General features: G+C 43.5%; 2 long non-coding RNA genes and 1 other non-coding gene across 8 annotated transcripts; 1 reads left to right on the top strand and 2 right to left on the bottom strand.

Annotated features, from left to right (window-relative positions):
• The first annotated feature begins 9,471 nt into the window (after window positions 1-9,471).
• LOC131494502 (uncharacterized) lies at window positions 9,472-21,773 on the top strand. 3 transcript variants are annotated; one of them, XR_009253444.1, is made up of 4 exons: window positions 9,472-9,673; window positions 15,571-15,723; window positions 17,609-17,767; window positions 21,597-21,773. It is a non-coding gene; the product is annotated as an uncharacterized LOC131494502 (long non-coding RNA). The 3 variants fall into 3 exon arrangements; XR_009253445.1 differs by lacking the exon at window positions 9,472-9,673 and adding an exon at window positions 10,386-10,465; XR_009253443.1 differs by lacking the exon at window positions 9,472-9,673 and adding an exon at window positions 10,483-10,734.
• On the bottom strand, window positions 17,813-40,478 carry LOC131494501 (uncharacterized). 4 transcript variants are annotated; one of them, XR_009253442.1, is made up of 3 exons: window positions 40,125-40,459; window positions 33,083-33,213; window positions 17,813-19,875 (listed from the first exon to the last, which is right to left on the bottom strand). It is a non-coding gene; the product is annotated as an uncharacterized LOC131494501 (long non-coding RNA). The 4 variants fall into 4 exon arrangements; XR_009253441.1 differs by lacking the exon at window positions 17,813-19,875 and adding an exon at window positions 25,004-25,112; XR_009253440.1 differs by lacking the exon at window positions 17,813-19,875 and adding an exon at window positions 27,741-28,105 and having other exon boundaries at window positions 40,125-40,458.
• A 2,530-nt stretch (window positions 40,479-43,008) lies between these two features.
• On the bottom strand, window positions 43,009-43,116 carry LOC131495192 (U6 spliceosomal RNA). The gene has a single exon (XR_009253823.1). It is a non-coding gene; the product is annotated as a U6 spliceosomal RNA (small nuclear RNA).
• Between the last annotated feature and the right edge of the window lie 17,832 nt (window positions 43,117-60,948).

Raw genomic sequence — 60,948 nt, 5'->3', positions numbered from 1 at the left:
GTTCTTGCGTCTCTCCTTTGAGTCTGCATTGCTCTTAAGTAGACAAACAACTTCCTAACTAATGCTTTATCTTCGGCTTTTTCCCAGGATAACTCCATACAGTATGACAGATTAAGTCTCTTGCAACACTACTAGACAAGGGAATGTTAGCCTTATTTTAGAAAAAACGTATGCAAACTAATAAGACAATCACTCTGACCCCAAAAGTCTATGACTTACCACACCTGGAAGTGACACCACTCTTTTTTTTTTTTTGCACATACTGTTCCCTCTGCCCAGAATCTCCTTCCTTTGCTCTTCTCATTCTTCAAGGCACAGCTTAAATGTTGCTCTTCTGTGGAGACTTTAGTCTCCTTCTGATCCCCTCTATCACAATGGGACGTGCTGTCCCTTCTCTATGCTCACCAGCACGTTGTACATTCTTGCCTTATATTATTTATCACGTCAGATTGTACTTATTATTACACATATTTGCTTACATATCTGCTTCCTCCCACAGGCTGAGAGCCCTTCGGGGGCAACAGTGGGTACTTCCGTGTATATTCAGGACCTGGCACAATCCCTGGAACATATCAGGTGTTTATACTGCAGCTCGTAGGATGAGAGTAAATCCTCCCACTCATCCCTGCTGTCCCATAGGTTCTTGGCCAAATCATTATAAGGAACAGTAGTCAAATGGGGAACAAAGTACGAGCTTGCTTAATGATCTGCAGGCACCATAAAGTCCCCCAAAGAAGGCCTCTTTTAAATTTTTTTTTCAACGTTTTTTATTTATTTTTGGGACAGAGAGAGACAGAACATGAACGGGGGAGGGGCAGAGAGAGAGGGAGACACAGAATCGGAAACAGGCTCCAGGCTCCGAGCCATCGGCCCAGAGCCTGACGCGGGGCTTGAACTCACGGACCGCGAAATCGTGACCTGGCTGAAGTCGGACGCTTAACCGACTGCGCCACCCAGGCGCCCCGAAAGAAGGCCTGTTTTGATACAAGCTGGAGGAGGTCTGGGCCTCGGAGCAGAAGAAAAAACTGGGGCTTTCTTCTCCCTGTTCCCTGCTATCTATAACGGCTGGGTCTGTAGAGCCAGCTCTAGGCCCATTTACCCGGCCAGCTTGCACCCTAGCTCAGGAGTGGGCACGGAGCCAGGCACTGGGGGCTGAGCTGGGTCCAGCAGGCTCTTCCCTGCGACACAGGAATTGTGAAGAGGGCTATGTTCATGGATGCGGGATGTGAAGGGCGTAGTAGGTCCATCTTCTAGTAACTCATGGTCCAATGATCACGCCAGGCTCTGATCGATGACAGGATCTTGTCCCTCTCTTTGGGGAAAGCTATTAAGGGACGGAGGAGGCTGAGGCACTAGAAGTGATAAAAGGGATGAAAATTCCTCTAATCCTATTGTGAGAGAGAAAAACCAGAGAAAGGCAGAAGGCTTTCCTCCTCTAAAAATCAGAAAATATATTTTGAGTTATTGTAAAGATTCTCCCTAACAGTCTCCTCCTTTCCTTACTTAGATCCTGAATCCCACCTCAAAGGATAGTCAGAGAACACAAAATGATATCAAAAGCAACTGAAGATCAGACATTAGAAAACCCAGGGTAAATACTGCATTTCCCCCCTCTGTTAAAATCTACTGGTAGCTTCATAGAATCAACATATTTTAATCAGTCCTCAAACAACATAAACCAGCAGGTAGCCCCAGTTCAATGATTACAATTTGGAGGTGGAGAAATTTACAGGGAAAAGCATTTAATTTCCTTTTCTGGTCATGGGCTGTATCTTCTCGTTGGAAAAGCCTGTGTGTTTTCAGGGATGCACATGTCTCAGATGGACTACTTAGGGACTGGAGGCAACCCTGTCCCCCAAGGCGCCTGATCGCAGGACATTTCATATTAGAGAAAAATGCAAGCCTCCGTGGACAGGCAGCAAGCTGAGTGGTGTTCCACCTTCTTGCAGACCTTCTGTGTTGGCAGCCTGGTGTGTCAGAGCAGCCCCACAGCACGTGCATGCTGTAGAACACTTTAAAAATACAAATAAGGAGGGGCGCCTGGGTGGCTCGGTCGGTTAAACATCTGACTTCAGGTCGGGTCATGATCTCACGGTTCGTGAATTCAAGCCCCTCATGGTTGGTGAGTTCGAGCCCCACGTCAGGCTCTGTGCTGACAGCTCAGAGCCTGGAGCCTGCTTCCGATTCTGTGTCTCCCCCTCTCTCTGCCTGCCCCTGGCCCCCTCACCCCCTCACACTCTGTGTCTCTCTCTCTCAAAAATAAATAAACATTAAAAAAATTAAATAAAAAATACAGAGAAGGGGAAAAAAAGGAAATTAAAATACAATTCAACCACTCAGCTATTATCACTGTCATCCTTTTTAGCCATTATCTTTCCAGGTCTGTGTGTGGATGTGTGTGCCTGTGTGTGCGCGTATGTGCCTGTGTGCATGCATGTGTGTGTGCACGTGTGTGTGCTTATCCCATTACAGCTCTTATTAAGTCATATCATACATATTAGTTTATGTGTGTATGTATCTGCTTTTAAAAACGATTGAACAATATCACGGTCAGTGTTCTGTCACATTAAATATTTTCATATAAAATGATTTTCAGTGGCTGCTGGGGATTTCAGTGTGGGGACAAGCCATGGTTTAATTATCCACTCTCCTGTTGGATGTTTGGATTGTGTCCAGTGTTTCACTGTCATAAACAACTCTGGAAATGAAAATGGTTTTAGTCATATTTTCGTGGCCATCTATGATTATTCACCTAGGATAAATTCTTTGAAACGGAATCGCTGAGTCAAAGGGTTGGAAAACTTTTGAGGTTCTTTGGACAGATCTTTGACACCACCTTGTACTCGTTCCCTGCAGCCACGGTCCAGCCTCTCAGAAACATCCCGTGACCGGGTCGTGTCGGGTCTTCCGCACGTCATTGTCTAAATGATGGGTGTGGCTCTTTGTTAGGGCGCTCCCTCGAGGATGAGCTTCACTTCCCACAAAGGTGCATCTCGTTCATACACTCTCTATTGGCTCTTCTCTCTCGGTGTCTCATTTCCCCCTCTTCCTCCATTGTCTTCCCCCTAGGATCGCTTCACAAAGAAACTCCTCTCATTGAAGTCCTTATCTCAGAGTCTGATTTTGAGAGAACCAGCACCAATTTTAGGGAACCCTAACTAAGGTGTGTAGGAACACACTGGAGGGGAGGGTCCATTCTGCCCGACTTAGTCCTTTTGGGCTGTTGTAACAAATACTGCAAACTGGGTAGCTTATAAACAGCAGGAATTTATTGCTTCCAGTTCCAGGCTTGAAGTCCAAGAAAAAGGCATTGGCAGGTTTGGAGACTGGTGAGGGCTGATTTCCTCACAGATGGTGCTTTCCAGCTGTGTCCCAACATGACGGAAGGGACTAGGGAGTGTTCCAGGGTTCCTTTGGTAAGGGCGCTAATCCTATTCATGAGGGCTCCACCCCCATGACCTATGATTTCCCCAAGGCCCCACCTTCTAATACTATCCTGGTGGGCTTTAGGATTTAATGTATGAATCTGGGGGGAACACAAATGTTCAGGCCACCACATTAGGGAGCACTGGTGGTAAGCAGCAGTTGTTGATAAAGTAACAATAATAAAAATCCTGACAGGTGGTAACAGCTTCAGGGCTTACTGTGTGCTTAGTGTGTGCCAGGCTCTGCAACGAGCTCTTCATGGGCGTTAGGACCCTCAATCCTCACAATTCCACGAGCATGTGCTATTTGTTATCATCCCACTTGATGGGTGAGGAAACCAAAGCCTCGGATGGTCAGGGAGCTTGCTCTAGACACCTGGTAGGAAGTGACAGAGCTGGGATTTGAAGCTTGACCCCAGGACACCTGTGTCCTCAGAGAAGGGGACACCTGAGCCGGTCCTTTAAGGAGGAGTGGGGGGGTCTGCCAGATGGACAAGGGAGGAGCAGGAGCGAAGGCATGCTGGGGGCACAGTGCCTCTTGCAGAAGGGCTCGAGGGGAGACTGGGGCGTGTTGGGAAGGGACACTATAGACGAAAGATGTGGAAGCATCTGGCTGGGCCAGGCTGTTCTAGGCTTCACTCGTCCTACTAAGATCTTTGGGCTTGGAGCGATTGCATGGGGCCCTTTTCAGCACAGTATGCCATGCTCAGACCGGTGTGGCAAAGAGGAGAAAGGATGGGGATGCGAAAGGTGGCAGGGAAACCGATTAGGGAGCGATTGTGATTTGATTTGCTTCGATCCTGCCATTCTCCCAACTCCCTTTGTGGAGACAGGTCTGGCTGGCAAAGGAGCCGAGCAGGTCCCCCGGGATGACCCTTTCAGCGACTGGCTGCTCTTTCTATAGATGAGCCAGCTTTGCAGAGCAGCCCACAGACTGTCCTGATCTATAAATAAGCCTTATCTGTCTCCACCCCTCCCCCCATGCTCCCGGTAAAGCCTTTTCTAGGATTCAGACAACCGGAGAGATCTCCGAAGCCTCCTCTTGGTGGGTGAGGAGTGGGCGGGCAGTTCTGAGGGATAAAGTTGGTGGAGGTGTGCATGTTTGAGCTGGACAGGACCTCGAGAGAAGAGACCTAAAAGACATGGGGAAACTGAGGCCCAAAGAGGAGAGCCCGGGTCTCCTGACTCCCATTCAGTCACATGGCCCCACCTTAGTCCCTTTGCTTTAGCTATTTCTGTGCCTAAAAGTGTTCTTTCCCCAGAGAGTCCCTTAGAATACGCCCCTCCTCCTCCTTCAAGTCTTGGCTTAGAATCTCACCTTCCCAATGACTATTCCATCCCCATATTCATTTTATAACTGGAAGTTTGTACCTATTGACCCCCTTCGCTCATTTCGCCCATCGTCCTATCACCTCTCTTCTGACAACCATCCATCTTTCCTCTGTATTTATGAGTTTTTGTTTTGTTTGTTCATTTGTTTGTTTACATTCCATATATAAGTGAAATCATTCAGTATTTGTCTTTCTGTGTCTGACTTATTTTACCCAGAATAAAACACACAAGGTCCATCCATGTTGTCACAATGGCAAGATTTCATTCTTTTTCATGGCTGAGTAATATTCTATTATATATACCACATCTTCTTTATTCATCCATCGATAGACATTTAGTTTGTTTCCATATCTTGACCATCATTAATAATGCTGCAACAAACATTTTGGTGCCTAAATCTTCAATTTAGTGTTTTGTCTTCTTTGGATAGATACCCAGAAGTGGAATTGCTGGATCGTATGATAGTTCTATTTTTAATTTTTTGAGGACCTTCGTACGGTTTCCCACGGTGGCTGCACCAATTTACCATCCCACCAACAATGCACAAGGGTTCCCTTTTCTCTACATTCTCATGAACATTTGTTATTTCTTGTCTTTTTGATTTTAGCCATTCTAACATGTGGTGATACCTCATTGTGGTTTTGCTTTGCATTTCCCTAATATTTAGTGATGTTGAACATCTTTTCATGTGCCTGCTGGCCATTGTATGTCTTCTTTGGAAAAATGTATTTTTAGGTCCTGTACCCATTTGTTAAGCAAACCTTTTTTTTTTTTGCTATTAAAATTTTTTTATAAAATTTTTTTAACGTTTATTCATTTTTTGATAGAGAGACAGAGCGTGAGTGGGGGAGGGGCAGAGAGAGAGGGAGACACAGAATCTGAAGCAAGCTCCAGGCTCTGAACTGACAGCACAGAGTGTGACCTCAGTTCAAGCGGGGCTCAAACTCACGGACCATGAGATCATGACCTGAGCTGAAGTCGGATGCTTAACCAACTGAGCCACCCAAGGGCCCCTAAAAATTTTTTTTTAATGTTTACATATATATATATATATATATATACACACACATATATATATATATACACACACACACATATATATATATTTCTTTTCTTTTCTTTCTTTCTTTTTTCTTTTCTTTTTCTTTCTTTCTTTCTTTCTTTCTTTCTTTTTTTTTTTGAGAGAGAGAATGGGCAGAGGAGGGGCAGAGAAAGAGGGAGACACAGAATCTGAAGCAAGCTCCAGGCTCTGAGCTGTCAGCATAGAGCCCGACATGGGGCTCGAACTCATGAACCAAGAGATCATGACCTAAGCCAAAGTTGGAGGCCCAACTGACCGAGTCACCCAGGCACCCTGAGTTATACGGGTTCTTTATATACTTTGGATATTAACTGCCTATCAGATACATGATTTGAAAATATTTTTTCCCATTCAGTAGGTTATCTTTTCATTTTGTTGATGGTTTCCTTTGCTGTGCAAAAGCTTTTTCTTTTGATGTGGTGCCACTAATTTATTTATCTTTTATGGTCTTGGTTTTTAGAGTCAGATCCAAAAAAAAATCATCACCAAGACTAATGTCAAGGAGCTTACTGCCTGTGTTTCTTTCTAGGAGTCTTATGGTTTCAGGTCTTACACTCAAGTCTTTAATCCATTTTGAGTTAATTTTTGTGTGTGGTGTCAGAGAGTAGGCTAGTTTCATTCTTTTGCATGTTGCTGTCCTGTTTTCCCAACACCATTTATTGAAGAGATTGTCTTTCCCCTATTGTATATTCTTGCCTCCTTTATGATACATTAATTGACTTATGTATGTGTGGATTTATTTCTGGACTTTCTTCCATTCCATTGATTAATGTGTCTGTTTCTACACCAATACCATACAATTTTGATTACCATAGCTTTGCAATATAGTTTGAAATCAGGGAGCCTGATGCCTCCAGCTTTGTTATTCTTTCTTAGGATTGTTTTGGCTACTTAAGGTCTTTTGTAGTTCCATACAAATTTTAGGATTTTTAAAAACTTGTGTGAAAAGTATTATCAGAATTTTGATAGGGATTGCATTGAATCTGTAGATTGCTTTGGGTAATATGTACTTTTAAGCAGGATTAATTCTTCCTATCCATGAGCACGGAATATCTTTCCATTTCTTTGTGTCATTTTCAATTTCTTTCATTAATGTATAATTTTCAGTATACAGATCTTTTACCTCCATGGTTAAATTTATTCGTAGGTATTTTTTTTTTTTGGTGTAATTGTAAATGGGATTGTTTTCTTCTCTTTCTGATAATTTGTTATTAGTGTATAGAAATGCAACTGATTTTTGTATATTGATTTTGTACTCTGTGAATTTACCGAATTCATGTAGCAGTTCTATAATGTGTGTGTGTGTGTGTGTGTGTGTGTGTGTCCCTGTGTAGTCTTTAGGGTTTCCTATATATAAAATCATGTTTAAAAAAATCATGTCATCTGCAAATACGGCAGTTTTATTTCTTCTTTCCAATTTGGATATCTTTTCTTTCTTTTTCTTGCCAAAATGGTCTGACTAGGATTTCCAATACTATGTTGAATAAAAGTGGTGAGATTAGTCCTCCTTGTCTTGTTCCTGATCTTAGCGGGAAACCTTTTAGTTATTCACCGTTGAGCATGATGATAGCTGTGGGCTTGTCACGTATGGCTTTTATATGGTGAGGTACGTTCCGTTTATACCCACTTTGCTGGGAGCTTTTTAAATCATAGATAGATGTTGACTTTTGTCAAATGCTTTTTTTGTATCGATTGAGATGCTCATGATTTTTATCCTTCATTTTGTTAATGTGGTGTATCACATTGATTGATTTGTGGATGTTGAGACATTCTTGCATCTTTGACATAAATCCCACTTGATCATAGTTATGATTCTCTTAAAGTATTAAATATGGCTTGCTAATATTTTGTTGAAGATTTTTACATCTGTTTATCAAAGATATTGGCCTGTATTCTTATTTATTTGTTTGTTTGCTTGCTTATTTATTTACTGATTGATTGGTTGATTGTTGTGTCCCTATCTGGTCTTGGTATCAGGGCAATGCTGGCTTCATAAAATGGATTTGGAAATATTTAAAGAATCTTTATTAGTAGTAAAATATTTGACAATGAAGGTAAATTAGAGGAAAATTCAAATAAAATATTTGGATAAAATTCTTTTTAATCTTTTGGCATTGGATGTGTATCTCAGAGCTCCTGATGACAAGGAAACTACAATCTGTAGGCACATCTGAGGCGTGTGGAGAGGAGAATAATGAATATTGGTCAGGTGATGACACCTTGGAGTGTGAGCTCCCCGGAGGCAGGTGTGGCATTCTCCACGCCTCAGCATCCTCCACACTGCCTGGTCCATAGGACGCTTTCAGGAGGATTACATTCGAGCCTTCTTGAAGATAGAGGGGCAGTAGGCAGGGGTAGTTTGTTTTACAGATGAGGAGCTGATACCTAGAAAAGGGTGAATTGCCCAAAGTTTTTAGCAATGAGTAGCCAAGTCAGGCCAGACCTCATACCTCCTAACCCCCTGACCAGTAAGTACCCTTCTCATCCCCACAAGGTTGCTCAGTCACCACCACTGATGGGAAGTGGACCAGCTCCTCTCTACCTGTCTCTGGAACACCTTTAGGTATCATAGGCAGAACAATGACCCCTCTGGATGTCTACCTCCCGGGCCCCCAGAATTCGTGAATATGTAAGATCACCTGGTAAAGGGCACTTAAGGCCCATGGAATTAAGGTTGTTAATCTGTTTACCTTGAGATAGGATTATTATCCTGGATTATCCAGTAGGCCCAGTGCTGTCCCAAGTCCTTAACTGGAAAAGGGAGGCAGGGGAGAAGAGATGTCAGCACGAGAAAGATGAAGCCTGATGCTGCTGGTTTTGAAGACAGAAGAAGGACCACAAACCAAGGAATGCTCTAGAAGCTGAAGAAGGCAAGGAAATAGATTCTCCCTCAGGGCCTCCAGAAAGAATGCAGCACTGCCAATACTCTGATTTTGAGTTCACTGAGACTCAATTTGGACTTTTGACTTCTAGAACTATAAGATAATAAACTTGCGTTGTTTTGAGCAACCAAGTTCATGGTACTATGTTAGAGCAGCAACGGCAAACTAATACAATGGATATTCCTGGATTGCTGGCAGGGCACCTTTGAAAAGAGAATATTGTGACCTCTCTCAGCGAGGGGAGAGGCGTTGGGCAAAGCCCACCTGTTTACAGTTAGCCTTCATGCTTAGTTTAACTGTTTACTAATCCAATTAGCAATTTATCCATCAGCTGTGATTAAATCATTTTTAGGTTAAGATCAGGTGAAGTTCCTAATGAAGCATTGGAGGAAAAATACCCTAAAGAAGGCCTAAGTGAACCCTTATGACAAGCTTCTGAAGTGGGTATTGTTATACCCACTTTACGGGTGAGGAAACTGAGGCTCCAGAGGGAATCAGTACACTGTCCAAAGTCCCATAGTGAATGGCAGAATCAGGGCTCGAACCCAGGTTTGCCTGACCTCAAGTACTCTCCTGCTGAATATGTTATAGAGGAATTTCAGATTCCCTCTGTGGAGACCCGTACTCTACCCACTACAGTGCTTACGTTAAGTTACCGCACATGCTCCCTGTGTTGCCTGGATTTTATCCGTCATTTCCCCCACGGAGTTCTTGCCCCTTTAATTAGATCATGCTCTCTAAGAGGTAGCAATGGCTCCTTCTGAGTTTTGTTCAGTACCTGGAGCCTGCTTTAGAGGCTCACCAAATTCCTCCTAGAGGAAACAATGAAATCTGCCAGGAGAGAAAGAGGAAACTCCTTCCTCCATTTTCAATCTGTGGGAAATTCCCACCTCCTTTCCCTGAAATCCTAAACCGACTTTTGCAGTTAGCCACTACTGGATATCGCAGCAAAGGTGGGTGTATTAGCCTAGAAATTTTTTTAGTAAAAGTTTTAAAAACTCAACATTGAAGGTGGGAAATACTTGTTAGTCTTTGATGTGCATGAGGGAAGTTGGCTAGAGTTTTGGTAGGGGGTGTGACATTACACACACACACACACACACACACACACACACCTCTTTACCAAATATGAAAGATTCTCTCTGCTTCCTCAATCCTCGGATAATGGTCGGTTTTAATTCCTGGGAGCCTCTCTATTGCTGTTCTGGGTGGATGGAGAGGTCTTTTGCTTTACTTTGCTCAGTAAAATCCTTTAGGATTCCTGCATCCCTTTATTGCATGGTGCTACAAAACGGGCCAGGGAGCTTGGGCAGCAATGTGGGGCGGTGGAAAATACGCTGCTGGCTCTGAAGCAAGAGCACTAGGCCTTCTCCAAGGTCAGGCACCTAAACCCGGGGCCTTGAATATTCCTTTCCCTGTTTCAATGAAAGTTACACATGTGAGTACTCAAAATCCTTAATTGACAAATTGATGTGTGTCTCTGGGATTGTTTGTGCAACCAACTGCATGCGAATCTGAGAGAGGCGAGGGCGTCAGAAGGGCGAGCTGGGATATTTTAATATTCAGTATTTCCAGACTCAGCAGGCAGCAGGCTAAATCTGTCCGCTGATGGGCAGACATGAATTATGAAACCACTCACGTAGGTTGAGAGGTTGCCCGGAGCTGGGCAAGTATCGCCACCAGTGTCTCTGCAGGCTGGCTGGGGGTGGGGTGGCTCCCGGTCGGCAGAGATGGTCTGTGGACAGGTGCGTGATCACAGTGCGGGTGTGGCCCCAATGCAATGGGCCCCCCAGCGGCCCAGAGACAAGGTGGGCGGTGCGTCGCAGAACCAGAAAGGAGCCACAGGCTGACCCCGGCTTTCTGTGTGGCTGGAGGGGGAGGCGGCCCCCTAGTGGCAAAGGTCCGCACAGGGCCGAAGTTCAACGAGTCCCAGAGACTAAAGGTGACCTTCCTGCCCTGGGTTCTGATGCCTCCTCCCACGACCGGGGGCCGTGCCGGCTGGGGCTGCCCCAAGGTGAGGCTGGGAGGCCAGGTCTAATCGTCAAGGCGAGAAAACTGAAGCTAGGGGTAGGCGAAGAGATGGTGGTGGTGGACTGTGTCTAAGGGCCAGGGAAGAGAATGAACGAGTCAAGCCTGTGCAATAGTATGTTAACAAGTCAATAATAACCATTTACTGCTGATCTGTGTCTAAGACGGTGCTGAGCACATGACACGTATTTTCTCAATTCCTCACAGCAACCCTATTCATTAGATATTATTTCCCCATTTATAGACAAGAGGCAAAGAATCATTAATGTGTCTGTGGTAGTTAACAGTTGGGTGATGTCACATAGGCACTTTACAAGCATTATGTCACATAATCTTCACGCTTATTTTAGGAGGTAGGTCTCATTACTGCTTATGTCAGTTATATCATCGAAGAAGCCAGGCCTAAAGAGGGTGTGTTATCAGTAAGCGTTTACAACATAGCAACCCACCCCCAAACGTAGTCCCTTGAGACAGCAAACCCTCATGTAGTTTTCAGTGCAGTGAGTTGACACTTTGGGCTGGGTTCCCCTGGACAGTCCTTCTAGTCTCAGCGGGGCCATGGAGAGCATCACGCATCTATGGTCAGATGCTGGTCAGCGAGGAGGTGCCCCCACTCAAGGGGACTGGTAGGATGTAGGCTGGGGTGAGGGTGGAGACTGGCACACTTGTGTCTCATCATCTAGTCGGCCAGCCTGGGTTTGTGGCCGGGCAGGGGTCTGAGAGGGAGCTTGAAACACGCCAGGTCTCTTGAGGCCCAGTCTCCAAATTGGTGAAGGTCACGTCTGCTGCATTCTATTAGCTAAAGCAAGCCCGGGACCAAGGGACAGGGAAGACAGACTCCGGATGGGAAGGGCTGTGAAATCACAGAGCATACGGTGAGTGCGGATACAGGGAGGGGTGGAGAACCAGGCCCATTTTTTTTTTTTTTTGCAATATATCACTAGGTGGGAATGGGGAGCATGTGAGGGAACCGGTCTGGGTGGGGTGAGATTCCCAGGTGGGAAGAAGAGTACACGTCTCTGAAAGGCAGGCTGGTGTGCCTGGGATACGGGAGGAGAAATGTGGAGGAGTTAGGGATGGGATGCTATTCTGGGCACTCATCTGGGTTAACTCAGTCCTCATGACAACCCCACGAGGTAAGTGCTGTGGTGTCTTCCCCTCTTTCCAGATGGGGAAACTGAGGCCTGGAGAGGTCAGACAGTAGTCTAAGTCCCACAGCTAGAAGCGTCAGTGTCAGGTCTCCAACGCAGGGGGTCCGGCTCCAAAGCCCACACCCTGAACCACTTGCCACACTGCTGGCACCACAGCAGGGAGGAGAAGGGACAAGGCAAAGAAGAGTTTGGCGCATAGTATGAGGGCAGATGTTGAAACTACTGTCCTGAGAGGCCTAGAGACACTAGGGTAGAGATTCCCTGTCACTTCCTTTTCTTTAAAGAGTCTATTTATTTATTTTGAGAGAGAGGTGGGGGGAGGGGCAGAGAGAGGGAGCCAGAATCCCCAACAGGCTCTGAGCTGTCAGCACAGAGCCCAACGTGGGGCTCGAACCCACCAACTGCGAGATCATGACCTGAGCCGAGATCAAGAGTCGGACACTTAACTGACCGAGCCACCCAGGCACCCCCCCTCCCCCCTTGTCACCTCCTGTCTGCTCAAGAGTAGGACTGCTTATTTCTGTTTGGATGTGGGAAGGAGCTAGTCTTTCTGATTCTGTGACCCTACAAATAAGTGCATAATGTCAAATGTATTCGCGAAGATACTTTTTCTTTAAGCAGCAGGAACTGATTCCATCTAGCTCAAGTTTAAAATGAAGTATTTCTTGGAAAAGTGCTGGGAGAGCTCACAGAATCAGCCCGTCCTAGGAAGGGCAAGAACTAGACAAGCCCCCGGGACCTGAGCTGCCGTCAGCATTCGGTGGGCTCACTTTCTCATTTGCTGACAGCCATGTGACTGGGGTGTAAAAACCTCCCATCACTATGACTTCTTGTTTATGTCTTGACTTCCCACGAGAGAGAATCTGGCCCAACATTGTTTTTACACTGGACAACCTGGATCTGTCCAGGGGAACAGGGACATGAGCACAGCCACGGCCACTGGGGGAATCTCTATGAAGCCATCTTGCTTGGTGTCTAACTGCTTGGTGGCAGAATTAAGTTCTAAGCACCGCTACCTACATCCACCTGGATAGTTCCAAGGACATAGCTTGTCCCAAGGAAAGGAATAGGCTTCCGTCTCCCAGGGATCCTGAAGTTCCAGAGATTCTGACCAAACTCACCCTGCAGCTTTATTGCAGGTACAGATTCACAGCAAGAACATTTGAATATGGTTTTATTAATTGCGTTTTTTCGAGTCCAGCAGTTTTCATTAAATTACAACAATCCAAGGCAGATGATATCCTTAAGCTCAAACAATTTTGCCATGCAAAGATTATATTTATATAAGAGTGCTTTTCAGTCCTGACTTCCTAAGTGATCGGCTTATAAAATATTTATTAGTGGTTCAAAAGCATTGCTTTTGCAAATTCAGTATCTTCTTTAGGATAGATTTCAGGGCAGACAGCTCTTTTGGGTTTGAGTTCACGGTGTGATGTGCAAAGGTACTTCCTTGTGTTTACTGAGGGGTGAAGTCAGGCTCTGTAGGTGGTCAGCTCCTTGTGTGATTTGCCCCAAGACTGAAAGGCCACTTGCACAGATTAAATGAAATCCACGGTTTTCAAAAATAAATTTGGCTACTTAAATTTCTAGATAAGAGTTCATTTTTTTCCTCTTTTTAAACTTTACTTATTTATTTTGAGAGAACGAGAGAGAGCGGGGGAGGGGCAGAGAGAGGGAGACACAGAACCCCAAGAATCCGACATGGGGCTCGAACCCAGGAGCCGTGAGATCATACCTGAGCTGAGATCAACAGTCCGACGCTTAACCAACTGAGCCATCCAGGTGCTCTGATGGGAGTTTCTTATACATGGGCACAACTGGCTTCCATATAAATATTTTATAATTGCTCATTCTGATTCTCGCCATAAATATGACTTTCATGGGCATGTAGTCTATTAGGAGAATATTTGGAGTGGGAATTTAAGATACTCAAGATACTCATCAGGCCTGGATTTGCCATCAATCAATTCATGATATGACCTTAGGCAAACACTGTATTTTGTTTGTTTCAATATATCAAACTGAAATTGGTAAATATCAGTTAGGAATGTGTTTAGCTACAAATAATGGAAAACCTGATAAGAGTTTATTTTTCTAACATGACAAACCAAGAGGCAGGGAGTCAAGAATTGGGATGTTATTGGGGCGCCTGGGTGGCGCAGTCGGTTAAGCGTCCGACTTCAGCCAGGTCACGATCTCGTGGTCCGTGAGTTCGAGCCCCGCGTCAGGCTCTGGGCTGATGGCTCGGAGCCTGGAGCCTGTTTCCGATTCTGTGTCTCCCTCTCTCTCTGCCCCTCCCCCGTTCATGCTATGTCTCTCTCTGTCCCAAAAATAAATAAAAAACGTTGAAAAAAAAAAAATTAAAAAAAAAAAAAAAAAAAAAGAATTGGGATGTTATTTAGGAGCCAGGCTCCTCTGTTTTTGCCATAAGCCTGTGGTTTTTTTTTTCTTTTTCTTTTTAAAGTTTATTTCTTTTGAGAGAGAGTGAGCGAGAGCATGAGCTGGGAGGGGCAGAGAGTAAGAGAGAGAGAGAGGGAGGGTGTGAGAGAGAATCCCAAGCAGGGCAGTGCAGAGCCCGACATGGGGCTCAATCTCACAGACCGTGAGATTATGACCTGAGTTGAAATCAAGAGTTGGAGGCTTAACTGACTGAACCACCCAGGCCGTCAGCCTGTGGTTTTTGTCCTGATGGCAGAAAGTTGGCTGCTATACCTTCAGAAGGAAGGAGAGGGAAGGGTAGAGGGAAATCCTAGCTGAGTTTGTTCCCCCTGTTTTTTGGGAGGTAACTAATGTCCTGGAAGTCCTCTACCCACAAATAGTCTTCTCCTTACATCTCATTTGCCAGAACTGAAATATGGCCACTCCTACTCACAAAGGAACCTGGGAAGGCCATCCTCTTATTTGGCCATATTGAAGCCCTGCATCAAATCAGGGGTCTGTTGGGAAAGAAAAATTAGGAGTATTGGGCAGGAATTTAACTGTGCCCTTTTATCCCAAAGGGGCAGAAGAGAACGGTCACTCATTGGTTCAGCTGGTCTTTTAGCAGTGGTAAGCGTTGTGTTAAGCCCTTTTACCAGCCAACTCAAGTTAATTAAGGTAGGTGTGGCAGGCGGGAACTCTAGGGTAGAGGTGAGGAAACTGAGGCTGGAAGGCATCAAGTAAATTGCTCCAGGTAGCAGAGAGCAATGAATTAAAATGTATCTCGCCTGGGTGGCTCAGTTGGTTGAACAACTGACTCTTGATTTCAGCTCAGGTCACAATCTCACAGTTCATGGGATCAAGGCCTGGTGCTGACAGCGTGGATTTCTCTCTCCCTCTCTCTGCTCCTCCCCTGATTGCTGGCATGCACGTGGGTGCTCTCTCTCTTTCTCAAAATAAATAAACTTTAAAAAAAAAAGAATTTCTTCCTTAAAAAGAAAAAGAAGTATCTCCTCTCTCCTTACTGGCTTCAGAAGTGGAGGAGGTCCCAAGTTACTCAGAATTGTTACTCTGTTGGGCCTCCAAGGGAGGAGCTAAAGCACTTTCTTCCTTCTTTTCACGCCTCACCCTGAAGAAGGTTGGGCCTGGGGATAAGGGAGGATTCCCAGAGGCTCCCATGTCGATATTTGGGGATGCTGAGACTCTTGTCCAGACCTGTGCTTCCCTGCTACAACATCCTCTTTCCTTCCCAGATCTCCTGGAGCAGGATGGCTTCCTCACTGTGGCCCCTCTGCAAACTTCACGCTCCTTACCTGCACTGACGCAAGAGCAACAGAGGAGTCAATTGCCCCCAGCTGCTGATAGCAAATAACATTGATTAGCCGGCTCCTGCAAAGGGCGATGTGGTAAATAGTCGGAGCACACAGCGTTGGCAGCCTTTGAATCACGCCTGGCCACTTCCTGGCTATGTGATTTGCAAGTTGATAGCTGTACCCCTCAGTCCCCCCATCTGTAAAATGGGTGATAATAATAGTAACCATGTCATACGGTTGTTGGGAGACTCGATGTACACAAAGCACTGAGAACAATGCCTACCACAGCCAACACCTGTGTGTGCTTAAGTCCGCTCCTTCTGGATGTCCTTTCAGGCATCTTGGTGATTAACTTGCTTTTATAGATTCGTTCTTTTGTATCTCGAAAGCCAAGTCTCCCGGGGTTGTTCTTAAGTTACTATTTGTTTTTAATGAATCCTGTAGTTATCAATTAATGCCTCGGTTCCTGCTGTTAATGCAGAGCGAGAAAAATAACAGCTAATATTTCAGCTCTTCTGCCTTTCTAAAACACAGATTCACGGTACAGAGTGCGGTATGCCCCCTGGAGTCGTGTCGTATGGTGGCCCCCTCCGATCAGTCAACTTGGGAGGGACGGGTTGGTAAATAGTGAAGATCACTTTGTTTGCTTCACACTTGGGGCTGAGCCTGCATGTTTTCCATTCGCTGTTTTTCTTGGCACTGGCTGTACTTTCTACACACACGTTTCAGCCATGAGTGTATGTGCCCACATGTTGGCGAAATATATTCCTCAACATGGATCGTGGTGGGCCCAGGGGAGACCACCTTCAGTCTGGTGCTTTTCTGTGTTTCCTCAGTCGCCGCCAGTAACACGCCATCTGGAGACAGGAGGTCAAAGCCCCAGGTTCCAGACCCTCGCCCTCGTCTGCTGTCACCTCAGGCCATGATATCGGGCAGGTTGCTCTCCCATGTGGGCCTTCAGCCTCCCCTTCCACGACATGATCCCCTTCCAGCCCTATAGTTTTCCAGGATTTTCTGAAAGACGCTCGTGGACTTGGGAAGCACAGCATGCTGGGGAGACCTTGGTTTTGAAGTTTTCCCTTCGAAGATTGCCTTAATTTATTGGGCATCTTGTTGCTGAAACATACAATCAAGAAAGAACAGACTGAAGTTCCTTTTCCTTCCCCAAATGTGATGCTTAAATAAAATTCTGTTTCATGGAGCAGACACAGAGGAGTAGAGACGGATAGGGTTTCCCTTGTCTTTGAGCAGTCCCAGAGGAGGCTGGAAACAGCAGGACGTCCCTTCAACCAGATGGGTCTCTGAGCCTGGAGAGCCAGGCAGTCACAGAGAATAGAGAAATCAAGGGCGGAAATGGGGAAAGGCTGGCCGCTGGATGTCGGCTTATTCTCGCAGCTGAATGTAGTCAGCCTGGAGGCGGGGACAAGAGGGGGAAGGTTCACATGGGCTGGTGGGCTCGGGCACTCCGTGTCATAGTTCAGGTCTGATGAGAAATTGGCCCATTGAGCTAACTGTGAATGCAAGACTTCCTTGAGACCAGGGCCAGCCTCAGGGGACACTGGGACAGGGCGGGGTATCTGGTACTCAGCCTCCCCTTTGGTGGCTTTGCCTCATTTCTCCTGAAGCAGGTATCTAGGGCTTGCCCTGCCTCCAGAGCCCTTCCCACATGCCTCCCCTGGCCCAGTCTTGATTTATCCAGTGACACTCTTGTCCTCAAATGTTTTCCTGCTCCCTTCCTTTCATCATTAATCTTCTTAAAATCTTACTCGGGGGATAGCACGGCGGGGTAGAAGGAGTCGTGGCCTTCGGACTCCATCTTGCATGGTGATGGTGGTCTTTTCGCTCATAACAATGGGGACCTGGGTGAGTTACTTGGTTTCCCTCAGCCTCAGTCTTCTCACCTTTGAGATGGGTACAGTAATCCATAATGTAAACAGTCCTTCCCCCTTATCCTTGGTTTTGCTTTCTGCCGTTTCAGTTACCTGCAGTCAACAGCGGTTTGGAAACGAGGGGTCCCCCTTCTGACGGATAATCAGAAAGTCACAAGTAGCCTAACACTACGTCGAAATGCACACGTTGCTCCCTCACTTCGTCTCCTCACACAGGCATTTTATCATCTCACATCGTCACAAGAAAGGTGAGTATAGGACAATAAGATATTTTGAAAGAGAGATTGGTCACATTCATATAACTTTTATTACAGTATATTGCTATAGTTGTTCTATTAGATTATTGTTCTTAATCTCTTACGGTGCCTAATTTATGAATTGAATTTTATCATGGCTATGTAGGCACAGAAAAAACATAGTATATATAGAATTTGGTACTAACTGTGGTTTCAGGCATCTGCCAAGCATCTTGGAACATATCCCTCGCAGATAAGGGAGGCCACTGTAGCATTATTGAGATAATTCGATGAGATACAAAGGTTAGCTCAAAAAGAAAACCACCCCAAGGAAAATTATTTCCTCCTTCTTGTCCCATTTGTACTTCCTGTGTATTACAATCTGGGGGATTGAAAACACTTACGGATCCCCGGGATCCACCCCATCTCCCAGTGGGAATCAGTATGCTCTAAAAGCTCCTCAGGTGACTGGTGCAGCCTGAGTGAAAACCCACTGCCCTCAGACATTGCTGATTAAGACTTTGCTCTCCGAACCCAGTGCTGCTTCGATTCCCATCCCATTGGACCCGACTCCAAAAGTCAGTTTGTCTTCTGTGTTTTAATCTGACAAATGGCAGATGATTAATCAAGGTTTGTGTGCTGGATCTCTCCCTGAGCCCAGGATATTTGTTTTCACTGGCATCTTGACAGGAGCAGGGACATATTCTCTCCTGGCACTAAGGGGAGGGGAAGGGTGGGTGAAGATTTACTGAAATGTTGTGGCAGAGATGATTGGCTGAAATCGAGACATTCTCTGGGACAGTGACTGAGAATCAGTGGGTCCAGGTAGGGCTGGCGAACCAGATGGGCAGATTTCCTGTCTGCATTCAGCAGTGCTGAAGCAGGGAACTGGGCAGCCAGGCCAGGATAAACATGGTGAATTTAGAAATCAGGGGATCGGGGCAGGATGTGCCTGACTGTGACGTGTGGCTCGGGAAGGGAAGCAGGTGTTTATGGCTGAAAATGGCTTTCCGAGTTAGTCCTTCTTCCTCCCAGTTACATCTTGCAGGACACTGTCAAAGTATACTCTTGATCCACCCAGAGGTCTTCTAAAGATAATTCCCATACTGTCTGAAGCTTCCTGCACCTCTCTGCTTGGGGGTGTTCTCCGGCCTTGGGAGCTTGGCCCTCACTTGATGGAGGGCTGGAAGTATTGGGAAATTAATGGCTTGGGTGCCACCTTCATATGGAGGAATGTCAGTCAGCAGATGAACACCCCAGCTTCCCTGCCCTTTGGTGGAACAGTCCTCAGGCATGTTCTGCACAGTTTCTTAGAAAGTCTCCTGTGTGACTGAGCCCCACATGCCACAGTGACAAGCCCCTCATCATAAACCCTTTGCTGGCTTTCCTTCCTTCCTTGTCTCACTTCCCTTCTGGGGTCTTCATGGATGGAGAGGGGAAGGAAAGCACGGTAAGTACAATGCTTCACAATCTGTAGGTTGTGACCCATGAGGGAGTTACAACGTCCATTTTTATTCACTGATTTTGAGAAAGAGAGGGAGAGAGAGAGAGTGAGTCTGTGAGTGGGGGAGGGGCAGAGAGGGAGAGAGAGAACCCCAAGCACACTCCATGCTGTCAGCACAGAGCCTGATATGGGGCCCGGTCCCATGAACCGTGAGATCATGATCTGATCTGAAATCAAGAGTCGGACTTTCAGCCAACTGAACCACCTCGGTGCCCCGCAACATCCATTTTTAAAAAATGAAAGGAAACGAATGTGCCATAGTAAAGTATGCTACTCGTTGTAAGGGTACCTACTGTTATATGAAAACTTCATTTCAGTCATGTGTGAATATGCTCACGTGCTGGTGAAATATATTTCTCAACATGGATCATGCTCAAAAATTTTGAAGGCTGCCATTGTGGGCCTCTGTGGTTTTTGTCTTCTCAGGATCCATTCTTCCCTTTTTCTGCAGTAATAGTACCTGAGTTTTCATCTCAACAAGGAAAGGGGACTAGGCCCCTAATTGGACATAGTTGTGATGCGACCATCAAACCAGGTGTTGCATCATTTCTTGGTCAAAAGATGGTCTCGTGACCCATGACAGGTCAGTCAGATGATTGTTCCAGGGAACTTCAATCTAGAGAGGACACATGAAAAGGCTGAAACTAGTTGAAGATGCTTCATTCAAAGAGGATGTCTGAACATTAACATATATATGTTTTCTGCTACCTAGATCTTTGAACTTCCTTATTTTTTCCCCCTTTCAAGATTTGGTTCTTGAACCATTGGACTGGTTCTATGAAATACCTGTGGATTACTTCTTTATTATTATTATTAATTATTGTTATTATTTACCCCTTCTGTTGCTAGAAACCAAAGAACCCTCCCATACCTGAGGGCTTTGGAATCAGCTAATCCTAACTCTATTGCCACTTGCCTGTGTTACTGGAAAATTACTTATCTTTTCTAAGCTTCAGGTTCTTCTCTTATAAAATGAGGATAGTAACGCCAGATTTGAGGGTGCAGAGGATATTGACATGGCCATTGGCCCTAAATCTTCAATTCATGGCAGCCACTATCCTGAGCCAAATTTTAATCATCTCTGCTTTACTAGTGATGACTTTGCACTTACTAAATATCTGCGGAGTGGATGAATGAATCCACATGACAAGGTAGATTTTCACAACTAAAACCCACAGCTGAACTTCTTTAAGGAGTTTCAACCCCTTGCATATGAAACATGTGATTTGTTGTTCAGAGACTGAATATGAGAACATCTCCATGACCTGGGGTTGGGCAAAAGAGTGCTTGATAACAAAAGCAAAGTCCATAAAAGAAAAAAATTGTTAAGTTGAACATTATCAAAATTGAAAACTTCTGCTCGGTGAAAGACAGTGTTAAGAGAATAAAATGGCAACCTAGGGACTGGGAGGAAAATATTATACAAATCACATATCCGACAAAGGTCTTGTATTTAGAACATACAAAACCTTAAAAACACACAACCTAATTTAAAAATGGGTAAAAGATGTGAACAGACATATTACCATAGAGGACGTATGGAGGGGCACAGAGGCACATTAAAAGATGTCGACACCATCAGGCATTAAGGAAAAGCAAATTAAAGCCATAACGAGACACAACTACATACCTATCATAATGGCTAAAATAAAAATACGGACAATATCAAGTGCAGAAAAGGATGCCGAGCAGCTGGAACTCTCCGACATTGCTGATGGGAATAAGACATAGTTCAACTACTCTGGAAGACAATTTGGTGGTTTCTTATGAAGTTAAACATATACTTGCCACGTGGCCCAGAAATTCCATTCCTGAGATATGAAATGAAAACTTATGTTTACACAAATCCTGTGCACATATTTACAGCAGCTCTGATCATAATTATCCCAAACTGGAAACAATTCCAACATCCGTCGGCAGCTGAATGGATATGCAAGATTGTGGTGTATATATATATACATTGTGCTAAAACTCAGTAGTAAAAAGGAACGAAGCATCGAGGCACACAACAAACTTGGATGAATCTCGGAGGGATCATGCTGAGTGAACGAAGCCAGTCTCAAAAGGTTACCTACCGTATGATTCCATGTGTACCAGGGCTGGGGGAGGATGGAAAGTTTGGCATGGAAAAACCATTGGCATGGGTGGAGGATGGAATTCTTTGGTGGGGATGGAACTGCTCTGTATCCTGATTATGGTGATGGTTACATGAATCCATACGTGTGTTAAAATTCATAGAACTGTAAATAAAAAAAGTCAACCTCCCTGTATGACAGTTAAAAAACCCTTCTCATCATGGAGCGTGCGTATTCATTTAAGTATTTTCCTGTCCTGTAGGTCTATACCATCCAATATGGCAGCCACGACTCATGTGTGCTAGTCCCAGTTGAGCAAGTATAACGAGCACATCGGCTTCTGAAGACTTAATACAAAAAAAAAGGACATGCAGTATCTCAATAATATTTTATGTTGATTACGTCTTGAAATAGTACTGTTTTGGATAGATTTGATTAAATAAAACATACTGTTAATTAACTTCACCTCTTTTTCCTTTTAAAGATCTGGTAACTAGAAAGTCATAATACATAGCTTGGATGATATTTTGATTGGACGGTGCTGCTCAGGATGACACAATCAGGGAGGAATGGGGAGGTCTGGCTTTTTCTCTCTTCATCTGGATCAACAGGTGTAGGATGGCCCTACTCAGGGCTGAGCAAAACACACCTAGGCCCCTGCTTTTGGGGGCCGCTCCCTCCCTCCCAGTCTGTGCGAGAGGTGAATGCCATTCTCCACATTTGTTGCGTCTGCCTGGCTCTTGCTAAGCTTTGGAGGAGAAGCAGGGGAGCGCAGGGTGAGACGGGGCGTATCAGAGGTAGGGCCAAGTGATGGGTCAGATGTGGGAGAATGGCAGGCTTTGGTTAGACTGGAGTGTGGATTCCACTTTAGCCACTTGTTAGTTGTGCAGCCCTTGGTCTTTCTTAGCCCTGGTTTCCTCCAGAGCAGGAGAGAAGAGAGTTCCCCCAGGGGATTCCTCGCCGCCTAGGGCTGTGGTAGGACAAACAGGACAGAGCATGGAATGCACCCACCTGGGCCGCCAGGGGTTGTCATTTTGCTATTGCGACTACCACCCTCCCGCCTCGGGCCCTGGTCTCTCCCTCCCTCCCCTTCCCTGCTCCCCAGTCCGTTGAACCTCGCAGGCACCCTGCCCAACTTTTCTCCCTGATTCAGCACTGAGAAATGCCAAGGCAAGCGTTCCCATGAAGCTGCTTGTCAGCAAACACCCACTCCTGCCTCTGCTCTCCCGCATGTGTCAGAGATGGGTCTGGACTCCACGCGAGGCCCTGGGGCCGCGCCAGCTCCAGGGCTGACTCATGCGCACCCTGCTGCACAGGGACTCAGGGGCTGTGCTTCCAACCTGTGAGATTCGACATCGGAGACTCCCCAGCGGTGCAACAATCCAGGGGAGAAAAGCCCTCCAACTGTCTGCAGGCGTTGCTGCCTTTTCCCCGGATTCCGTTTCAAAGGCATAAAAGCCTTGGTTTCAAACATTCAGTTGGTGCCTGGTCTGTCTTTTTCACTTTTTTTCCTTTGCCTTTAGTTTCTATTGAGATTCTCCTAGGTTTTTCTTGTTGGATGCCTCCTACTGTTCAGCATCAGCATCAAATATTAGGCAGGTGCTGTATAGCCTTATCAGCTACTAGATTTGTATCAAAGGAGCTCATCAAGTACCCGTTTGGGCATGGCACTGTATGAGCCTCTCTGGAAGGGAAGTCAGACAGACGGGAGATCTCTTGGGGCAGGCGCACTTGGCGGTCGTGGTCGCTACCTAGCAGGACTATCTTGATCCCCACCAGGACTTTGATTGCTACAAAGGTTCTGTTGGGAGGGCTGTGTGGTTTGAGGACCTCAGAATTAGGCCTGGAGTGTGACATTGGCCATCAAGACAGGCCCCGCTCTATGATAGAGGCAGTGGGGGATGGTGGTCCAGTACATGGGTTTTGGCATCTGGCAGGCAGCCGTAGGTGTGCATCTGGACTCTCCCACTTAGGGGGCCCCTGGCTGCGGAGCCTGATCTTCTGAGGCCTGAGTTTCTCATCTGACACCTGGGTCACAGTACCAGTCTCAGAGCTTGTGGTGAGAATGTAACACCTGCCATTTATTGAGCCACTGCTATGTCCCAAGTACCGTGCTACACTCCAGGGGTTTTCAGACTTAGTTCTTCTAGCAACCCCATGGAGCAGGTATTGGTTTTTTGTTCATTTTACAGATGAAGAAATTGAGGCTTAGAGAGGTTAGATAATATGCCCGGATGTGGATTCTAGTACTTTGCCCCACACGCTGCCTGGCCCAGCCATCTCCATGTGGGTACTCACTCAGGTGAGGATAGGGAAGGGGCTTCTGGAGCATGTGGGGTGGGGGCGTGGGCAGCTGAGAGTCCTCCCCTGGGAAGCTACGAGGTGGCAGGAGCTGGGACTGGGTGTGAGCTAAGGCTCCAGGCCTCTGAAGCATGCTCCATCATGCCATCCAACTTCACTTGCAAAACACACACTCAGGGGTGGAATTTGAGAACTTCAAGATGGTGACTGCAGAGCATTAAACACCAGGCACGGGGCCTCTGCGGGCTGGGCCTGTGTGACCACACCAGGCAGACGTTCACAAAGCTGGCACTATTTTAAATGCTTTTTATGGCATAAATATTTCTAAAGTGAGAAGCACGCTTGTGTGTGTGTGTGTGTGTGTGTGTGTGTGTGTCTTGTATGTATTGAGTTTCCTAAACCGGGGTAAACTCATCTACATGGATGTGTGTATTTTATTTATTTTTATTTATTTTTATTTTTTTTTCAATATATGAAGTTTATTGTCAAATTGGTTTCCATACAACACCCAGGCTCATCCCAAAAGGTGCCCTCCTCAATACCCATCACCCACCCTCCCCTCCCTCCTGGATGTGTGTATTTTATTTTATTTTATTTTTTTAACGTTTATTTATTTTTGAGAGAGAGAGAGACAGAGCATGAACGGGGGAGGGTCAGAGAGAGGGAGACACAGAATCTGAACAGGATCCAGGCTCTGAGCTGTCAGCACAGGGCCCGACATGGGGCTCGAATTCACGGACCGCGAGATAGTGACCTGAGCTGAAGTCGGCCGCTTAACCGACTGAGCCACCCAGGCACCCCTGGATGCATGTATTTTAAAACACAGCAGCAGCTCAGCCCGTGTGACTCGGGGGAAGCGAGTGGAGTGTCTGGCAGTCTGCATACACAGAGTCTCTGCTGTCTGTTCGGTGGCCACACCAGGGACTCCTGAGCACGCAGTGGTCCTTCCTGCCCGGTTTGAAGAATGTTTGGTTCATACCTTCCTTGGGAGAGAGAATAGTGCTGTGGCTAATAGCTTCCATTCCAAGGGCTCCAAATACTTGGGGTTATTGACCAAGCTCATGACTCTGCAACTTTCTTGCCACTTGACCTCAGGCCAAATACTTAACTCTTTTGAACCTCAGTTTTGCCATCTGTAAATAAGCATATGGTGTCCATCTCCTAGGACTCTTTGAGGATTATAGAGACAAGGGCATGAAAAGCACGCAGCACGGTGCATGGCATATATTGACCATTCAATAGGTGTTGACCACTGTTATCATTGAGTTTAAGAACAGTTACAGAACTTAAAAAGTGACGTGTGTGTAGGTAGTTAATGATCAAAATGGAACGGTACCAAGTATAAGATGAATGGATGAATTCCGAGAATGTTTCTCAGTAGTTTATTATCTAATAGTAATGCTTGAGATGAGTTCATCATTTTATAGTTCACAAAGCATTGTCTTACACATAATTCCATTCTAGGAGCACAACAGCCCTGCGAAGTAAGAAGAGCAAGAAATTCATTATCCTGTTTTACAGATTGAAAAACTAGAGGCCCAGAGATTAAACCCAACTTATGTTAATGGGTAACATACTGTGTGATGGTATGTTAGATTTGGGGATAAAAATGGGTAAGAGTTTTTTTCCTGCCCTTTTGAAGAAATTGTGGGTCAGGGGAGCCTAGAGCAGGCTTGTAGGAGGGTGCTGACCTTAAGGTAATGTATCTGTCAGGATAGATCAGGTGATGGTGGCAGAAATAGTAATGATGAATTTCCGTGGCTTAAAAAAAATGAAGATTTATTTCTCATTCATGCCATTGGTCCATCATGGGTCAGCTGGTGGCTCTGCTCCCCTAATTTCACTCCAGACCGGACAGATAGAGCAGCCTCAGGTTGGATCTTTGCTTCTTGTTGTGGCAGAGGAAACGGATCTGAGATTGGGAGGGTCTCACACCAGCAATCAAATTCTCCACTCATGGGCCAACCTTTTAATATGGTTGCACCCCACCACAGGGGGCAGGGCAGGAAGTAAAATTCCACTACGAGCCCAGAAAGCAGGGAGCTGGAAATATTTGGTGAACAGATGAATAAGGACTCCAGGTGGGTAGGCTCTGAAGGATGGCTAGAGATCAGGTGAATATTGGCGGGGTGGGTTTGGTGGGGAGAGTGGAGGGATGAAGAAGATGAAGGGGAGCCGTAAAGACATGGAGGCTGGTGGGGGGATGGGAAGCAGTGGGGGAGGCGAGAAGCTGTGGAAGAGACGGAAGCAGAAATGCACAAGGTGCAAGGGTGGAAATAGTGAGTCTGCTGGTCTGGCTGGAAGAGTCTGATTCAGCTCCTATTGTGTATTAAACGCTGGGGATGCAAAGAAGAAAAAGCATGTTGCTTACCTTTGAACAACCTACGGTCCGATAGAAGGGCTAGATTTTGTACATGGAACAAAGGGAATCAAAATATAAGAACAGCCAGTGCCATTGCCAGGTACTCTTCCAGGATCTGTATGTATTTGAACTCATGTCATCGACATTGTAGCTTAGTGAGGTAGATGCTGTTATTATCCCCATTTTATGGCTGACATAACTGAGGCATGGAATGGCTAATGGATAGCAGAGATGGGCTTCAAATCCAGACACTCTTAGTCCAGTTTCTGTGTTTTTAATCTTAAAGCTTCACTCTACTGGTTTTGTTTGTTTGTTTGTTTGTTTGCTAACTTGTGAGTTGGGGCTATGCCGATAATCTTGGACGGCAAGTAGTTTTGCCTGGAGATCCAACATGATAGATTGTTATTGGCTGCTTGGAGCTCCACGTTGGGAAGGTTCCCAAGACCAAGCTGGGACTCAGGGAGGAAGGAATGATGTGATTAATTAGTAATGCCTGCCATGGCAGGAGAGGTGGTATTGTCAGCATAATATCTTTGGTAACCCTGGTCTATTTAATGCCTAGAGCAAAGTGGATTGACTCAATTTAATAACAAATAAAGTCAAAGCCAGACAACTGTTTCATTGACTGTTTTCCTCACTTTTCAATCTTTTTTCTTACTTCAAGGCTCTATCATATTTATGGCAGCATAGGTATTCCTTGTTTGAACAGTTAGCTTTCTTTTTTGGAGATTAATGTTTGAAATATCAAAACTATAACCCTTCAGGCAAACATAACACCTTAATTGTCAAAACAACAAAAATATCAGCCATGGCAAATGTTCAGTCCATTGCTCCCCTGGTATAGTCATCAGTTGGGGTGGCATGGCAGTGATAATAATTTTAAAAAGGATTTGAATTGTTGAATCCAATTTCTGTGCAAGGAAGAATCCATCAGCTAACTTAGGGAATTCAGCCATGAGAGAACCCAGCTGTAGCATGTGTCATTAGTGGAATTTCCTGCCTGGAAATGTTGTAGGGCTTTCCTCTGCAGGGAAAGTTCTAGGAACGTTGCCCCCCACCCCCACCCCTAGCTCCCTTTTCTTTTCTCGACTTTTCTTTCCTGGGTACCACTCTATCTATGCCCAGCCTTTCGTTGCTTTCCTATTATTTCCTGCACATTCCTAGGGATAGATCCCAAATTCAGCTGCACAGAGATATGGAGAGAACTAGGAGCTGAGAGCTCAGATGATAAATAGGTTTCCTCTCCTGGGCCAGCTCTGATCAATTGCTCGTGGCTACCGAAATGCTGAGTTGAGAAGGTTTGCAATGGACTGAGCCTGAGAGCATACAGGGATTTATCTGTGATGTCTGCCGTGAGTGTGGGTGAGGGACAGTAATGCATGTAGGCTTCTACTGGGCCTGCCGGGATGGAAAGCCCACACTGTTCCTACAGATGTGAGAGAGTGAGCTTGGGGTCCGGTCTCAGGAAATGCTCGTTCAAGTCCTGTCTCTTCTCTTTCTGTGTGAATCTTGGATTCACTCGAGGAAAACTCGAGTAAAAATGATCCTCCTTATGGAGTGCATATAAATGTTGTAGGGATGATGTACATCCAGTCCACAAATATTTGTGAAGCACGCTGTAGGTTGCTGGAGGTACAATGAGGGGTACGCCATGGATGTGGTTCCTGCCCGCACAGAGCTTATAGTCTAGTGGGGGATATATTTGTTTTCTATTGCTGTAACAAATTATCAGAAATTTAGAGGCTTTGAAAGTATACATTTTTATATCACATTTCCTGTGGGTTAAGGGTCTGGACACAGCTTAGCTGGCTCCTCTGCTCAGGGTCTTGTAAGGTTGCACTCAAGGTGTCCACTGGGTTCGTTCTGATCTGGAAGCTTGATTGGAGGAAAGTCTGCTTCCAAGCTTCTTCAGCTTGCTGGAGGAGTTGACTTTCTTATCACGGTAAGACTGTGGGCCTCGGTTTTGGCTGGCCGTCAGCTGCATTCCATCTGCAGGCCGTAGAGGCCGCCCATGATAACGGGGGGGCTACTTGCAGCTCCTTGCCACGGCGGCTTCTTCAACATGGCTTGACTTCATCAAGCCAGCCAGCAGAGTCTCCTGCTCCAGTCTGCTGAGATGGAGTGTTATATAAGCTAATACAGTCTTGGGGGTGATATCCCTTGACCTTGTCAATTCTACTGATTAGAAGCAAGTCACAGGTCCTGGCTATATAGTCAAGGGGCAAGGGATTATACCAAGGCATAGAAAACCGGAAGTGGGAGTCATTGGGGTCTCTCTACCACAGAGATGTGCAAACAAGAGTTCATTTATAAGAGAGAATGTGTATATAAGGGAGACGTATACACAAGAATAACAATAGTGTCATAATTGCTTAGAGTATAGGAAAGTACATATCGGGGGCACTCAAACAGTGTCAGGGTTGTTAGGACTTTGTGGAGGAAGTGATTAAAAAAATTTTTTTTATTATGTTTATTTGTTTCAGAGAGAGAGGGAGAGAGAACGAGCAGTGGGGAGGAAGAGAGAAGGTGACACCGAATCCGAAGCAGGCTCCAGGCTCTGAGCTGTCAGCACAGAGCCTGGTGTGGGGCTCGAACTCACGAACCATGAGATCATGACCTGAGCTGAAGTCTGGGGCTTAACTGACTGAGCCACCCAGGCGCCCCAAGGAATTGATTTTTTAAAAAATTTGTTTATTTTGAGAGAGCACAGAAGGGGCAGAGAGAGAAAATCCCAAGCAGGCTCTGTACTGTCAGCACAGAGCTTGATGTGGGGCTCAAACTCACCGTGAGATCATGACCTGAGACAAAGTCTGACACTTTACTGACTGAGCCACCCAGGCACCCCATGGGAAGTGACTTTTTAAGCTGAGACCCAAAGGATGACTGAAGTTAGCCATATTCTAATATACTATCCCGATGTTACTTCTTTTCATTACCATGTACCACCCAGAATTGTATCAAGTCTTCAGAGAAGGTCTTTCCAGCACTTAGAGCGAGACCCTTTTCAGACTTGCTCTGGGATCTTTTGTTAATGCACCCCAAAGAGCATCAACTCCTGGGTCCAAGTGTCACCAGATGGCAAGGAGAGGAGTACCAGGAGCACCAGGCTGAGTGGGTGATGGTGGGTCAGGAATGGGGTTCTAGGGATTCTCTGTGCAGCTAGCGTCAGTTCCCACTGATCATCCCTCGGAAGGAAGGGAAGCTGATGAGGGGTTCTAGGACAGAATGAGGAAACTCCTCTCGGTTTCAGATTGGGCCTATGGTTGAAGAATCGATGGCCGAACCAAAGCTTTTCCCATTCCGTGTAGATCTCTTTAGAAATAATGAGAGCATTGACAGTTGTCATCCAAAGTCTTGTTCCAATTTGTTAAGCTTTTAGTAGACCTTACTGGCAATTATTGAGAACAATGCATCATCGTTTTGAATACTTGCTGTGTGACAGGTAACAGCTAAGCCCTAAGTGCTTGAGCTGGATTATCTATCTCAAGAAGGAGCTTTCTCCGTGGCTTCTAACTCATGAAATGCTGCTGGCCAGATTGTCTTCCCTTTTCCTTGCTGCCTATTAAAATTCTCCTCATCCAACATGCTGCATCTGAAGTCCCACCCCTTCTCAGAAACTGGCCATGAGCACTCCAGTCATATTATCCCTACTGATAAGTTTATCACCCCCTTACCCTCTGTCTTCCATCACCTGTAATGAGAATCATAGCATTCGGGAGCTCTGCCTCACCTGTCGCTTTCTAGATGTACTTCTACCTTATGATCTGTCCCCGCCAGACAGTCTGGCCACAATCAACCTGGTCTCTGTCTACAATTCCTGCATCCCTCTGCTCCATCCCGGGCAGTGCAGACAGACTGGATTTTCTAAAGTTCCACCTAGTATCTAATCTGTAATCCACACCAATTTCCCTTGGTTTCCCCCCAACTGTGGAGCTTGAACTCACGATCCCACGATCAAGAGTCACGTGTTCTACCAACCAAGCCAGCCCGGTGTCCTTAGCCCACACCAGTTTCGCTTCTTGGAATTTACCCCAGACACATCTGCCCATGTGTGAAATCACAACTGCTGTTCATACTGAGTGCTGTATCACTGGCAGCAGCAGCAAATCTGAAGCAACCAGCATATTCATCAATAAGGGCTTGGCTAATAAGGGCTGGAACATTTTAACTGTGGTTTTTAAGCCTGGTTGCACTTTCAGGTCACCTGGGTGTGGTATATTAGGATGATCTGAAAGTCTCTGCCACTTCTTCCATTGAGAGGTAGAGTCTAATTCCCCCTCTATTAATCGGGGATAGTCTCTTGTTTAGGGACTTGCTCAACCAATAGAAGGGGATCAAATAGGTCGTCTGAGATCTCAAAGGCTAAGTTTGAAGAAGCTTTGTAGCTTTTGCATTGACTCTTGGAACTTAAGCTCTGGGGTGAGCCAGCTGCCATTGTAAGACATCTGACTAGCCTGAGACCGCCATACTTTGAGGAAGCCCAAACCAGCTGCATGAAGACAGGCGGTGGGTGGAGAGGGAGGGAGGGAGGGAGAGAGAGAGAGAGAGAGAAAGAAAGAAGAGAGAGAGACAGAGAGAGAGAGAGAGAGATCCATTCAGCCCCAGCTGTTACAGCCATCCTAGCTCAGGCACTAGGCATGTGAGTCAGGAATCGTTTTTAGATATTTCAGCCTCTGCAGATATGATGTGGATAGTAACCGAGCATTCCAACTGATGTCAAAATCAAAGCCCCAGATACACGGCTCCAATCAAACCATTCCTGCCATCTCCCAGCCATCCAAGTCACCCCACCAAAGCCCCCCATCACTGTGGAGCAGAGACAAGCTGTCCCCACTGTGCCCTACAAGAATTCTTGCCCCCCCCCCCCACAAATTGTGAGCATAACAAAATGGTCATTGTTTTATGCTTCTAACCTTTGAGGTGATTTATTGCAGAGAAAAGATAACTGGAACTCCCGGGGATCTTTCAAAATCTCCCTAGGCCATTCCAATGAACAACCATGAGAAGAATCACCAGTCCATAAAATTAAATGCTATGTATCCATTTGAAATGAATAAAGAAGCTCTCTTTGGAGATGCCTGGCTGGCTCAGTTGGTAAAGCATAGGACTCTTGGTCTTGGGGTTGAGAGTTCGAGTCCCACATTGGGTGTAGAGATTACTAAAAAATATAAATAAACTTTTTAAAAAGCTCTCATTGTCTTGCTCTGGTGTGATATCCAACTTATATTGCTGAGTAGTAGTTAGAAAGTCACCAAGACAATTTTTATACTGTTACCATGTGTGTAAAGGAATTATGTAGGCATGGGTTATGTCTGAAATAATATATAAGAAAGTGGTAAGTAACATTTGTTGGTCCCATAAAGGGGAACTGGATGGCTGGTGATCCGAGGAAAAACTCTTTATACCCGATGATAGCTTTCATATTTTAAAACATGTAAATGTACCAATTTAAGGTTAAAGAAATTCTGCCTGTCGCTTACCAAATTCTTTAGCCTGATCTGACCTCAACCTCCTCAACCTTCATTTCTGGGCTTATTATTCACTCCTCTTATTTTACACTAAAAACTGTTTATGTTAAGCAGAATAATGCCCCCAGTCTCCCAAGTTGTCCTAATTCCTGGAAACTGGCAGTGTTACACAACAAAAAAGACTTTGCAGATGTGATCCAATTAAGTAGCTTGAGATGAGGACATAATCCTGGATGATGTGAGTGGGTGCAGGGTAATCGCAAGGGTTCTAGTGAGTGAGAGAGGGAAGTAGAAATCAGAGAACGAGATCTGGGGAAGGAAGTAGAGGTCACAGGGATATGATTGCTGACTTTGAAGATGAAGGAACGGGGACCCTCTGAGGCAGGGGATGTGGGTGGCCTCTGGGAGATGGAAAAGGCAAGAAGACAGATCCTTTCCTCCCCTAGGGCCTCCAGAACAAACACAGCGCCTTGAGTTTAGCCTAGTGAGACCCATTTCAGATGTGTGACCTCTAGAACTGTAAGATAATAAATTTATGATGTTTTAAACCACTAAGTTTGTGGTAATTTGTAACAGCAGCCATAGGAAATGGACACACTGGTGTTTCTCCAGATGGTGTTCAGAGAAATAGGCCTTTTGAGGGAATATTAATGAAAATAATAAAAAGGTTCTCCAAGGCAAAAAAAAAAAAAAGACGAGTTATAATAATTTTTAGACAATTTTTGTTTTAGAGAGAGCATGCAAATGGGGGCAGGACATAGAGGGAGAGACAGAGAGAGAGAGAGAGAGAGAGAGAGAGGGAGAGGGAGAGAGAGGGAGAGAGAGAGAGAGAGAGAGAGAGAGAGAGAGAATCTTAAGCAGGCTCCATGCTCAGCCCAACATAGGGTTCCATCCCACCTCCCTGGGATCATGACCTGAGCCAAAATCAAGAGCCAGATGCCCAACCAACAGAGACACCCAGGCCCCCCAACAAATTGTTATCGTTTTTAATCAAGTTAAATGAGGTATAATTTACACATAAAATGTACAGCAAAATGTTTACATTCTGTGTACAGGTCAATGAATTTGACGCATACGTACATCCATATAACCTACCACCCCAATCAAGATATAGAACATGTACATTACCCCAAAATGTTTTCTCGTGCCCCTCCCTATCCCCACCACCTGTCTCAAGTAAACACTAACTTGCTTTTTTCACTAGACAAATTATTTTTTCTTAAGTTTATTTATTTTGACAGAGAGAGAGAGAGAGCATGCGTGCATGAGCAGAGAAGGGCAGAGAGAGAGAGAGAGGGAGAGAGAGAATCCCAAGCAGGCTCCCTGCTGTCAGTGTGGAGCCTGATATGGGGCTCGATCCCACTGACTGTGACATCATGACCTGAGCCAAAATCAAGAGTCAGACGCTTAACCGACTGAACCACCCAGGTGCCCCTAGACAAATTATTTTTAACTGCAGGGCTTCTCAGGATCTTTAATACGTCAAGAGAATTGTGAGACATGCTGTGACAGGGGGTTGAATCTCCGGACTTTTCTGATCATGGATCCTTTCGTTCTGGAACAGCTCACAGGATGAAGGGCTGTCACAACACACCTGAAAAATGCTTTCCTGCTCACCTGCTCAGCTCAGGCATTTCCTCCCTCGTTCAGTGCCCATCGCTATCTTTCAAAAATGTTCTCATGGTTGAGTGCCTCCAAGGAGTAGATGTTTCTCTCTGCTAAGTCTTGTATTCTTTGTTCCATATCTCCTGTAGCACGCACATGGCATAATGGTTAATATTATAGCAATATTATATTTGCATTATAGATACATGGTCATATAGTCTTTTCTGAGGGCAATGGGTGCTATTTGCTTTACTATTACATGATTACCAGGAAATGCTCAAGTGTTCATCAGGGAGTCAAAGAAGATATGCTCCAAGGTAACTCTCAAGTTGCCCTAGATTTGGAGCCTTCACTTGCTAAAACATTTTTAAACTCCGCTTCACTAACCCATCGCTATGTGAGTTTCATAGGCTATGGTGAATGACTCCCTCATCTTCTTACCCCACATCCAGCCCCAACACATTCCTGAGTACTGTGGATTTGACTTCTGAACGGTCTCTCCCATCTTTAGCTTCCTTTCTATGCCCTCTGCCACCGCCTTTGTCCAAGTTCTTATCATGTCGCACCTGCATTATTACAATGGCCTCCTGGCCATTTCCCATTTCCCATCCTCAGCCTTGTTCCTCCTCTCATCTATGTTCCATTGTAATGCCAGGATCCTGATCTTGTTCTTCTGCCTAAAAACCTGAACACAGTTGCCCATGGTTTATAAGATCATGTGGGAAGGGCTAGCGTGGCAAACATGGTCCTCCCCACGTGGGACCTTTGCCTCTTAAGCTTCATCTGCTGTTCTGCTTTTCCATGTCCCCTCCATTCCAGTGACTGTGGCTCCGCACAGCTTCATGGATACACTATGCCCTTTCAAGATGCCACGTTGTTCCTTCAACGTGGGATGCCCTTCCCCTCCTCCATCTGGCAAATGTCTCGTCATTGGAAGACCATTCCAAATATCACCCCAGGAAGACTTCTCATCTTCCCAAGGTGCAGTGAAAACTTCTGCTTCATTACCCGTCAGTGGTAACTGTATACACGTCTTTGGCAGAGCTCGTGTCTAATTGCATCACAATTATAATGTATTGGTTTAGATACTGTCTCCCTCACTATAATGTGAATCGTGTGAAACACAAATGACCCCCTTTATCCTTGCATCCCCAGCTCTTAGCACAGTGCCTAGCAAAACACATCTGTGACTAATAACGGCTAACGCTTAATGAGCTTTTACTATGTGCCTGGGCACTGCACTAAGTATCTTTGTGGGTGAGCTTGATTATTTCACTTATTTCTCACACAGCCCTGTGAGGAACATTGTGTTAATGTTTCTGTTTTGCAGCAGAGAAAAATGAGCCTTGGCGTAGTTAGAAACTTTCTGGTGCAGCTATTTCTGTGTGTTTCATAAAACTGGCAACTGGTAGAACTTCTGCTGGAACCTGGATTTATCCACTTGTTGTCCTTTTTTGTTTAAAACCTGTTTATTTATTTATTTTGAGAGACAGAGAGAAAGAGAGGGAGAGAGAGGGAGAGAGACGGAGAGAGAGAGAGAGAGAGAGAGAGAGAGAGAAGGGGAGACAGAGACAGAGAGGAAGAGAATCCCAAGAAGGCTCTGCACTGTCAGTGCAGAGCCCAGGGCGGGGCTTGATCCCACCAACTGTGAGATCATGACGCCAGTCAAAATCAAGAGTCAAATGCTTAACCAACTGAGCCACCCAGATGCCCCTATCCTTTTTTTTCTCCTAATATGAGCTATTAGTATTCCCTGAATGAATACATGAACAGTCATTTGAATATTTAAAATGTGTATCTTCAAGCAGCAGACCAGGACCATTTCCTTGGCTTGGTAAAGGGAGAGGAAGCCTCTGGGCAGAGGCGTTAACACGAGCAGAGCCTGAAGGGAAGGGGTGCAGACTCAGAGAAGTGAGAACACGTACCCCAGGATGCAGAGTAGTAAGTGACTGAGTCAGGATTTGAACTCATGTAGGTTTCCAGTATGGGGTCCCTGAAGCTTGGCTTCTGCTTCCAGCAGCCCCCATCTCCAGGGAAATTCCAACACTAAGCATTTCTGGTTGTAGGTTCAAGCAGTCAAGAGGGAGCCCCCTGTTCCCTGGGGAAGGCCGCTCCTATCTTCACTGCCAACCCCCCACTCTCTCCTCGTCTCCACTTGATGCTGAACGTGGCTGGAGAAAGACAGCTGCTGTGTCACCAGGAGGAATCAGTGCTACTTAACAAGCACCCGCTTCCCTGGTCTGTTCACTCTTCCAGCCGTTTCAAACGCTACCCTCTCTGCTATACCTCTAGTATTCCCTCTCTCTCTCAACTCATGAACTTGACTCCTATTACAAGGAGAAATCTTAAACCCTACAGGAAACCTCTGGGAGCTTTGCCACTTTATTCACCAGCTTACCCACATTGGGCACATGTGTTCTACCTTCCCTCATATTAGTGGTCAGACTCTATACTCCCCTACTGGACTGGCCTCTGTTGTGTCCTCTGTCTCATCCTCTTCCACTGATAAGAACATACATCATCAGCAATTCTTCCCTCTCCCTCGATCAATCATCAATGGGTCACTCTCGTCCACATACACACATGCTGTAATTTCTACTCCCTGGGGCTTTGCATGTGCCGTTCCCTTTCCTTGCCATGCTGTTCCAGGAAATATTTGCAAAGCTTGTCTCTGTTTCCTTTGGATCTTTGCACAAGCATCCTCTCCTGACCATGATGTTGAAGAGTGCAAAAACTGCAGAGCTACGATCTCCTTTACTTTTGGAAGTAAAAAGAAGCAAAAATGTGAAAACAAAGGAAAGATTTAAATTTTTTTTTAAAAAAGTGCAAAAATGTCACCCTCCCTATCCTGTTTTAATTTTTCTTCATAGTATTTACCACCACCTGACATGCTATAGACTATTCATTTGATCTTCCAGGGCAGGGTTTTTCTTTTTCTTTTTCTCTTTCTTTTCCGTTGCTGTATCTCAGCATCTAGAACAATGTCTGGCATACAACAGACCCTAATGAATGTTTGTGTAGAAAGACGGCTTCAGTGACTTCCCTTCTCTGACATCCCTGCTGGTTGGTAGCAATGGTGTGATTTTTCCTTACAAAGAGGGACAGCTATTCAGAAGGATATTACCACCCACCGCTTTCACTCAGAAGTTCTTAGAGCAGAGCTTCTTAAACTTTGATGTGCATTTGAATTGCCTGGGAATCTTGTTAAAATTCAGCTTTGGATCCAGCAGGTCTGGGGGACCTGAGACTCTGAATTTCTAACCAGCAGCCAGGTAGGTCATGTAGATGCTGGCGATCCAGACCACACATTGAGTGGCAAGGCTGCTCTGCTCATCTTAAGCATGGTTCTGTTTTCTTTTTTTTAAGAAATGGAGCGAGTATACATATTTGCATAGCATATTTACATATTTACAGTGTAAATATGACCCTGAGTTCAAGCAGTTCTGGGGTCAGTGCAGCCATAGCTGCAGGATACTACATTTGTGCCGAGTTTCATCCATCATTATACATGCCACAGGAGGAACTGTTTGTAGTCTGTTGAATGATGACTGTCCGTTGTTCTGGGCAGATTTAGTTTTGTTTGGTTTTGGGGTGTGTGTGTGTGTGTGTGCGCGCAAGAATATTATTATTGATGCTAATAAGTTTCCTGGCAATTGTCTGTTGCAATTTGCCATGTTTTGGCATGAAATCAGTACAAAGACAAGTCCTGTCTTTCTGCTCAGGTTATTATTACATCACTCTCCTTCTGTCCAGAGAACAATGTGGAGTGCTTCCTATGATAATCACCAGCATCAATTAGTTTTAAAATCATGGTCAGGGACTCCCCACGCGGAGTGTACAGTTTGTGTGTGCCACAAAGGGACCCGGCTGGGGAAGGGCAAGTGGAGACTGAAAACCAGTCAGCACCCCTTTGCCAGGTCAGGTGCTCCGGCTGGAGTTGCAATGCCTTCTTCACCGAGAGGGGGCGCCTTTTCGCAACTTGAATGAAACTACCTGATGTTTGCTAACTGGTCCTAAAGCTAGAGCTACAAAGGCAAATAGAGGAGCTAAGCACAGCACTCTGGTTTTAGGCAAGTGGAGGTACAGGGGGCCACAGTACTTGTCCGGGTTCTTATCGGCATCAGCATGTAACATTTATTGAGGTCTTATGATGCACAAGGCGCTGAACCAATTGTTGTACATACATTGTCTCCTTTGTCCCCTACAATGACAACCCCCCCCCCAAATTAAGTATTATTATTATTTATGTCATCCTTGCTTATAGAGATGTAAAACTTGGAGAGGTTAAGTGACTTGCCTAGGGTCACGAAGCTATGTTAAGTGTATTTTTACAAAATGTGCATCATGATTCTCAGGTGAGTATTAAATGATCACATGTCAAAGATTTTTAGTCTTTAATTTGTGTGAGAACCAGTAGGATATTAAAGCTTACCCAAAGAGCATTAGAGAATTTAGGTATATGCAGATGATTTAACAAAGAAATACAAGGAAAGCCTGGTAGCCTAGATAATGCCTCCCCACCCTCCAAAGATGTCCACATCCCGATGCTAGAACTTGTGAATACGTCCCCTTAAAGGTAAAAAGGACTTCGCAGATGTAATTAAGTTGTAGATTTTGAGATGGGGAGATTATTCTGGATTATCTGGTAGTGCAGTGTCATCACAAGCATCCTTATACAAGGGAGGTAGGAGTGTCTGAGTGAGAGACAGAAGAGTGAAAGCAGAGGCTGGAGTGATGCGCTTTGAGGATGGAGGAAGGGGCCACAAGCTACAGAATGTAGGTGACCCTGGAGGCTGGAAAAGCAAGGAAACACATCCTCTTGTAGAGCCCCCAGAAGAAACCAACCCTGCTGGCACTTGATTTTAGCCCATGAACCTGATTTTGGACTTCTGACTTCTAGAACTAAGATAAGTTTATGTTGTTTTAAGCCCTAAGATGTGGTAAATTATCATAGCAGCAGCAGGAAATCAATATAGAAATATTACTGGATTAGATGGAAAGCTGGTTAATGTCCAACGGGGCCATAAACCATAACCCTTGGAACCAATTCTACCACCAGAGTTAAATTATTTGCATCTTAACTGGACCAAAATTTACAAGTTAACCTCTGCCCCTACAGAGACGAAAATTGCCTACTCAGTAGAAAGTCAAGTCCAAAAACTGCACCAAAAGAACACCCAGGAACCTCTTCTTCATATTCCCAAGTTTAGGATGCTGTTCTAGAGAGCTACGAAGTGGAGCAGCTAGGATTTGAACCAGGTTCTTCCAAGTGCAGGGCTTATGCTCTTAACTATTAATGGACATACCTTCTCACTAGCATTAGTTGGTAGAGTAGCAAGGCAGTCTGAGACAAAGAAAATTGTGCACAGAAACTGAGAACACAGCTCAAAGATTGCAAGGTGAATTTACCAACTCATTCATGGTGCTTTGCCTGAACCAAGGATTCATTCCCTTCCTTGTGCCGGTGGTGGGAATTCCTGCTCCAGGGCTGTCTGGCTGGCTCAGTCTGTAGAGCATGCAATTCTTGATCTCAGGGTTGTGAGTTTAAGCTCCATATTGCACGTAGAGATTTGATTAAAAACAAAATCTTAAATAAATTCCTGCTCTAGCTCTCTGAGAACTTAGCATCAAATTTTTAACAGGTGGTTTAGATAGGTTCCCGGTTGGCATAACTTGAGAGATGCAGTGCAAAGCTTGAATCTGCAACCCCCACCCCCCCACCTTGCTCAGGAGAAAAGGTCCCTGAAAGTCCCTTCTTTAAAAATATATTATGTGGTTAGGCATCATGGCACCTTGCCTAGTAAATGCTTGATAAAAGCTTGACTTGCATGTGGTTTGGGGGAAGGGAGAGGTGAAAACTTTGGGGTTGGGGAAGAGCTAGCAGGAGCAAATGAGTTCTTGGCACTGGCATGGTACTTCTAAGAGATGGTGCAGTGAAGGTCCTAACTGAGGTTAGGAAATTTCATAGGGAAGTTGGACCTGTGGTTGGACAGGTGAAGTGTGGCCAGTGTCTTGAAAGAGGGCTGGAAAATGTAAGTTTACCTTTTAAGGCAATTATTCTAGACACTGATTGGGTCTTAGAACAAACTGGGGGGAATTAAGAAATACTAGTTCACTGACCCTACATGAGTTTTCTAGGGTTGCCATGACAAAGTAGCACAAAGTAGGTAAGCAAAAACTTACTTTCTCATAGTTTTGAAGGCTAGAAGTTCAAGATCAGTTGGTTTTTTTTTTAATTTTTAAAGTTTATTTACTTATTTTGAGAGAGAGAGAGCATGCACGAGCAGGGGAGGGAAAGAGAGAGAGGGGGAGAGAGAGAATCCCAAGCAGGTTTCATGCTCAGCACAATGTGGGGCTCATACTAGATACTTTCTTGAGGTTTCTTTCAGTTCTAAGATTTCTTATTCTGAAGGCAGTTGTAAGGTTAGTTTATGGTGGTGCTGAGTGTTGGAGGAGACAGGAGGAGAGTCACTTGGTGCTAATGGCCACCACTGCAGCCATCCCAGCCCCCCCCCCCCCCCCACCATTATCACCATTAGCAGCATCACCAACACCACTGGGTCTGCCACCATGTTAAATGTTTATTTATTTTGAGAGAGAGGAAGAGCCTGCACACGAGTGGGGAAGGGGCAGACAAAGAAGGACAGAGAGAATCCCAAGCAGGCTCCATGCTGTTTGCACAAAGCCTGCTGCGGGGCTCAACCCCACAAACCGTGAGATCATGACCTGAGCCAAAACCAAGAGTTGTAGTCTTCACCGGCTGAGCCCCTTCACCACCATTATTACAAGCATCATCACCATCGCCAGTGCTGTCTCTATGCCTGCTGCCATCACCCCTCTGCCACAGGCATCAGCACATCGTCATGGAAAGCACCTCCGTCAAACTCCCATCCCACGTGCCTGTGCTCCATATTTCACCTTCCAAGGGACTGAAATGCTCCAGTTTAAGGCTGGGACATGACCCTTCTTTTAATATTTTCATTTAGGACTCGGCAGTAAACAGTGACATAACATAAACCTAACTAAACACGGATTAAGCAAAACAGAAACTTACTGGCTCATGGAAGTGAGAAGACCAAGGGCAGCTCTGGCTTCAGGCATGGCAAGATTCAGGGCTCCCAGATGTAATCACGTGTCTCTGCCTGCCGCATGCTTTGTGCTCTGTTGGCTCAGTCTCAGGCTCCCTGAGGGGGTATGATGGCAGGTCTAGCCTCTTGTGTCCTCTCAGATTTCTGGTACAATAAGAAAGAAAGGCATAGCATTCAATAATTCAAAAAATACTTATTAAGGGGCCACTACATGTCAAGGGCTCCTCTACGTGCTAGGGATGTAGAGAGAAGGAGGTAGAAGAGCTTTGGGTCATCCTGGGGCTTTCACACGAGAGCCCTTGGGGGCTCTGATTGGACTGTCTTTGGACACGTGCTGTCTGTGGACCAATCACTGTAGCCAGGAGTATGTGACACGCTAATTGGCTTGGGCTGGGTCACGTGCCCCACTTACCAAATGCCAGTTACTTTTTGAGTGTCGGGCACTCAGTCATAGTGATATTTGTGGTGTGCTCCCAGGGCATAGCCCAGGGACTTGCATAATAATAAGCAAATGAGAAATGACATGAAACCAGTGAACAACTGAGTAAGCAAAAGAGAGAAAGCGTGATAGGCAAATGTATAAAAACACATTAAAAGCGGACAGATCTGAGCAAGTCAAACCATACAATGATGGCCATCAGTTGCCAGAGAACAGATATAGTATTCACTGTAGATTATTTGCCAAAAATACTTGCGCTGTGTTTTTCTTATCAGGATAAGAAAATCCTGCTCAGTATTCTGGGCAGCATTAGAAACAAAAGGAAACTTACTTGTAGTTACTTTCAGAGTTGCCCTTGGGGCCAATAAAACCCAGGGGTCACTCTGGGTCTAGCACTTTGAGGAGCTCGTGAAAGAAGAATTGGAGACAGCTCACAGCTGGCAGCTAAAATATGTTGATGTCATTATGTAAATGTCTGCTACCTTCACTTTTCCTCTTTCACTGTCTCTGCCTGCTATGGGCGCCTGGGAAACATTTCTCCCCAGTGCCTGGTGTTCTCGGGCAAAGCTTTCAATTCCTTTGATAGAGGCTGCCCTCTGTGTTCCTTTTATGCATATTTCAATTGGTAAAAAAAAAAAAAAAAAGTACAAGTGAAGAAAAAAGTCTAGAAGAAAAATTTACACCTGTAAAACTTAGCATGTAAAAGAGCCTTTCAGGGGCGCCTGGGTGGCGCAGTCGGTTGGGCGTCCGACTTCAGCCAGGTCACGATCTCGCGGTCCGTGAGTTCGAGCCCCGCGTCAGGCTCTGGGCCGATGGCTCGGAGCCTGGAGCCTGTTTCCGATTCTGTGTCTCCCTCTCTCTCTGCCCCTCCCCCGTTCATGCTCTGTCTCTCTCTGTCCCAAAAATAAATAAAAAATGTTGAAAAAAAAAATTTAAAAAAAAAAAAAAAAAAAAAAAAAAAAAAAAAATAAAAGAGCCTTTCACCGGTCCTGGATTCTAAAAGTTTGGTTCCATCTATCTTGTACAACACCTAGATGGGTCAGCACTTGAAGGAATGTGTGTGATTTTAGTCATTCCGCCACTCAAGGAAGGGCATGTAGAGGACACATCAGAAGAGGCAAACTAAATTATTAAGAGGAATCTACATCTGAGCAAGAGCTCAAAAGGTATGGATTCAAGTATGGAAAGACCAAAGCTTTGAAGAAATAAGCAAATGCTATGAATTCACGAAAGACATAGAAAGTATGTCTGTAAATAAACTTGTTGACCAAATTTCAATGGACCCAAATAAGAGGGGCACCCATGAAGTTTCAAAGGGCTAAAAGAATTACAAATATTGAGTGTGAGTGTTTTAAACAATGGAGATAAACACATGAAATTCAGTGACTTTAGAAGGAACAGTGTTTGAAAAGATAAAGTCCTTAAGAATTTGCGTAAATTCATGGACGACAGACCAAGAGTGAATCTCCTGACCCCAGAGGACGGTCTAGATGAAGCCCTGCCAACAAAGGACAATCGTGTCCACCCTCAATGCTTCTGTCAGAGATGGAGGGTAAGACAAGTGCGCAGATGGATCACGGGCAGGCTCGGGACAGCTCCCAGCAATGCTTTGAGAATAAACAAGGAGATCTGCTGATTATTTGAGGGTTTGGGTTTTTTGTTTTGTTTTTGGTTTTTTTTTTTTTTTTTTAACATTTATTTATTTTTGAGACAGAGAGAGACAGAGCATGAACGGGGGAGGGGCAGAGAGAGAGGGAGACACAGAATCGGAAGCAGGCTCCAGGCTCTGGGCCATCAGCCCAGAGCCTGACGCGGGGCTCGAACTCACGGACCGCAAGATCGTGACCTGAGCCGAAGTCAGACGCTCAACCGACTGAGCCACCCAGGCGCCCCGTTTTGTTTTTGTTTTGACACGGAGGGTTATCATTAGAGTTAACACCATGAATAAATGATTAAGCAAATGATAAATGAAAATGACGAATAGAGGGCTTTTTGTAACTTTTAATTTTGAAATAACTATAGACTCATAGGAAGTTGCGAAAAATAGCACAGTCACATATGTCCTTCACCCAGCTTCCCCTAATGGTGATAACAAGCTGTAGTATGATATCAAAGCCAGGACATTGACATTAGTATATTACCGTTAACTAGACTACAGACCTCATTTTGCTTTTATAATTTTTTTGATTTTATATGTAGTTTATTATGAAGATGACATTGCCACAAATGTATTTTATAAATTATAATGAGTATGTCAAAGTCTGCTATAAATTTTTTATTCCTCACCACCAAAGAACAAAAACCCTATGAGCTGTGGCTAAGAAAGTAATCACTGTTATAATCCATTCTGGATTCTTATTCCTCCAAATTTTATTAACCCTCCTCGATACGCTTTACACCCTCGCGTACTAAAACATATGGAACGCTTCACGAGTTTGCGCGTCATCCTTGCACATGGGGCCATGCTAATCTTCTCTGTATCGTTCCAATTATAGTATATGTGCGGCCGAAGCGAGCACATTTTATATATTTTTTTAAACTAGGCTTCATGCTCAGGGTGGAGCCCACCATGGGGCTTGAACTCACAACCCTGAGATCAAGACCTAGGCTGAGATCAAGAGTCAGACACTTAACCGACCTAGCCACCCAGGTGCCCTTGTTTTTATCATTTTTGAAGACTGCATTCATTTGTGTGTGTCCGTGTCTATGTAATTGTATTTCGTGAATAGATTCATATAACTACCATCACAACCAAGACACAGAGCCGCTTTGTCACCATGGAAGAACTCCTTCATGCTACCTCTTGTATTCCCACTTTCCTATCCTTTCCCTCCCCTGGCAACCATCAATCTACTCTCCATTTCCATGTGGGGGTTTTGGGTCATTTCTTTATAATGTTACAGAAGTAGAGTCATACTTCAAAAGGTATGCAACTTTTACAGACTGACTTATTTCATTAAGCATAATGCCCTCGAGGATCATTCAGGTTGTTGCACATTCCAATACTTCATTTTTCTTGTTGAGCCGTATTCCCTCCTTATGCATATCTCAGAGTTTGCTCTACCACTCACCCAGAAAAGAACATTGCAATTGTTTTCAGTATTTTGCTAGTTTCAATAAAGCTGCTATGAACATTTGTGTACATGTTTCTGCATGAATATAAGTTTTCGTTTCTCTGGGATACATGCCCAAGGAGTGTGATTACTGGGTTATATGGTAAGCGATGTTTGGTTTTATAAGAAACTGCCAAACTGTTTCCCATAGTGCTTGTACCATTTTATGTTGCCATCAGCGATGCCCCAGAGATCCAGTTTTTCTGCGTCCTCGCCAGCTTTTGATACTATCACTATTTTTTTTTATTTTAGCTATTTGAATAGGTGTGTAGGGATATATAATTGTGGTTTTAATTTGCGTTTTCTCAATGGCTACTGATGTTCAATAGCTTTTCTTGTGCTTACTTGCCATCTGTAACTCCTCTCTTTTGAAATATTTGTTCATGTGTTTGGGCCATTTTCTTATTTGATTCTTTGCTTTTATAGTGTTGAGTTTTGAGAGGCCTTTATATAGTTTTCATACAAGGCATTCATCAGATATGTGACTTGCAAATATTTTCTCCTACGCTGTAGTTTATCTGTTCATCCTCTAAACAGGGTCCTTCGCAGCACAAAACGAGTGGAGGTTTTAAATTCCCATTTAGAAAAGCCTGACCTCTACTTGAGAGTGCTGGACACGGTCACTCCATTGGTTGCTGCTCCTGAGGGCAGATCATGGGTCTCATTCCCATTTAGGTGTGCTCATTCAGCTTTAAAATGGCTGACCCTCCACCCCCCAGGCCCCCACCCCCCAGGGGTTAACTCTATTCAGTGGCCACAAATCAGTGTTTTTCAGAACATCACAAAAAGATGAGCTGTGAAAGAGTGGTCCACCACTGAGAGAACGGTTCAAAGGGCATGTCCTCACTGATCCAGGAAGTGAGTCTGGAGCATCATCCCTTCTTAGAAAACTGGAGAATGCACCATCACCAGTATGGAGTGATGAAAGCCAGCATTCCTAGTGTCAGGAGAGTTCTCAGGCCATTTCACCACAACATCAAGTAACAAACAGACTTGAATTCATTCAGTGGATTTAGCCAAAGAAGAGGGCCAAAATACACATGGAATTCAAAACCCGAAATAATCTCCAGTTTGAGTCATCCAATGCACTTGTCTACATTGATTGCATTCACCAGATAAAAGCCAGCTCTCCTCCATGAGGCAAACGCAGCCTCAGCTCAGGTTAAGGGTTGCTGCCACGGGGACTACAAGAGTAGAGATTTTCTGACACACTGCTGGCATGAAAGGAACGGATTACAACTCCATCTTATGTAAATTTCCACTGGGGAAAAAAAGATTAAAAGGAAAATAATCATGCTTTAGTCATTTTCATTTAGGGTAATAAGATCCTTTAATTCCTTCTTGGAAAAAGAGGCAACAGCTGTCCTGTCATAAATGGTAGGACACTTTACTTGACATTTTGCAGGAAACCAATCTTTAGCTGAAATTTTGACCTAACGTTTGCACCAAGTTATGTTTTTAAGAGAAAGATAGATTTTCTTTAAATATATGACATAAGCCAATTGGCCCCAGAATGAAGAATTAAGTACACATTGTACCAACCTCGGTGTCTGAAGCAGACAAAGAAATCTTTTTTTTTTTTTTTTTTTTTAAATTTTTTTTTCCAACGTTTTTTATTTATTTTTGGGACAGAGAGAGACAGAGCATGAACGGGGGAGGGGCAGAGAGAGAGGGAGACACAGAATCGGAAACAGGCTCCAGGCTCCGAGCCATCAGCCCAGAGCCTGACGCGGGGCTCGAACTCACGGACCGCGAGATCGTGACCTGGCTGAAGTCGGAGGCTTAACCGACTGCGCCACCCAGGCGCCCCCAAAGAAATCTTATTCTTCCTGCTTCTCCTGTCCAGGCTGAGCTGTTTGGAAGGAGGGTGAGCTATTAGGTAAATACTGTTTCACAGCGTTGGATGTTTGCTTTTGTGACATTCGTTGTCTTTCCTTTTTGGCTGCAGCCCCCAACTTTGATGTGACAGTGCACCACACCCAGCCCTCAGCCCCTGTGGTCACTTGAGTGAATGACTGCATCTCCTGTGCACAGCTCTTTGATATAGGTGCCATCATTATTGTTACTGCCATTTGCAAATGGGTGGGCTTCTCCTCAGGCAGGGTAACTTGCTCAAGGTGTCAAAGCTGCTAAGTGGGAATACCAGGATTGGAACTCTGAAGTTCATATTCTCCGCTCACTCTTGGCCCCTGTTAAGCTGAATGTCCATCTTTAATCTCCACCTGTAGCCCAGAATAATAGCTACTCATTATTGTTTTTCTCAGGGGCACAGAAGTCTGGACTGTTTTTTAGGTGACTCCCCTGGAGAAGTTTATCTTATTTTGGGAATACTACTGGCAGCTGAGGATGGGGGAAATTTTATTTTTCCCTGACCTCCTCTGGGTTCTACAAGGAAGAGAAAAAAGTTTGTGAAGGGATAATACAGAAATTATCTCTCTCTTTGCTCAGCTAACGGGTAAGTGATTTGCCAGCTATGAGGTTTAGGGGACTAACCTCTCAACTTCCAGAGATGGGGCCCAGTGTCCAGGAACACCTGCCTGAGGGCCCAGAAGGAGCTGGGAGTCAAGTGCACAGCTCAGATTCCCTAGGAGAGCCCAAACTCATGTATCAGGGGCATCTAATACCCATGATTTTGTTTGTCAGTTTTGTTCACTGCTGGATCACTGGAACCTAGACTGGTGCCTGGCCAGGTAGTGGCTTCATAACATTTGTTGAATGAATAAATGAATGCAGGAAAGAATAAATGTATCAGATGCTGGAAAAACTTCCTATTTCTTCAGCCTCCATGAAAATGAAGGAGATAGGGAGTCCTGCCAGCATCTGATACATTTAAAGACTTTCCTGGGAATTTTAGAATTATGGAGAAAGCAAGTTCTTTTTGGAGACAGTTGGCTTTAAGTATCACATTAGTCTGGAGTTGTGAGAGACTACCTTCTCTAGGAGGAGAGCCTGCTTGAGAATAAAGTCAGAACATGGAAAAGCAGAGTAGAGAGACATGTTGTCATCATGGTACCCCTGGATCTAGCCATATCTGAGGCTTAAATTAATCCTGACTCTAAAGTTGTATGAGCTGGTAATTTCATGTCTGTGTGGATTCCCTGTACGAATGCCTATTAAATTTGATTTTTTTCCTTTTCTTTCTTCTTTTTTTTTTTTTTTAATCTAAGTAAGCTTCACACCCAGTGTGGGGTTTGAACTCATAACTCTAAGATCAAGAGTTGCATGCTTTCCTGACTGAACCAGTCAAACCCTGATTTCTGCCTGTTAATCTGTATCATGTCAACCTGATTCTAAGTCTAGCTAGAAGGACCATAGGACAGAGGAAGTTCTGCCTCTCAGACAGTCGGTGGAGTTGGCAGGATGATGTTAACTTGCTGGACACCACTTACCCTGGACTCTGCTGGAGCTGAGAGATCCTTGGGACATCTGACAAGTAGCTGGCAGAAGGTGAGATTTCGTACCATATCACCATGTTAGCTTTCAAGAATCTCCATCTGCAGAATCCAAAGGAGCAAGAATGGTGAGAGTCCTTTTCTCTCTTTCAAAATTTAGGTTAGCAATAGAAAATATTTGTGGAACTAGTTCCTTGGGCCTAGTGACTCTTTGGCTAAATTTGGTAGAGTACTTTTTGGTTACTGATCCATTTCCTCCCAGATATGGTCTTTGTATTTTTTTGTCTGTGTCATGTGATGTGCACATGAGGTAAAGGTTACTGCAAAGGGCCATCCTGGAAGCCAAAGCTGCAAAATTGGTGGGCACAGGTCAAGCACTTAAAAGCTGTTAGAGTGCTCACCACTTCAAGAAGACTCCCGTCATAGGATAAATTGGTCGTGGAATGGATTAGGTTGACACTAGGTCACCTACCAACCTCAAGAAAACTTCTGTGGGGGCACATGACTGGCTCATTCACTAGAGCATGCAACTCTTGATCTTAGGGTCATGAATTTGAGCCCCATGTTGGGGGTTAGATTGTGTTTAAAATTAAGAAAAATATTTAAAACTTATTTTAAAAATCCCAAAATATCATTAAAAAAAAAAGAAAAATAAGAAAACTTCCACGCATCAAGGTACGCTGTAAAACATCACACAGTCTCCAACCCCCTGGCACATCCCTTTTAGGTAGTAGCATGGTTCCAAGAGACTCAGGCTTGACCAAGACTGTTGATATGCATATATTTTCCTTTTGTCTCATTCTATATCCTCAGAGCTTGGCTTTGTGACCAATGAGAATATTCTCTTCGTTTTCCACCATTGTAGGGTGTACTTACTGGGGTGCACTTTGGTGGCCAAACAGACTAGGGAACCAACTCTGACTCTCTCTCTCTCTCTCTCTTTCTGTCCAACTGTGCCAGCTCTCAGGGGTGTTTGTCATGAGAGGTTCCAGCCCATAGGAACCTTTGTTGTCTAAACTTTTGTTGCTTGTTAGTGCTGGAAAGTCCCATTCCAGTATCGCCTACCTGGTGTTACAGGTTAGCAAGTCTGTGACCGGAGGCATCTCACAATTTTGTGAGACCTGAGACACCATTTTCACCACATCGCTCTTACCATCTGTGCAATGAAGATATTTGCTCTCTTAGGCTAATTTTGGGAATGAACTTTTGGATTGTGGAACTGTATCACCTATGCCCTCTTCGGATGCATCTTGCATCTTTGGTAAACGCTTTAAGCCTTATTAGTTTGAGTTGCTGTTAGATCCTACTTGCCAATGGCCAGATGATGGATCCTTTAAATTGGCTATATTTAAAAGAAAATATTCTTTCTAGAAAGCTTTCAGTTTTCTTAGTAGCATAATGGCTAGCGTTGGGGACTCCCTTGACGAGGTAAAATGACAGAAATTAGGCTTAAGACTCAGAAATAAATGTCCATATCCAATGTAAATTTCCCTTAAAATCTGGCCTCATTTGCCTACAGGGCCTCATCTGCCCTATGAGATTTACAGGGAGCACTCAGCCCTAATCTCTAGGTTCAAAGTGTACAGGTTGCTCGTGTAAATGCTGAAAGCCAGGAAATAAATTTAACGAAAGTATCTGAGACTGGCTCCTACCTTCCAGGGATTGAGAATCGGGCTCTGCCAGCTCTGGGCGTTCATATGCGATGCCCCTTTGCAGGTGCATCCTACACACCCTTCCACCCCCCCCCCCCCCGGTGCCAAGGAATTTGTGTCTCCTGGAGAGTGGCGATATCTTTTTAAATTATAAGCCCTTTTACTTCCACTTTTAAAATGTCCTACAGGGGCTCCTGGGTGGCGCAGTCGGTGAAGCGTCTGACTTCAGCCAGGTCACGATCTCGCGGTCCGTGAGTTCGAGCCCCGCGTCGGGCTCCGGGCTGATGGCTCGGAGCCTGGAGCCTGTTTCCGATTCTGTGTCTCCCTCTCTCTCTGCCCCTCCCCCGTTCATGCTCTGTCTCTCTCTGTCCCAAAAAAAAAAAAAAAAAAATGTTGAAAAAAAAAATAAAATGTCCTACAAAATGCAGAGAGAAATTTGAAAGGTTAATGACTTATTCACTACTTTCCCTTCAGAGGAAAAGGGGACCAACATTTCTCCTCGTCCCTCCTACAAATGATCTGTGAAAAGACCAGTGTTACGGACTAATAGAAGCCAAGGTTGAATTAGAAAGCTCTTACTGAAATGCTTTATACAGACAAAAACCTTTTGATTCCAATTTTAGTTAAAAATCTCTCTAATATAGGGAAGCAGGTTTTGTCAAAAAGACAGGCCAATCGCTTAATACTCAGGCTGTAATCTAGTTCTTTGGGCAATTAAAAACAACTCATTGTCTTGCAAATCTATATGAGACCCAAATGGAACTACAGAAACGAGTCAAGTCCCACCTATTTACCAATCCCCAAACTTGCCTATTCCTCTTAAATGTTTGTGGATATTGCAAAAAAGATCAAGATTGGAACAAAATTGTCCGGTACTTAGGAGAAAGGAAGGTGAACTTTAAATCGCAATTACCCTGAAACTGGGAAAAAAACAAACAAACCCAAAAACTGTTTTTGCACTCTTTCTGTGCCATGAAACTATAAATCTTACATCTTTAAAAAGAAAACTACCTGAAACTGAAGAAATAAAAGGGGAAAAGAATTAAAAAAAATACTAACTCGGGGCTCCTGGGTGGCTCAGTCGGTTAAGCGTCCGACTTTGGCTCAGGTCATGATCTCACAGTCCGTGAGTTTGAGCCCCACGATGGGCTCTGTGCTGACAGCTCAGAGCCCAGAGCCTGCTTCAGATTCTGTGTCTCCTTCTCTGTCCCTCCCCTGCTCGTGCTTTTTCTCTTTCTCTCTCAAAGAATAAATAAACATTAAAAAAAAATACTAACTTCTAGAATGGCTTTTGTGCCAGACAATAGCATCTCTTAGACAGATATGCTCCAAATCTTTACCTTGGATAAAATGTAGATGCTTTCTCTCTGCCTTGGTGATGTAAATTTTCTGCCCCCATCTTTTAGAGGGCCTAAGAGCAATTCTTTGAAATAGAAAGGATTAGGAACTTTGGTGAAACATTTTTCATTAAAAAGAGAGAGAGAGAGAGAGAGAGAGGAAGGGAGATACTTGGAAATTGAGCTTTTAATGTCTTTCCCACAAATATTAGCAAAAACAAAATCTAGAAGATTATTTGCATCTCATCTGTGTTTCCATCCATCTCGTCTGTATGTGTATCTATCTGTGTTATATTTTTTCTACCTCTGGATGCTATTGCTAAAATTCATTTGTATAAGAGCTCTATTTAGTTGGTTTGAAGGCAACACCTTGTAAGAATCTGGCATTCCAAAAGTCAAACTAACCCAAATGTCTTTTCAAGTTCACATGAATCTGGGATAGTATTTGGTACCAAAGCCAATTTAAGGCTGTTGGTTTAATTAAAATAAAATTGTCTTTAGAGTTATGCATTAACATGTAAGGCTTTTATTTTACCCATGTTTAACAAAGGTCAAATGGGTTCTTATTGTCTCTGTTGCAAATTTGTCACAAAAAATTAGGATAATGGTTGACTTTGTCTAATGCCTCATGAAATTTTGTGGGCAATCTTAACGTAATTGTTAAGAACAAGTAGATTAAGTAGATGTAAATAAGATTAAAATGTTTATAGGTAAACTTTTGGGTGGTAACCTGAAATTTTGGCATTTTGCTGAGTGAAATGATGAGCTGAGTGTGAATAGCTAGATCATTTCTAAATAAGATAAAATAATGAAATATTAAGTACTAAACATAGGTTTGTCTGTTTTTTGGCTTATTGCAAACAAACTAAAGATGAATATAGTTCTAGGGGCGCCTGGGTGGCTCAGTCGGTTGGGCGGCCGACTTCGGCTCAGGTCATGATCTCGCGGTCCGTGGGTTCGTGCCCCGCGTCGGGCTCTGTGCTGACAGCTCAGAGCCTGGAGCCTGTTTCCGATTCTGTGTCTCCCTCTCTCTCAGACCCTCTCCCGTTCATGCTCTGTCTCTCCCTGTCTCAAAAATAAATAAACGTTAAAGAAAAAAAAATTAAAAAAAAAAGAGATTTCTATAAAAAAAAAGATGAATATAGTTCTATTAGTAAACTTTGTGCTTTATTAAAAAATTATATTATGGAAAAAATATATTTTTAGAAATTATAAAATATACTCATAAATTTGCTAACCAAAAATACTGGTGTGAGAAACGATTCACAATTATTCACTCTTTAGTTTACACTAGAAATGAAGGTTCCTAAGCATGACGAATTCTAATAAATGAAGTTGAGACCACTAGAAATAAGAGAACTCTGCATACAGGCCAAGTAAGATATGTGTTTTGGGGGAAAATATGTGGAATGGGAATACGTTTTTGTTGAGGGAAAAGAAAGTGAAATGAGACTAGTTATTTAAAGAAGAAAAGCTTAGGACAAACTAAGTATAAACAGGAAAGTTGCAGAAGTTTTCTGGGAAAGGAATCTTTAAAGGGGAATTCTGTGTGTGGTCTACACTGGTGAAAATTAGAATACATTTAAGTAAGTAAATTAATTTTAATATAAAAAATACACTGGTGCAAAAATTAAAATTTTTGTTTTCTCTTTGTTAAAAGAATAAAGTTTTTTTTAAAAAAAACTATTGATCTGTTCTTAATAATAAATTGTAAATATTGTTTTCTTTAACGTTATCTGCCTAAAAAGCAAGGAATCTGATTTGCCAAAATAATTTCCTATGGTTAATCAGGACTTTGATTTACTTAAAAAACAACACAGAACAATAACAACAAAAAAATCCCAACTATATCTTGTTCCTAAGTGTGTAACTTTATGTGTTTGTTTTTGATATCTTTTGTTGTCACTTTGGTGAATTGCATAATTACATGTTCTTTTATAATAATCTGTGATCCTATTTAATCAAAAGTTTTGATTTTTTGGACATACTTCTCAAAATCAAATTCTAAAATAAAATGTTAAAAAAATATTTTTTAATTAAAAAAATTAAAAATAATTTTTTTTAATGTTTACTTAGTTTTGAGAGAGAGAGAGAGAGTACATGAGTAGAGGAGGGGCAGAGAGAGAAGGAGAGAGAGAATCCAAAGCAGGCTCCACATTGTCAGCACAGAGCCTATCATGGGGCTCAATCCTACAAACCTTGAGATCATATCCTGAGCCAAGATCAAGAGTAGGCCACTTAACTGACTGAGTCACCCAAGCACCTCTACAGGCTGTAATTTCTTTGACATCAACCATAGCAACTTCTTTCTGGCTATGTCTCCTGCAGCAAGGGACACAAAATCAAAAATAACTATCGGGACTACATCAAAATAAAAAGCTTCTGCACAGTGAAGGAAACCATCCACAAAACTTAAAGGCAACCTGTGGAATGGGAGAAGATATTTGCAAATGACGTATCCGATAAAGGGTTCATATCCAAAATATAAAAAGAACTTATAAAACTCGGTGGTGCCTGGTTGCCTCAGTGAGTAGAGTATGCGACTCTTGATCTTGGAATCATGAGTTCAAGCCCCACATTGGGTGTGGAGCTTACTAAAAATAATTAAACAAACAAACAAACAAACAAACAAATACATAATAAAAAAGCAAACAAACTTAAAAAACTTGATACGCAAAAAAAATCCAATTACAAAATGGGCAGAAGACATGCAGATGGCCAATAGATACGTGAAAAGATGTTCACCATCATTCATCTTCAGGGAAATGCAAATCAAAACTACAATGAGATATCACCTCACACTTGTCAGAATGGCTAAAGTCAACAACCCAAGAAACAACAGGTATTGGCAAGAATGTAGAGAAAGGGGAACCCTCTTATGCTGTTGGTGGGAATGCAAACTGATGTAGCCACTCTGGAAAACAATATGTACTGTCCTCAAAAAGTTAAAAATAGAACTACCCTGGGGTGCCTGGCTGACTCAGTCAGAAGAGCCTGTGACTTTTGATCTCAGGGTCATGAGTTCAAGCCCCATATTGGGGATAGACTTTACTTAAATAAAATTTTAAAAAAGAATACAAAATCCTAATTCAAAGGATACATGCACCCTGATGTTTATAGCAGTATTATCTACAACAGCCAAATTATGGAAACAGCCCAAGGGTCTACATATTGATGAATGGATAAAGAAGATGTCATATATATATATATATACAATAGAATATTATTCAGCTATAATCTCTCTCTCTCTCAAAATAAAAAAAGTAAACATTTAAAAAATTTTTTAAAAACTTACTGCCTATGTTCTCTCCTAGGATTTTTATGGTTTCATGTCTCACATTTAGGTCTTTAATCCGTTTTGAATTTTTCTTTCATTCTTTTGCATCTTGCTGTCCAGTTTTCCAAGCACCATTTGTTGAAGAGACATTCTTTTGCCCATTGGATATCCTTTTCTGCTTTGTTGGAGATTAATTGAGCTTATAATTGTGGGTTCATTTCTGGTTTCTATTCTGTTCTATTGACCTATGTGTCTATTTATGTGCTGGTGCCATACTGTTTTGAACACTATAGCTTTGTAATTGAACTTGAATTGTGATGCCTCCAGCTTTGTTTTTGTCTTTCAGAATTACTTTGACTACTTAGGGTCTTTTGTGCTTCCATACAAATTTTAGGATTGCTTGCTCTGGGTCTGTGAGAAATGCTGCTGGTACTTTGATAGGGATTGCATTAAATGTGTAGATTATTCTGGGTAGTGTAGACATTTTGACAACATTTGTTCTTCCAATCCATGAGCATGGAATGTCTTTCCATTTCTTTGTGTCTTCTTTAATTCCTTTCATCAGTGTTTTATAGTTTTCAGAGTACAGGTCTTTCACCTCTTTGGTTAGGTTTATTCCTATGTATCTTCTTGTTTTTTGTGCAATTGTAAATGGGATCGATTTCTTAATTTCTCTTTCTGGTGTTTCATTATTGCTGTATAGAAATGCAACAGATTTCTGTACATTGATTTTGTATCCCGAAACTTTACTGAATTAGTTGATCATTTCTAGCAGTTTTTTGGTGGAGTCTTTTGGGTTTTCTATATATAGTATCATGTCATTTGCAAATAGTAAAAGTTTTTACTTCTTTCCTTCTGATTTGGATGCTTGTACTTCTTTTTGTTGTCTGATTGCTGAGGCTGGGACTCTCACTACTATGTTGAATGTAAGTGGTGAGAGTGGACATCCCTGTCTTATTACTGACCGTAGAAGTAAAGCTCTCAGTTTTTCCCCATTTAGGATGATGTTAACTGTGAGTTTTTCACATGTGGCCTTTATGATGTTGAGGTATATTCTCTCTAAGCCTACTTTGTTGAGTGTTTTTATCATGAACGGATGTTGTGCTTTGTCAAATTATTTTTCTGCATCTATTGAAATGATCATATGGTTCTTACCCTTTCTTTTATTAAGGTGATGTATCATGTTGATTAATTTGTGAATATGGAACCACTCTTGCAACCCAGGAATAAATCCCACTTGATTGCGGTGAATGATTTTTTAATGTACTATTGGATATGATTTGCTAGTATTTTATGGAGAATTTTTACATCTATGTTCATTAGAAATACTGGCCTGTAGTTCTCTCTCTCTCTCTCTCTCTCTCTTTTTTTTGTGATGTCTTTATCTGGTTTTGGTATCAGGATAATGCTGGCCTCATAGAATAAATTTGGAAATTTTCTTTCCTTTTCTATAGAATAAAATCTTTTGAGCACAATCTGAGCTGTTCCAGAGTTCCTGGAAGATTTCAAAGGTTTTATGAAAAATTAGACATATCTGGTACATTAAATTAAATAGGAAGCATTGTCAAATAAGTGATACTAATCTCTGTGAAGATTATATTTGTGTAGATACGTAATTAAAATAAGTGTTCTAAAAACTGTATAAAACTATAAATTGAATATCCTGATATATTATTATTTTGAGTGTTGTATGCCATAGAAATAACTAAATTTCCTTGCCAATTGCATCATAATGAACTCATATCAAATCTTTAGCCTTTGGGGCACCAGCTGGCTCAGTTGGAAGAGCATGTAACTCTTGATCTTGGGGTCATGAGTTTGAGCCCCATGTTGGGTGTAAAGATTACTTAAATAAATAAAAGTTAAAAAAAATCTTTAACCCTGGCCATTTTTTTAAAGTTTATTTATTTATTTTGAGAGAGACATAGAGAGTGAGAGTGGGGGAGGGGCAGAGAGAGAGAGGAAGAGAGGGAGAATCCCAAGCAGGCTCCAAGCGGTCAGTGTGCAGAGCTGTGCAGAGCCTGATGCGGGGCTGGAACCCATAAAACCGTGAGACCATGACCTGAGCCAAAATCAAGAGTCAGACACTGAACCAACTGAGCCACCTAGATGCCCCAACCATGGCCATTTTAAGTCTGTCCTTTACTTTCCTGTTTACATGGATACTATTACAAATGTGTTTTATCTTCAGTGAGACTTAGAGGAAAAAAAAAACTCTTGAGTACCGGTTTCTAATAACCTTAAGATCATAAAACTGACTTAAAGAATTTCCGAAACTAATGAAAAATCTGGATTCAAGCAAAACAACAATCAATAACATGGGACTGAATAAACTAAAGAGGAGAATAGTAATTGTTATGACTTTAAAACATTGGTGATTTTTTAAAATGTTTCCTTTTTTGTGTGGATGTAAGGAAATCTTTTCTCTTTAACTGACCTATAGCAATTTGATAAATTATACCATTATAAGCAGAATTGAAACATTTTTCTTCTTTTTACCTGCATTCTCTAGAATTCAAAAGCTCAGTGAGTATTTTTGTAAATTTTTTAAAGGTTTATTTATTATTTTGAAAGAGACACAGTGTACTAGTGGGGGAGGGGCAGAAAGAGAGGGAAACACAGAACTGGAAGCAGGCTCCTGGCTCTGAGCTGTCAGCACAGAGCCTGATGCAGGGCTTGAACCCACAGGCTTGAACTCATCACCTGAGCCGAGGTCAGTTGCTTAACCCACTGAGCCACCCAGGTGTCCCTCAGTGAGCATTCATATATATATGTGTGTGTATATATATATATGTATGTATATATATGTATATATGTATATACATATATATGTATATATGTATATACATATATATGTATATATGTATATATGTATGTATATACATATATACATATATATGTATATATGTATATACATACATATATACATATATACACACACACACATATATATGTATATATATATATACATATATATATGTATATATATGTATATATATACTTAGTGTCCTTATATTTTTATGGCAATATACTTAATTATATTAGTTCAATAAGAATCTGTTCTCCTTGTAACCATTGGAAACATTGGTTATATTATCAAGGCTTTTACTGGAATGTGCTATTTGAGACATGTATAGACTCAGATATGACCAGACAGATGTAAGGGACTAATGTTGACTTTACAGGGCCAGTAGAACCCCTTGGAGATGTTGGCTTGATACCTTACTTACAGTTTCCAGCAGCCTTACCAGGTACGTAAAGAAGGTCATTTCCTGGCAGGTGCAGGAGCCTCAGGATATGTTGGGGACCTGGAAGAGAGAGGAATTCATCCAAATCTATAGATATAGTAGGCAAACTCTGGCAAGCATTTGATGCAAGTATTGGTTTGGCTTCTAGCTTTGAGAGGCTTTTAAAAGTTCAATCCAGAAATTCCTTGTGAAAAACTCTAGCAAAGCAGATTTAAAGGAACTCGTATGGTCAATCACTATTCTTGCTGTGCTTATGCATATAATTAGACCAAGTTGTTAAAAACTAGACTTATCTTGCAAAAACATATTAATATGGCTATCTTTGGTAAAAAATGAGGGTGATTATATAAAGAAAAATGTTTTAATAATACATCTGAGTAAATATTAGATTCTAATACTGTTCGTTACAAATTAGACCAGATCCTGATTTCTTCTGGAACCCGACTACCACTCTCCAAACTAACATTTCTTATCTTTCTGCCACCCTTGAGCTGGATTAATTTGAGAACTAAAAGTGCCCTTTTCCCTGAAGGCCTGCAGACTGAATATGAATGACTTGGTGGTAAACTTCAGAGAAAGGACCACAACAGCTTACATGTAGGCTGTCTTCGTGCCTGTTGCTGTGTGGGACGTTCAAAGATCTCCAGACATTTGAACTACAAACCAGGAAAATCTGTTGACTGTCACTGCCTGAAGATGCTTCAGGCTTAACATCTAGAAATCTCTACCAGTCATCCTCAGGACTCAAAGACTGATTTATATTATGACCTAATCACTAACCAAGGTTTTTCATTTGTGTCTAAAGAAATACCTCTTGTTTAATACCTGATTTCTTGAATCATAGACTTATGGTTCTAAGACTTGCTCAATGAGATGGAACAATTTACTAGCTCAATTTTTAATATGTGGAACTTCCAGAGAAGTTCCAGATGGGGGAGCTGTAGGGGCCCGGGGCAGGCTGCCCACAAATGTGCCACTTTGGCATGAAGATTATTTCGAGTGAAAAGTAATAAAAACCCAGCAGATGCAGGAAAGGTCCTGCTTCTCCCATTACTGCCTAAATTTACATCAGAAAACACAGCCTGCGGTGGGAAGAGAATCGTTAACATTGCCCCCTCTTTACCAAGGAACTCATCTGCATAACAGAACAATCTTGTTTTTCCAAACTTGACTCTCTTGCTAATGAGTTTTCTCCTCTTTTTCCTTAGCTCATATAAGCTTCATATTGCCTCATTGAATTTGGAATTCTTTGTTGGTGTGGACTCCCAGTCTGGCCTACCTATTAAATTTGATTTTGTCTGGTTTAGGGGAAAAAAAGATGGGGGGGGGTGCTCCTGGCTGGCTCAGTGGGTAGAGCATGAGACTTTTGATCTCAGGGTCATGAGTTCGAGGCTCACGTTGTGTGTAGAGCTTACTTAAAAAAAAAGTTGTGTGAACTAATATATCCTTTTAAATAATTTACACTGGTTTGAGTTGTGTTTCTGACACTTGCAACCAAGAACCCTGAACAATATACCTTCTACTCTCTTCCCATCTCCACTATGGTTCTCGTAACTACAACTTCCCTGTTGAGTTCAGAGGGATTAATATAAGATGCAGAAATGGCACTACTATTTCCCTAGTCAAGATCTTTGATGGCTCCCCAGAGCCTGCTCAGGGGAGAAAAGCTCAAAATTCTTAAGGGAACAGGGACGCAATGTAAATGAAGGAAGGAGGCCAGGTGGAAGACAATAGAAAGGGGTTCGGTGGGAAAGTGAGAGCCTTGCCTGTAGCCATTGTATTCAGAACGCAGACGCTGTGTGCTTGCCAAAGAGAACACATCTGGAGGTGGGGTTTGGCCTCCCCGGCTGTAGAATCTGCAATTTCTGGCCTAGATTGCAGGTTCAAGCTCCTGCCCGCAACCCAGGCAGCTTTAGTGACCAAGCCTCTGACACTCGTTAAGACTCATGTCCTATTGCTAGATGCTCTAGTATTGCTAAGTTGGTGCTGACATCTCGCTCCTTCAGGATTCAGTGCTTTTGCTCATGTCATTCCTTTGCCTGGACCCCTGGTCCACCCATCCTTTTTATCGTCATCTTTATCTTCATCTTGCTAAATTCCATTTATTCTTTCATATTCATGTCAGGTGTTATCAGCTCCAGGGATTCTCCTCTTGGTGGGATGGGTGTGCTTCCTCCATGCTCCCCTAGTTGGACTTAGACTTCTTTGTCATTGCGCCTGACAGACCCTGGTGGTTGCTCACCCACAATGGGTCCTTCTCCTGTTGACTTGCTGGCAGAATTTGCCTCTCCCTACAAAGGCTAAAAAAATCCTGACATTTTCTTTTCCAGCCTGCCTCGTAGGTAGGGTCTGGGATGTGATCCAATCTTACTTAAAAGGATTGGATAGGAAATCTACTAAGGGATTCTTGGGAATGATTTTCCTCCATGACAACAAAAGAGTGATGCAGAGAACACTCTCCCTTTTCATTTCTGCCACTGAATGCAGTTCTGTGAGAAGTGATGTTTGGAGCTGGAGCAGCCATCTTGCAACTATGAGGGAAAAGTCAAGAGAATCACAGAACGAGGGAAACAAATCCCTCCCATCCTGAAGGAATGCTGCAGAACCACATTAGGAACTTTCTCCCTTACCCTTTTTGATATGTGAGATCCAGAAAGAACCCCCTGTTGCCTAAGTCACATTTTGGGGGATATTCTGTTACTTTCAGGTGAATACATTCTAAATGACTCAATATATGTTCATCATGTTGCCTTTGTGTCTCCTCTATTTTGTAAGTTATTTGTGGGGAGGGATGATCCTGTACTCATCTTTGTATCCCTGATGTCTAGCACAGGGTCAGAACTCAATAAATGTTCATCGAAATAGTAGTTATTTTTCATAACTTTTTCCACCAAGAGCTACAGTAAACAGTGTGTGCCAAGCATTGTCTGTTCTATTTAGGATATAGCTCTTTAGTGTTGAGGAGTGAGAAATATGTCAGTGAATCGTATATGAGTAACCCCTGGGGATTTACGGGAACGAAGGATCTGATACAAATGTTATATCATCTCAGTGACTAGTGCTATTCACACTGTTGATTTGGACCATATGAAAAGTTACTACAAAGCCTAATGTGCATGTCAGAGGAAAGTGTGGTGCATTGCTTGCAGAAGGAAAGGGATGGTGTGTGCTTACAGCCCCCTCCTTCATGCTACCGCTTCTCATTTCCTGCTGTGGTCGTTTAGGCCCCTGTCTGACCCCATCCCTGAGTCAATGGGACAAAAATGATAGCTGCTTTCATAAACTCAAATCCATCAAACCCTGTGGACTTCTCTTGGTCCTTAGTGGCTGCCTAAACTCTGTTATTAGAAGTTGGAGGTTGCCCTTAGCTTCTTGGAGGTTTGTGAGATTCCATTTTTATTGAAGTGTTCAGAGCATTATACCAGCTTTAGCTAAAAATGGTGCAGTGAATCAAAAAGGCTGAGTTACTTTGGAGAATCCATTTGGCAGCCCCAGTCCCCTAAGTACATACATTTAATTTTATGGTTTGTTACACAAATCAGTTGAACTTGTCATATCAGAGAAAGCCCATGTATTTTGGAAAGCCCCGTAAACTAAGATCAGGTATTCTTTTATGGAGTGTGTGCTATTTTGTTTTTACCAATAAGGGAGGAAAATCACTTTAGATTTCAGTATTGACTCACTGAGAAGCCATTCCACTTTTCACATGTTCACATCCATGCTGACACCTTAAGCCTGATCTCCTCAGATCTTCTTGACTGAAATCTAGATAGTGGAGTTAGCTCCCCAGGTGATACAGAGTCTTGGAGTTTGGAGCCTCTGTAGTCAGGAAAGTGACTTATACAACAGCAATGTTATGGTGGTGGGGGACGTGTGCCATTAATGATCACACACAAGAGAAGCCCAGTGTCTGAGTGTTTGTGGGGTGTGTGTCTTCTAAGGAGAGGAGGTTAGATTACATTTTCATTTTTTTCCTGTCCATCAGTTTGCTTCCCTTTATCTTCAGAGAAATAAATACAAGTCTCTCAGCCCGGATGAATTCCAACCCATGGCCAACAAACTAGCCTGTATTCTTAAACTCTTAGTTGAATTCCCCTCACCTGTATGGCTTCCCTGAATTTTGTTTCTTATCCAAGGAAACAACATTCTTGAAGCCCCCTCAATATCATTCTGTTCTTCCAATTCCCCTGGTAACCCGTAATGGAAAGGTACTTTTTTTTTTGTTTTTTCTTTGATCAACAACACAGCTTTGAGATATTTATACTGTTCCCTTCATGTAACACCTCCTTTGTGGCCCATTATATCTATCTATCTATCTATCTATCCACTCAC

The sequence above is a fragment of the Neofelis nebulosa genome, chromosome 14 (genome assembly GCF_028018385.1).
Source record: "Neofelis nebulosa isolate mNeoNeb1 chromosome 14, mNeoNeb1.pri, whole genome shotgun sequence".
Lineage (NCBI taxonomy): Eukaryota > Metazoa > Chordata > Mammalia > Carnivora > Felidae > Neofelis > Neofelis nebulosa.
This window is presented reverse-complemented; position numbering and strand designations above follow the sequence as displayed.